The sequence below is a fragment of the Lytechinus pictus genome, chromosome 18, assembly GCF_037042905.1.
Source record: "Lytechinus pictus isolate F3 Inbred chromosome 18, Lp3.0, whole genome shotgun sequence".
Lineage (NCBI taxonomy): Eukaryota > Metazoa > Echinodermata > Echinoidea > Temnopleuroida > Toxopneustidae > Lytechinus > Lytechinus pictus.
The window spans coordinates 10120233-10192321 of record NC_087262.1 but is presented as its reverse complement, the minus strand read 5'-3'; the positions used below and the strand labels follow the sequence as shown (position 1 = coordinate 10192321).

At 36.3% G+C, this 72089-nt stretch overlaps 1 protein-coding gene and 1 long non-coding RNA gene across 6 annotated transcripts; one reads left to right on the top strand and one right to left on the bottom strand.

The window, feature by feature from the left end:
- Positions 1–19392: 19392 nt before the first annotated feature.
- Positions 19393–20484, bottom strand: LOC129278644 (uncharacterized). Its single transcript, XR_010296472.1, has 2 exons — positions 20354–20484; positions 19393–20066 (listed from the first exon to the last, which is right to left on the bottom strand). It is a non-coding gene; the product is annotated as an uncharacterized LOC129278644 (long non-coding RNA).
- A 14242-nt stretch (positions 20485–34726) lies between these two features.
- Positions 34727–70970, top strand: LOC129281983 (rho GTPase-activating protein 24-like). 5 transcript variants are annotated; one of them, XM_064113106.1, is made up of 9 exons: positions 34784–35496; positions 37268–37389; positions 44148–44279; positions 45590–45731; positions 50842–50967; positions 52309–52441; positions 60217–61303; positions 66362–66475; positions 67129–70970. In XM_064113106.1, exons 2-9 carry the CDS (start codon positions 37369–37371, stop codon positions 67213–67215), a joined length of 1842 nt encoding a protein of 613 aa, XP_063969176.1. In that variant the 5' UTR covers positions 34784–35496; positions 37268–37368; the 3' UTR covers positions 67216–70970. The 5 variants fall into 5 exon arrangements, with proteins under 5 accessions (XP_063969179.1, XP_063969178.1, XP_063969176.1 ...); XM_064113109.1 differs by lacking the exon at positions 37268–37389 and having other exon boundaries at positions 34727–34791; XM_064113108.1 differs by lacking the exon at positions 37268–37389 and having other exon boundaries at positions 34772–35496.
- Positions 70971–72089: the final 1119 nt, after the last annotated feature.

Below are 72089 nucleotides of genomic sequence, written 5' to 3'. Positions count from 1 at the left end.
AAACATGTTTGGCTAGTCTTAAAAAAAAGCTTCTGAAAAAAATACCCTTAATACGTTTGACCCCGCGATTGACCATTGACCAGTCTTTCAAAACCACCCTTTCAAAAAAAAAATTGTGTTTTTGATACCCTTAACGAGTGATCGCGCCACCCGCGTCCAAAACTGTAAAAACACCCCTTGAAACTCGTTTTTTGGTCACGCATGTGTACAGCAATATATTTGACTGGCCCCTCCGGGCTGTTGACATCTTGTTTCAAGTTTCAAAACTTATTGATTAAAATCCACACATATTGGATCATTCTCAATATTACAAATAAACACTTTTATGGACAGTTACATTGAAACACAAATTTACAAATCAAGTACATAAATGAATATAAATATGACATAGATCTACATAGAGAGATGATAGGCCTTTACAGATAATAGTTGAGAAACATTAAAAAAGATAGACTACTTAGCCTAAGTAGCCTATCTTTTTTTAATGTTTCTTAACTATTATCTGTTAGGTCATTTAATTGACAAAATTACGTTTGACAATTTTCCATGTTTAACGTTAAAAATATTTGATGTTTGTTGACAAAACGTTGTTGTGGGTGTTGTGGCCCCGGCCCGGGGGAGGAGGGGAGTTCAGGGTTAGGCGCTACTTTTCACTTTTTTCAGGTTTTGGTTTGCTTCCAAAAAATAATAAGCTAAAAGCTAGCCTAGATGAAATGTGGCACATGATAGACCCAAGTTATACAAGTTACGCACACAAAACGTGACTTTAGCTGCCAGCTGGTATATTAATTGAATAACATTGTCCATAAAGGAAATTATGTATGTGACTTTTGTAAAAACGATTGTAAATATCCTATGAACAAATAAAGTCCCTCTTATGAGGATTAAAGAGAAAAAAAAAATAAAGGAAATTATTTTTTTCACTGGTTTACACATATGTAGATACAATGTATATATACACAGAACAAAACTCCGGGGGGGGGGGGGCTTCTCGAATTATAAAATGATACCTATGTGCCTCACCATAGTAAAAAATAGGGGGCTCTGGAATTAAATCTTGGTCTGAAAATGAGGGTCTCCAGAATGGAACTTGTGTCAACAATTGCTCAAATGCAATGCTCTGGAACTGACCACATCAAGTCTCTGGAACTCATTACATCCTAGCATGGTAGTGGCTATGGTAGCGCACTGGAATGAGAAACACAAATTTGAGGGTCTATGGAATGGGGGAAATAGGAATTTCTATAGCTTTCTAAATTGGTGATACTCTGGAACGTAAATTTAGGCTGAAAATGAGGGTCTTGACCGCGGCACATACGTATCATACATTTATACTAGTAGCCCCCCAGGATATTAGGCTAGCAACCGAAGTCCATGCAACTCGTCTTTATTGAAAATGTGTCCAAATTGGACCTATAGCTGGCAATCAAACCTAATGTCTTTGAGGTTGAAATTAATTTTTTTTCTCCAAAGTGATTTTCATCTTGCTGGTCATGACCAAAATTAGGGTCAATATGCTGTTTAATTCATCTCTCATTATATATTTTCATGTATTTTGTAGGAGACCAAGGCACATAACAAATAAAAAAGGGGAATTCCTGAAAATTAAAGAAGAAAGAAAAAAACAAAGTTATAATGAAAGAAAGAATAAGAGAAAAGAAAAAAAGAAGAAAATGAAAGAATAGAAAGAAAAAATAAATAAAGAAAGAAAGATTGAAAGAAAGAAGACGAGAAAAGCAAAGATAAGAAAAGAACAAAGAAAGAAAGAGAGAGAGAGAAAGAAAGAAAGAAGAAACATAAAAAGGAAGGAAAGACAGAATAAAGGAAAGATATGGAAAATAGAAAAGGGAAAATAGATAAAGAGAGAAGGAAGGAAAGAAAAGTGAAGTAAAGAAAAAGGAAGGATGAAAGAAAAAAAGAAAGGGAGGGCAAAAGAAAGAATGAAATAAAAAAATGAAAGAAAGCATAAAAGAAAGAAAAAAGGTTTCCTTCATTCTTTGGAAGAAATACAAAGTGAAGCCCCCCGACTACAGGTGCAATGTTTAAAATTTCATAAACCAGGCACTTTTTTTTAAAATTAATTAATTAATTTTAATTTATTTATTCATTTATTTACTTATTTATTTATTTATTTATTATCATTTTTATTTATCTTTTATTTTATTCATTTATTTATTATATTTTATTGTATTATTATTATTTTAATATTTTTTTTTTTTTTGGGGGGGGCTAATTTTCACATCTTAAAAGCAATGAATGTGGGTTTTAGGGCTCTTTTGGGCATTTTGGGGGCTAAGTTGCCCCAGCATCCATGTAATTTTTTCCCTTTTATAAACCATCCTGTATGGACATATCTTCTTCCTTCCACATTTCTTTACAATAATTGTTGGGAATTTATTAATTTTTGTAAGTTTGCATATTAAACACCAGTATTCTCCCCGAAATAAAATGTTGGGGTGTCCACGCCCAGTGGCGTAACTACGGGGGGGGGGGGGGGCATGGGGGGGCACGTGCCCCCCCAATCGTCTGGCAAAAAAAAAAAAAAAAAAAAAAAACGGGAAAAGGGAAAAGGGAGAAAAAGAGGGAGAAAGGAAGAGAAACGTAGTGGGAAAGAAGAAATTATTGTTCATTATAATGTTATATCATATTATGTTCTGTTATATTACATAAGAAGTTTTTTTTCATATTATGAAACATTATTTGCTCAGGCCATGTCTCTTCATTGTTCCTGGTGCTCGCATAGACAGTTTAACGAGATATATAATCCTGTTGTACTAAAACCTCCCGTTTTCAAGTCAATATACACCAAATATGTTTCCTCGCAATTCGAGTTATTATCGTTTTAGGTAATAGTGATAATACTATGCTTCTTTTTCATGACTACTAAAAGGTCTTGGTATAAAACATTTCCTGTTCGTGCTTACGTTCGCATTAGTTGAATGGTGAGGTGTCTGCTCTTCATGAATTCCTAAAATCAGTCCTTAAAATGTAATTTTTTCTGATCTGAATAATAAAAAATTTCAGCTCGCACTTCGCGCTCGCATCATTTGGTTAGTGAAATACTTACGGTCTTAGTGAATTCCTACAAACAAGCCTTAGAATGCCCCTCTTCAGGTCTGAATTTCCTAAATTTTCAGCTCGCGTTTAGCGCTCGCAATTTGATTAGTGAGATGCGTATGATAATCATGATTACAATGATTACAAAAAGTGCTTCATGTGTTTAGATGTAATTCTAACAAAATCAGCGAAGCAGCCGCGCTTGACACTTGCAGTAGATGTCTATGGTGAAATATGTATACTCTTAATGGATTCCTAAAAAATAGTCCTTAAAATGTCCATGCTTGAGTTCAATATATACAAAAATTTCAGCTCGAGCTTCGCGCTCGCATCATTTGGTTAGTGAAATACGTTCATGAATTCCTACAAACAAGCCTTAAAATCCTCCATTTCAGGTCTTAATTTCCTAAATTTTCATCTCGCATTTCGCGATCGCAATAATTGATTGGTGAATCATGATTACAATGACTTTATGTGTTGAGATGTAATTCTAATAAAATCAGCAAAGCATGGCACTAGCATTAGATGACTATGGTGAGATATTTATGCTTTAAATGGATTCCAAAAAAAATAGTCCTTACAATGTCCCTGTTTGGTGTCAATATAATTATACAAAAATTTCAGCTCGCGCTTCGCGCTCGCATTGTTTAGGGATCCGGTACGTATCATGATTACAAAAAAATTGCTTATAATGTCCCTTTTTAGGTCTTAAAATTTTCAGCTCGCGCTTCGCGCTCGCATTATTTTATTAGTGAGATACATCCGTTTAATGGCACTGCATGTCCTTGAAATGTCTCTATTAGGTCAGTATACCTGGCAACTGAGCGCGCTTCGCGCGCTCACTAAGTGACTCGAAATTTTTGCTGGTGCCCCCCCAATGCCGTGACCCACGGTACGCCACTGTCCACGCCCAACCTGTTAAATCTCAGTATTTTAAAAGTATTCTATGTGACTTTTTTTGTTACAGTTAATTGCCCCATACGTCATGCCCAGTTTACTTATTATTCAATTTTTGGTGCTCCAACTTAGCGTACATCTGCAACTCAAAATTATGAAATATTTCTTTAATATTATTTCATTATTACTAATAATGAAATGTTGAATTTAATATTTAATGATAACACACACACATTAATATTTGGACTTTCTTATCGCACCAAAGATAACTTCATGAAATAAAGATGATTTTTTTGTTTGTTCTCTTTGATTTGCTTTTGTTTTTATAAAGTTCTTCAGTAGGAAATTGTTCATTAGTTAGATATAAGAGTTTTTAAATGAATGATAGCAGTGTCATTGATCCATCGATCTACAGGTATATTACTGTGCTTATGTAGTCTGCATGCACAGACTCAAATTTGACACTTTAACCAAAACTATGTCTTGAGTGATGACTATACTCTGAACTCTCTGTGTGTGTCAAATAAGATGGCTTGGTAGAGCCAGCCACTGTACATAGTGAATCTAGTCTTATTAATTCAGACTCTATATTAAATGCACTAATAGATGTAGATCTATGCAAATTGCAAAAACTATAAAGGGTCTATGCCTGCAGCTAATGTATTAGTGCTCATGTGCCAGGAAAAGGAAGAGCAGGCCTTGTTTCATAAATTCCATAGTCGATCTCACAATTAAAACTGTTGAAGTCTATGGCAGCCCATGTCCAAATGTTATTGAGTCAGATATTGATTTCACGTCTTTGTGTTAAAGGGTGCAGGAAACCGAACTCCCACCTGTGACTTTTTTATCATCACTATGAACAAGTACACTCACTTTATTAACAAAGTACACACTGTATACACAGGAATTGATCATCAACATTGAACCAGAATTTACAATGTAGATTCGCTTTTGACTGGTGCACTTACACTGCAAAAATACTGGTGTTAATTTAACACCTGCTCTGTATCTATATCGGAAAACACCAGAGAGGTGTTGAAATACATGTAGCACCAGGCTGGGATCAGGCTTACACCAGATAGACATTCAAACAACACTAATCAGTGTTAAACCAGAATCGGCTTGATTCCTAAACTAGTGTTGTTTCAACACTTCCCTGGTGTTTTCCGATATACATGTTGATTCTGCATACCGGGCTGGTGTTAAGTCAACACTGGTGTTTTTGCAGTGTACTTGGTCTGTAGAGGAACTCTTTGACTTGATTCTCCAGGATATTGTTTGCAATTTTAAAGGTGTCTCTATTTCCTCGCTCAATCAGAAACATTGTTTTCCCAGTGCCTGGAAGGGAAGGAAACTGTTACTTCTCATTCTGTTATTTTGTTTGAGGAATCGATGCCATTATCGCCCGGGAATTGAAGATAGTGGTGTAGACTGAAGTGTCAAGTTCTGGCAGTATGTCTTATTCGTCTTTTTTTTTTAGGGAGATAGAGAATCGGGGCTTCCGTGCCGTGGTAAATGTGGATGGTGAAGATCGCAAGTTCTGACAGTTCCTCTTTGATTCAAGATCAGGAACTAATTGAATAAACAAAATTTGCAGCACAGCCAACTGTGAAGTGAAAGACTGCTCAACTGGTGTGAATTTCAGGATCTGTGACACAGAATAGAACAGATGCTATTTCATATATATACAATACTAGATTACTGTTGTTAAGTGATTTGAAATTATTTCCTTCATACATACAGTGAAATGAAGATGGAATATTTGTTTGCACTAGCGGTTCCGTGTTGATGATTTGGTACCAAGTGGAACACTTCCTTCTAGTACCAGTGTCTCATTGATTAGATACTATCATCACAGGAGAGCATTTCATCAACTATTTTTCGTCCGACAAGTTGTTTGTCAGATTTGACAACTTGCCTTGAATCTGATTGGAGGAGAAGCACTGTCATTAAGGTAACTGTCAAATAAAACAAGACTTGTCAGATAAAACGTCCGACAAGTCCTTTCATGAACCGCCCTCCTGGTGTTTCATGAGTCAAGGTGTATATCTTTATGCAGAAGGCAATTTGAAAACATATTCCCTGAGTTTTGTCTGGAATCACTGAATTTTGTTTTGAGAGTTCTGCATTTCCTCATTCTGTTGCAGTAGAGTAGTGATCTTGAAGTTGGGAGTTACTCCAAGCAATTGAAACTTAAGTTATTGTTAAGTCATTTGCCATCGACATAACAATTGAATCTAAAACACGAACCCTGATAGCCTTCATTATTCATTTGCTGTGATTACAAACTCTCACTTTCTACCTGGTTCCAGATACCTGAAACTTATTATTAAGCCATAGTCTACTGGAACCAAGAGATCCCTTTTACAAAGCCTGTGGGAATTACCTTAATTGGTAGTCAGCCAGTTAATTTCATTGATCAGTGCTATGATTGTGAATGGTGAACAGAACAGGAAGATATTCCACTGAAAGCTATTGACTTTCTGTTCTCTCGACGCTACGACTGTTCAATGGTTTCCGTCAAGTCTTTTATCCGTCCGTGCAATTTGACTAACTCGAGGCTCTTGAGCCAATCTTCTCATCTCTCCAGCTACTCAAAGACTTTTACCTTTCCTACACTCGTATCTGGGAAAGAATAATCTACCTTTGCCTCTTTATTATACACCTACCTCTGTCACCATTTCTTAGTCCATCTACTAGGACTCACCACATTGTGCTGGAAACCTCTTCCTCGATCATCCCTACGACCGTGCAGACCTTCAAACAAAACCTGTAGGAATATCCCTTGCTGCTATATTTACGTGCTGAGGCTTCTACTATTCACCAATTCTCAAGTTTGTGATTTGATTTGAATATATTCGTGAACAATGGAGGAGCAACCGATCCACGTCGCTATTGCTCAACTTCAACCAGTGAAAAGGAAATACTACTCGTTCAGATCGAAGATTCGCAAACCGCAGATTGCGTTTGGGGTCGAGGGGCACATACAACATGAAGAAGGCGATGAGGTATTATTAAAGTCTTACAAATGTTTTAAAGTCAGGGGCCTGTAACACAAAGCATAGCAATCGACAAACTTTTTTGTGATTGATTTACTACAATGAGCAATCAAGGGCAAGTCCACCTCCAACAAAAAATGTTATTTGATTAAAAAGAGACAAATCAAAGAAGCATAACACTGAAAATTTCATCAAAATTGGACTTAAATAGGAAATTTATGACATGCTAAAGTTCCGCTTAATTTCACAAAACAGTTATAAGCACATCCTAGTCGGTATATGCAAATGAGGGGACCAATTAGGCCTACATCACCCACTCACTGTTTTTTTGCATTTTATTGTATTTATTTAGCTTTGTGAACACATTGATATTATATGGTTGGTCGAAAACGTGATTGCCAAATAGGTCCATGATTGTACTGTATACCAACTGCTATTAAATATTGCTGTGGTTGTAAAAAGAAATTGATTAACTTAATATTCTTGCCAAATTGGTTAACATTCTAAACTGTAGTTGATGGTCTGTTTTGAAATTGCACTAAAGACTTAATTAAAATACAAATAACGGTATACCAAGTTAAAACAATCAATCGCAAACCTTTGTCACAGGACCATGGTACCGGTAATTGTAATGCAATAAATCAGCCCTTGTAGTAAGCCCATAGGAGGGCAAGGCAATTTTTTTTTAATACATGTCGCCTTTAAAGAGAAATTCCAGTAGTTGCAGTAAACACTGATTTCATGAGAAAGTCTGTAAAACCAGGCTTAATTGTCAGTATATCATCGAGGATCTAGATCCGGGAAAGTTACATAAACTGAACTTTGTGAAATCTTGAAATCTACGCTGAAAAATGTTCAGACTGAACTTCCCCAACACAGATAAGCGCACGTGGGACTGTGTATAATTATTGCTTTGAACGTCGGGCCCGACGCTCTACCCGAATCCTGTGCTTATTTGCTGATTTCTCAGCAATTACACAATTTCTTCCAGAATCCTTTGGCACATGCGTTTTATTTATACAAACAGACACTTTGGTGGTCATTTCATTGGATTCTGTACGAACTCATTTTGATATCGTTACCAAAACTAGCATTTACCTTTAAGGGTGCGTTTATGCACCACTTTCATACCCTAGAATCATGATTTGAAACATGTTTAGAAAGATGTTTCTGCAGAATCACGGTTTCATTTAATCATCAAAAGTAGTTGCAAATCACAAACGTGAAACACAAAATAAGGGGCGTTTAGAAAGCTGTTTCTGCAGACACGCGATGGGATAAAATGTAAATCAGTGATTTGAATCATGATTTTATGAAGTCATTGTGTCGGCCTACTTCGGTGTTTACCCCGCGCTGCCAGTGGCATTCTTTGCTTTCGCGCTTCAATACATGTAGCTGTGCACATGTATTGGAAATCGAAGATGTATTGGAAATATATGACCTATCACCCCTAAACCACCAATTAGTCTTAGGGTAAGGTTCTCTATTAATGGCCAAAATAGTACGGTATATAATTGAGTGTCCAAAAACCAAAAATAATAAAAAATATCCTATCTGAAAGAGCAATTCTTCTTCTTCATACTGGAAAAATTTGAAGTTGTCAAGTTGAATTAAAGAAAAGGTAACAAAAGTTTCTTGGACACTATTTGTTTGGACAACTTGGAAGTTTTACTGAGATTACGCAGTGTGCACATACTTGTATCATGCTTGAGTGAACCCCAAACTTTAAACCTTGTTGTCTCCTTATGTTTTGGAAGCTCTTGCTGAATTTCCTCTGCAAAATCAAATAACTGTGATTGTTATTGTTGATCAATTTTAACATATCATTTCCAACTTATTCAAGCTTAGGAAGTGACTTTTTAAGCTCAATAAAAATCTCAATATTCATTTTGGTCGACTTGTTGGTTTTTGGGTGGCACGTCACATCTCAAGTGCTATAGTATTTGCAGAATCAATTTTATAATGTAATGTAATATTCTATTACCTGACTATGCAATTAAATATGCAGAACTTGAACATTTTAATGATCATTTTCAGGTGGGGTTCATTAACTTTTGAACATGTGAGCTTTCATGTACCCGTAAGTCTTTGGCAAGCATTGTGCCCTGTAAAATGTGAAAAGATTGATGGAAATTTGCAGCGAGAAAGGTTATACAATAGGAAGGAAATCTGTGCATCCTGAGTTTAAAGTGGGAGAATGAACTTTGTAGGTTTAAAGGTGCAGCGGCCAAACAAACACTCTTTTAAAAAACAAACAGTGGTATACTGACATTTAAACCTAGATTTGTTCCACAAAGCAGGATAACCCCAAGCAGAAAAGGGATGCATCTTTCTCCCTATAAAACTTGAACCACAATGGGCGATTTCAAGTTCAGTGTTGACCTGTTGGTGTTGGTCGATTTTTGCATGAAGATAGTTCTGAAAAGTCACTCAATAGACATTGAGATGTAAATATTGTGATCTGGATTATACAAGTGTAAACTCAAAATAGGTTTTGGAGCCAGGTAACGCAATCCAAATTGTGTATCCAACACCAACACTAACACAATTTCCGGGCCAATCCTACCACAGCACTCGCATCCTTTGGCAAGGCAATTTATCTACATTTGCCTCTCTCTACCCAGGCCAAGTGTAGTATAAAATGGATACCTGGTAAGCAGGGGCAGATCCAGGATTTTCCAGAAGGGGGGGGGGCACATTTTCCCGAGGAACATTTGACAAGCAAAAAAGAAGGGTTTTTACCAACAATTGAAGGTCATTTTGCCTACAAAAAATTTAGCAATAAAAAAAAGGGCCCTCACTTGTGTATGAACGACATATGCTGTAACTTTCAAAAGGGGTGCACACTTGTGTAAGAACGGCATATTTACATTAAAAATTTAAAAAATATATGCCCCCCCCCCCTTGGATCCGCCACCTGCTGGTAAGAAAGAATTCTGTGAATGCTTGAGCGCCATATCAGGGTAGAGTAATATGCAGAGCTCAGAAAACGTATCAAGCACCATACAATTGTTTCTTATTCCTTTGTCAAACTCTTGGTGCTGCTGAAAGTGAACCTTCAATTAATGGATAAAGTTCTATAGGCTGGGGCTAACATCCGGGCATTTTTAATCTCGAGCCCTATCAACTGACCGGCCGATAAAAACAATGCCCTAGCGAGTAGTGACCCGTACAGCAGCGCTGCATTTTGGCATGCCTACAGAACATAATACACAAACATCGCATTCATACTTTGTGCTGAACGTCATGATAATCGATTTTTATACGCCCGCCCTAGACGGGATGTATTATGGTATCACTTTCAGTGTCCGTCCGTCCGTTAACTTTTCCTTGTAAACGTGATAACTTCAGTTTGACTTAACCTAGGCTCATATAATGTGGTGTGTATGATACTAGCATGGATCCCAGGAAGCCTATTGATTATGAGGTCAAAAGGTCAAGGTCACAGTGATATTTTCATATTACCCTTCTGCAGTCCTTGTAAATGCGATAACTTCAGTTTAACCTAACCTAGGCTCATATTATTTGGTGTTTATGATACTAGCATGGATCCCAGGAAGCCTTTTGATTTTGAGGTCTTAAGGTCAAAGGTCAAGGTCACAGTGACATATTTTCATCTTAACCTTCTGCAGTCCTTGTAAGTTTACGCGATAACTTCAGTTTAACTTTAATCTAGGCTCATATAATTTGGTGTGTTTGATACTAGCATAGATCCCAGCAATTATATTGATTTTGAGGTCAGAAGGTCAAAGGTGAAGTCGCCACCTTCCACTTCTCTTGCTTGACCAGTAACTCCATTTTCCACGTTACAGGTGGGCGTATTATATGCTCGCCTTATCGACACTCTTGTTTTAATACCCATTTCGTTATCTGGAAGTTTAAGAATCTTGCTGTTTCTGACATTATTTCATTGTGTTTCTTTTACTTTGTTTTCATCGCACAAGGCCAGTGCTGTCGACATTAAGCGGATGTGACGTCACTCTGCCCCCACCTACATATACCCACCATCCCTCTTATTGGCAAGAATCTTACCTGGGAATATTGGAAAAAATGTATAGAGTGACGAACGATTTTTACCATTTGTACTCATAGCTATATATACACTGTCACCTGTAGCAAACTGGCCCTAAATACCCTTACATGAATATTGGTGGTGTTTAACTGCCAAAAAAGAAATGAGCTATTTACTGTCACTTTTTCTAGGCATGGGCCTTTATTTTCCATCTCTGTGTGTGCATAACGAGTACATGCATTGAATGGAAGTGTATTTTTGAGAAAAAAGTTAAAGGAGAATGAAACTCTTGGAGCAAGTTAGCTTTTGTGAAAGCAGAAAAATCAAAGAATAAGATCAACAAAAGTTTGAGTAAAATAGGACTAGCAATAGAAGAGTTATGAGCATTTGAATGTCGAGATCACTAATGCTATGGAGACCCCCCCATTGGCAATGCGACCAAGATCTATGATGTCACAGATGAACAACTCTCCCCTTTTGGACATTGAAAATATACCCCAAAACATCTCTTTTTGCTCATTCTAATCATATATGACAAACGATTCATCAATGATATAATGTTGTGAAACCTCTGTACTTGTCCTCTCATAAAGAGAACACATCACCTTGTGATAGACTCTATAAAAGTGAGAATACAAGTGAAATAAGTACTAAAGTAATGAGGGAGTTGTACGTGTGTGACATCACAGATCTTGGTCGCATTGCCAATTGGAGGATCTAGATGGCATTAGTGATCTCAATATTCAAATGCTCATAACTTTCTTATTATTTATTCAATCTTCCTCAAACTTTCAACAATATGTTTCTTTGATTTTTCTCTTTGATATGGATTCAGTTGGTTTCAAGGGTTTCATTCTCCTTTAAGGTATAACGCATGGATGGAGTTTAACTACAGAATAGTGATATTCAACTCCAATGCGGTATGACATGCTTTCTAGATTGCTGCCCTCATGTGGCAAGGTGAGGCTCATTGCATGTTCAATACATGTGATGGAGCCTTGCATGGAAGTAGATTTTCTCCAATTCATTTGTGTCTAGTTTTGTATTGCCTCAATACATTCAATTAATATTCCTTGATTACTTTAGGATGTGGTTAGTTGTATGTTCAGTTTCAATATGTGTCATCTTTATTACTTGTATGTTTTTTAAAATTATTTCCAGTATCGCTAAATAATTTAATGTTGATCTGACATTGACTAAAATGAAATACAAGTCCTACTCTGTACATCAGTAAATTTTGGGGGATATGCCCGGGGGGGGGGGGCCACTTACATTGACGAGTGCCGGATACCATGCGCGACCAGAAAAACACGTAAAAAGGATGTCTTTTTCAAGATAGGGCACGTTACATACGTAACGTGGTAAGGGTGTCAAAAACACAAAAATAATGCAAAAAGGGTATCTATTTCGCTAGGAAACCTATACGTGTTTAAGGTCAAATTTGCGGGGATGATAAAACAAAATTAAATATTTTTTATAAAGGATGTCCTTTTTGCCCCAACACTACGTGTTTAGAGTCCGATTAGCGCGAGGTGTGGAAGCTGGGGCCGTACCAAACCAAATGGTGTATAAACTAAAGGTAAAACCGACGACCGACGGAACAAACAATAAAATATCGCTGTACTTGTTTAGGGGTTCATTTCAGGGAATACTTGCCAAGAGTATTGTTTTGTTTCCAATACTTGTTAAGGGTAGGGTTTTAGACGCCAATACTTGTTAAGGGGTGCATTTTCAGAATATGGAAAATACGTATTTAGGGTGCTTTTCGAGACCACATGGTCGCGCATGGTATCCACTCGTCAATGGAAGTGGCCCTCCCGGGGGGATATGAGGGGATTTTGAAAGTGATGATACAAATTTTTGGATAAAGTGCATAAATTCAATTGGAAATGTGTACTGTACGTAGCAAAGCAAACAACAGCTGTGCGCACTGTCATATCTGTATTACATTGACTTTGCACGTGAAAGAGGGATACGATGTTTGGTTGGTCGCGCACATTGAAATCGCGGTCAGGGTTCTTGTTTTCCATGTGGCGTTTTTGTACAGGGAAAATCGAAACCAAAATTACAAGGCATGTACATGTAGCTCTTTTGCAACATCTTTTTCTAATTCTTGGTCTTTGGTATAAAGAGCTATATAAATCTTGATCGGCTTGGGTGAAAGCGTGCAAATTGTAATGAAATTTGAAGTCAATTTTCTCTGAAATGGGTTTCGCACTGTCGTATCGCGATACAATGGCTGTAAAAGATCGGCCTATCTTCAGCTCTTGTTTATTTATCATGATCTCAATGAAAAGTTACTTCATTGCTTCACCTTGCATGTGAAAGAAACTGTCTTCAATTGTTTTTTTCAGGGACCAAAACTCGGGAGCGTTTCATGAAAGGATTTGTGGCATGTTTAAAGAGAGAAAGTCAGTTTTATCCGACAATTACCATATTAACAGTCATACTCCTGTGCCTTTCAGCCAGTTAAGATCAAGGAGAAATCCCACATCTGTCAACTACATGTAGTCAGTAGATTATGAATTTGTACACTCTATTGGCATTTAAAATTCAGAAAGAAATCTTTTCAATTAATCATAAAAAGATTTTACTTTCCTACTGTTGTGGGAAATTGGTAAATTAAATGAGCACTGCTATATCACTGAGCCTGTTGTGTCCTTGTGCTCTGGTGGTGACTTTTCTTGACAACTCTCCCCCCCCCCAAAAAAAAAAAAATCCAGAATACTACACTGTACACTACTTGACAAATGAACAGAATGATGCAGTAATAGCAGTATGTCTGCCTTTTGAAAAGTTTGAATGAAAAGCTATGTTTCACTTTGAATAAAAATACAAAGGCTTGCAAGATAATATTTGCCTGTAAGACAGCTACTGGTAATGTATACAAATTCGCTAGCATGCCTGATCTTTGTAGGAGAGGGTAGGGGTGGGAAAGGGGCAGAATGTCCCCCTGACAGATGTACAATAACCTTTTTTCTTCTTCATTTTTGTTCGTCAGAATATTTTGACCTGAGTGTGTCCGAAAATGGCAGTGACATTTGACCCGTGTTATTACTGGTAATCGTCAGAACACTGAATTTCAATTAAGTTATTGGTATATATAATTGCCACAACAATGGAATTATGAAGCCAGCATTCCATATAGAAGTGCGGTTTAAAATGCAGTTTAGACTGGGGTTAAACTGAGGTTTGATTATATCAGAATACCACCCTGTAAGTTTAGTTTGATATGGCCTTTTAATAGCCAAAAAATTGTTTCACTGATAAAATTATAACAGAAGAAAACAGAGATTGCCTTTACATGTACATACTCTGTTCACCAGCAGAGCTGACTCATAGCGTGAACTTCATGCCCTTGCCAAAGGATGCCCTTTCAGGGTTTGTTTACAATAATATATTAAAAACCAGGATGAGTATTTTCTACTGCATGTAGAAAATAAGAAATGCAAATTAAATGTTGAGAGGTACAGACCCAGTATTTTTTGTACATTTAGATCCCATATTTTAATTCCCGAAAGAATGCTATAGACCATGACCACATATTTTGATGTGATCTAATTTGTTATTTTAAGTACAAATACTGAAATAATAAAGTTTTGTTTCCTGAAATAAGGAGAAGAAGAAGAAGAAGAAGAGGAAGAGGAGGAGGAGGAGGAGGAGGAGGAGGAGGAGGAGGAGGAGGAGGAGGAGGAGGAGGAGGAGGAGGAGGAGGAGGAGGAGGAGGAGGAGGAGGAGGAGGAGGAGGAGGAGGAGGAGGAGGAGGAGGAGGAGGAGGAGGAGGAGGAGGAGGAGAAGGAGAAGGAGAAGGAGAAGGAGAAGGAGAAGGAGAAGGAGAAGGAGAAGAAGAAGAAGGTGAAGAAGAAGAAGAAGAAGAAGAAGAGGAGGAGGAGGAAGAAGAAGAAGAAGGAGGAGAGAGAAGGGGGGGGGGAGAAGACTGACAAAATTGGAGAATATACGTAGATAATGCATGCTTGACTTTATGATATATGAAAAATTCCTCCGACTTCAGCTATTATTTGTCCTGGACTGATGCAAAACTTAACAGCTGATCTCACTTGCATATTTATTGAAATACATGGGGTGATATGCATGAATGGCTCCCATTACAGCACTCAATAAAGACACGAGTCCCCCCCCCCCCCATCCTAACCATAACTTTAAAGATAGTTTATTCCAAATTTCTTTCACATTTAGGGGGAGAATCATTAACCACACTCATGTAATCTCATTCTGATTAGTGATAATAGCTAGTAATTATCACAGGAAATTGTGAGTATTGGTGTCCATGGGGACCAATAGGCTTCCGGCAATTGAAAGGCCATTTATCTGAAATACACACATATATCTGACCTTGCATGATATGTTGACCCCATATGGGTCAAAACTTTGAAGGTTAAACTAAATTACATTTATGGTAGGATCTACATAGTATTAGTGATCTCAGTATTCAAATGCTAATAACTTTCTTTAATATCATTTATTCACTCTTCCTCAAACTGTCATATATCTGTTTCTTTGATTTTTCTCTTTTACATGAATTTAACTGGTTTCAATTATTCCATTCTCCTTTAATAACATCCATACCACTCTATATTCTGCCAAGTACTGTACAAAAGCAAATTTGCAGTTATTTGCAAGACTGATTGATGGCATGGACCTATTACGAATGGACATTCAACGAATCCCCTCCTTTGACACAGAGACCGTCGCCGCTAATCCTTTTATAAACAGAGCGCTGGCAACTGACACCCATCAAGCCGGTCGTAAAACATGCTCTCACTGATTGACAGCGGAAATCAATTGTACGCTGCTCCTACCCATTGCGATGTTGTTCGTTCACTTTATCAAAAGCAACGCACAGCAGCGAACGTTAGCGCTATGAAAATGATAGCAGAAACAAGAAAACAGGCGTGCATAAACGTATTTTTTACGTACATCGCTAACAACCGGAAATGAAATGCATTGACATCACCTTGCAGATCCGTATATCTACGGCAAAAAAGCAGTTGAAATTCGACGAAAAAATCTGCGGAAAAACGTTAAAATCTCAGCTTTTTCGGACAGTATCGATGTCGATAGTAGCGCTTACCTTCGGTCAGAAGTTGATTTTCATTTGGGCATAAAATTCCACAGGATTGATGAAATTTAACGGGATTTTTTTTGATGGACAGACGACAATCGCACATTATAGAGAGCCTAAAATAATGTACTGAAAAACCGGATATGAATTGCGCATTGCATTCTAGGTAATGTAAGGACTTTCCCTATTGGCAATCGGGGCTACAACATGACCGTCTTTGGTCGAAAGAGGGCCAGTGATCGATCGGTGACGATCATCGGGCGAAAGGAGCTTGTGTAAACAATCACCCCGGGCGGTCGTTGTAAAAACCGCGTAAAGAGAAAGTTAAGGGTTAGACAGCAATTTTGACAGCTGGAAACAGGTGGTGGTCATAAAATGCTCTCGTTGAATGTCCATTCGTAATAGGTCCATGTTGATGGCAACACTGACGAGTAGTTCATTGCCACGCCTCCCTAGATTTAATCAACAAGCACCAAGATAAACATCCTGATTTGCTATCGACGATTCTCTAGGATCTCCCTCTAATACTTGTCTTTGTGGGAAACAGTGACTTCAGACTTGATTTTGTCACCTATTTCCTTGATTGTCCCAAGACAAGTTTTGAGTAACATGTTTAAAGGGGAAGTTCACCCTGACAAAAGTTTTATTGTAAAAATTCCACAAAACATAATTAAGATATTGGTGAAGTTTTGAGGAAAATCCATAGAAGATTTTTTAAAAGTTATTTTTTATTTTTATTTTTTTTCATTAATGACGTCATATGCGAGCAGCTTCTCTATATATATTGTAAAAAAAATAAATGATATTATCTTCTTAAAAAAAGTAAAATTTTTATTCTATACCTTCAGTATCCAGACATTTCACACCCTGAAAGAAAAATAGTCACCATGAACCTTTAAAAAATTGAAATTAATGTATTTTGTATTACATGATATATGGGGCAGCTGCTCGTATATGATGTCACAAATCAAAAACTTTAAATGATAATTATGACTTTCTTAATCTTAATCTTTGTTCGGTTTTCCTCAAACCTTCACCAATGTTGTTATTGTGTTTTCTGTTTTTTTTTTACTACAAACTTTTCTTCAGGGTGAACTTCTACATTGAGGTTAAGCGTTTGGTTGTGGCTACTGTAAGAGAGGTCATAAAGGATCAAAATATTTTTTATACCATGATCAAGACCTTGAAAGACTGATACATGTATGTCAGAGATTATTTGACAGGAGTAGAATATTTTTTGAAAAAAATATGTATTTGTTTATGTTACATGAGTTTGGCTCTTGAGACACTTCCTTCAGTTGCCAACAGTGGTGACAATTTGTTAGAGTTCATCCTGCAGGGTCTAATAAAGATATGGTTGCCTTGGATACTTGATACTATTTTTGGCAAACTAGTGGTACAATTATAAAGTATTCTTCAATGGAGGTTAGTCTGTTCCAGGTCTGGAATATGATCATCATTCATGAGTTTGATTATTAAAAGTGATTGGTTAACATTGGTTTGACTTTTAAAAAATCTGAGCTAGAAGGTCACACTTGTCACCTGTGTCTGTGATATGTTACAAAAATGAAGCCCAGAAAAAATTGCGTTCGAAAATAATTATTTAGTGCTTCAAAAATTGAAATATAAAGTGACCGAAAACACCATCTTAATTTCATCCCATACACTTATGTGTACTATTTAGGCGTCTATAAGACGCCTATTTACAAAATCGGGGTTTGCCTTGTAGTTTTAGCTTTTCATTCTCAATAATGGTTGTTTTCAGGGTTTATTAGTTCTAATACATGCACTTGTACACATGTTTCATCTTGGTTTGAGAATTTTTTGAATCGGCTGCTCACAAAGTTAAACAATACCTTTAATGTCGCTGCCAACTTGTAGGATTTTATCCTATTTTGTAGGATTTTTACACTGCAAAAACTCCGATGTTGATTTAACACCGGCCCGGAATCAATATATGTCCACACCAGAGAAGTATTGAAACAAATTGGAATCAAATCGATGTTGTTTTAATACTAATTGGTGTTGTATAAACACCTATCTGGTGTTAGACCAAAACGAAACTGGTGTTGTTTAACACTTCTCTGGTGTGGACATATATAGATTCCGGGCTGGTGTTAAATCAACACCAGAGTTTTTGCAGTGTAAGGGGAAAGTGACACTAAATAGGATTGTTCCCCTAGAAATTTGATTTTAAAACTTTTAAGAATTATTATTTTGGACACGCTTTTCAAAACTTAAAAAAAAAATATGGTATTAGGCTTGAAAATAGGACAAAAAAATTAGAGAATGAAATTTTTAATGATTACGGTTGGCAGCTCTGGATATATATTTTTTTGACAATTTCCCCGTGAGCAGCCAACTATTGCATGATACAGGGCCCCGTCTTACAAAGAGTTACGATTGATCTGATCAATCGCAACTATGGAAAGCCAGCAAAGTCTACATATAAAATGCATGTTTGCTCAAATTTTTTTTTAGATATAAATGTATCCATAAATTCATTGATTTCTTGACAGTTCGTTGTGTTCTCCTTTGTTTACAAAGGACATTTTGCACATTTCCTGTAGAAAAAATTATGACACTGATGGATTTCCATAGAGTTACGATTGATTGGATCAATCGTAACTCTTTGTAAAACGGGGCCCTGAATTTCATCATGGAAAATATGATTCATTTCTATCACCTTAAATTTCCCCCAACAACAGTTCCATGTATTCTCTCAGACAAAAAAAAATCAAAAGTATTTCACCTTTCATGAACATGTCATTCTGGAACTGAAAGTTCAGCATGTAAGGAAGTAATATTCTGGTAGAAAGTTGCCTGATGGATAAACAATATTCTCATTAATTTTGTCAATAATGGATATTAGAATCTCCTATTTTAGGTTAAATAGTTTGATTTATATTAATTAATGCACGGATCAAGATTCAGACTCTAATGAAGCGCAAATGTGCCTAAAAAAGTTGACAAGCCCCCCAAAAAGGCTATGTATAAAATTGGTTGATATTGTGTTACCCAAATCTTTGACAAGCCACCCCCCAAAAAAGGTCATCGTTCATTTTATGGGGTGCGTATTTAACGCATTCTATACATGCGGCACCTGTTAATCATCAAATTTTACGTACCTTCTGCCCTCCCCCCGATCCGCGACTTGAACAATCAATTTGAATAACGATCATGTTCTTACACAAATTCAAATAATTAATAATAAATAATAGGATGGATGAATAATCAAACTTCACCTTTCAATAACAAACTTGCCTTCAATTAAATAATAATGATGGTTATATGCGCTGTCAGGTAAAAGCTTGTACACAGAATAATTAAAACAGAACGACTACTTTAAATTTAAGTTTAGCTTTATTAACAGAATATTCAAACTATCACCTTTTCAAGGTTTACAGTCAATCACTCCTCTTTGTAAATTCCTTTAACTCTAGTCGAAGTACATCATTCATAACTACAAGTGAAATGAATATGAAATACAAAGACTAAAACCCCTAGAGTGACAGATTACACTTTGATATGTAAATTTTGGAAAAAGGATTATTAATATCAAAACCGGACCGGCATGACCTTTGAGCTCATATACAATTATTTCAGGTGGAAATAGCTTGTTTTAGTCCAGTTCAATCATTGTCTTTGGCATATGCGATTTCGGAATCAGAGCGATGCTCATCGAGTAAAGTTCCGTAGTGAGTAAACACCAACGTAGAGCATATAGATGTTCCTTGAAAACGATATCCGCTTACCGGTCGAAAAGACTTACTGACATCGAACAAACGTTGATCGTTGATCACTTAATCGTCATCGATGGACTGTCTATGAATCCATGTATCGCAGAATGGAACGCTCGTATCACCTCCCCCTCACCCAGATTGGGGTCACAAAGCAGATCCGAGATCACAATCACGTAGAGTAGTTCACTCAGAATAAATAGCGTGAATAGCGCCCCCTTCAGAATGAATGACATGGAATCGGACGTGGATCAGTCTTTCCATGAAATAGGAGCCACCTGAAAATTATAGTAAACTTCTTCATGATAAAACCTGCTATACAACTTGAGTTCCTATTAAAAGTTGTAGATCACATTAAATTATGTCAAAAACATACACAAATTTATAATTAGTGGTAATCTGTCACGTCTTAATTTCCTTTGCAAAATATGCTTCATAAATACCAATGAATGGATTATTAATTTGATGTTACTGCAAAACCAACATTCTCTCATCTATTTTAAAATGTCACCTTTCAGAACAAATTAATTGCCTCAAAACAAATATAGAAATATCACAGACTTACACTTGATTTCTGGAATGTAGAAATAATAACCAACTGCCAGTAAATAGCTTGAAGCTGGCAAAATAAAACTAGAAGAAATCCTTCTCAGTGAGGGTCTGCGTGTTCCCTCAGTAAAAATCATAAAATGGTCCCAGCTTTCTGTATAGACCTCTGCAACTCACCCAACATAGCTCCACACCCCACTGACTATACAAACTGTGCACTCAACCTACAGTAAAGTGGTGGAGTTGATTTGCATATCAATTATTAAGACCAAGTGCAGCTCCTTTCAAATGGATAACAAGAATTCAAGGCAGAGGGAAAATTAGTTAACTAATTCAGGGGCGCTCTGACATGCGCTATACACAAAAGTATCACAGTGCTTATAATTGTCGGACATAGAATATAAATATGTTGGGCAAGACTCTAGCAAGCTTTCATTTATTCAACTTCATTACATCATTTTTATTGTAATGTGTTCAAGAAAGTTGTCTGTCGAGTGGTTTTCATTAATTTAATGAATCATAATACCCCTGTCACACTTATTCGGAATCAGCAGGAATCGAGCAGAAGCTTGAAAGAAAAAATATTCAAAAAATCTAGAAATTTTTGGGAGGAACTTATGAATTCATCAAACTGGAGTTGAAATTCAGTAAATTGACCACGTGTATCATCATACACTAGTCAAAATGAACCGCAATGGAGTCAGATTGATAATTCGTGCTACGTTCTTGGACATTCTAGGGGCATTCTAAATATTCTGACTGCATTCTGAGTGCATTCGAAATATTTTTGTCATTTCTTTTGGCCGTCCCGAAGGTTTGGGTCATGTTCAAAACATTCGAGGGGTATTCTCGAACGATGTTGGAAGTAGATTTAAATGACCAATTGGTGGTCAAACAATAGTCCTTTCATTCAGGCCAATTCTGCTTGATTCGGAATAAGTGTGATGGGGGCTTAAGAGCAAAGATTGTGATTATGAATCATCATTTACCAAAATGTTGATACTTGCATTGTTTTTTCCCTTAGAAACCATAAACTCCATGTATTAGAGCTTCTTCCTTCCCTTTACCCCCTGGGATATGCCAAATATTTGGAACTGATTTCGTGATAGAGACATCAGAAAATGTAATAATAAACCACATTAGGGTATTTTTACAACATACATCCCGTGTTTGTTATTGAATATTATAATTTTCCAATAGCCCCAAATTGCCTTTTCCTGCATAACACAGCTGATAACTGTTGACAATTATTTTTAGGCTTAAGAGAGATATAGATAGAACCACTCCTCCTCTCCCTCATGCCTCACCCCTCCCCCCCCCCCCCATCTCTCTCTCTCTACCCACTTTTCTTTCTCTTTCTTTCACTCTCTTTGATCCTGTCTCCTGTGGTGATGACAACAACTTTATATATTTCTAAGTTACTAAATAAATTTGTGTTCTATCCAGAATTTCTACTGTGAATTAAAGGGGAAGCTCACCTTGAAGAAAAGTTTGTTGTAAAAAATAGCAGAAAAAACAATCCATGAAAGATTAAGAAAGTTATTAGAATTTAAAGTTTTGTTTTGTGACGTCATAAACGAGCAGCTGCCCCATATGTTATATAATATAAAATGCATAAATTTTAATTCTTCAATGGTTCATGATGACTTAATTTTGTTTTCTTTTTTTAGGAACGGATCTGAAATGATTTGTCTATTGTTATACTGAAGGTACAATCAAAACCATTTTCATTTTTCTGAGAAATAATCCTTTGATTGATTTTTTACCATAATTGATGTAGGAAAGCTTATTGCATACTGTAAGACGTCGCATATGATGTCACAAATCAAATGATTAAAATTTTAATCAATGTTTTATTCTTCCATGGATTTTTCTCAAACCTGTGGCAATATTTTGTTTTCCTGCTATGTTTACTATTTTTATGATATGGTGAAGGCTAGCTTCTTCACAGTGTCCCTTGGATGGAATGTAAGGCTGTTGCTCCCTAGTCTGCAGGCACAGACCATTAGTTCTCGGAATTTGTAATGCGGAGTCTGAGGTAGTGAGACTAGATTCACTATGTACTGTGAATGCCTCTACCTATTTGATACATACATGTAGGCCTATATTTTACCATATATGTAGTCTTCACTCAAGACATAGTGTTATTGGTTTAAGTGTCAAATTTGAGTCTGAGCTTGCAGACTAGTTGCAATACCCCCAAAATATTCAAGGAAAAACTGTCTGCTATATCACGTATTGTAACTTGGCTAATTATTAACTTGTTTTCAAAGAATCGTTGGTCACACCTATTTTACAAATTTTAGACAAATTTTCAATCTTCATTAGGAAATAAATTCAAGGATTGAACTGGCAATTTGTTTTTAAAGATCAGTAAAGCAAAAAAAAAAAGAGAAAGTAATATATATATTTATATATATATATATATATATATATACAATTTTGAGTTATTAAAATTGAAATAATATGAAAGGAGTGGAGCTCATATTACAAACATAACGTCAAAAACACATCAATTTTCATAAAGATTTGAATTTCAGTCTGTTGTACGTCAATTCTGCTGTAGCTATAGGCCTATATGAAAAAAAACAAATGTTACAAATCAGAACTCCTGTGGATTAATATTGTGAAGGTTAAAAATAAAATCTGTGACAGATTTCAAAAATTGTCTGAGTCTGTTGAAGGATCTATCCTCTTTTAGATATTGTCAAGGCTTTGCCAAATAAGGGCCAAAGTTAACAAGTTATAAAGGTATTCAGGAAAAAAGTTCAGCATGCCCGTAATGAGCGAGTTCCACTTTAATGGCAGCATTATTTCGAGCAACAGCTGATCCTGACATGTTTTTAGGAAAGACCTGCATCCCATTAGACGGTGAGATTAGGTTATTTACTTGCATTCACAACGAGAAAGGTGTGCTCGATTCTGGCGCGATAACGAGCAAAGACTTGATCATATTCCAAGATATAAAACTAAAGCCAAGCACTCGATACTCTTCCTGCGCGTTGGGTTGCGAGATCTATCAATCATCCGTCGGATCTTATGTAGCAGATGAGTACCCCAATTTTTAGAAATCCTCTCAGAACCTTCACACTGAAAAGTAAACCCTTATTGGAGTGGGCTTATATCTCATTCTGGAAAGCCATAAAGTTGCTTTAGTCTGTCTTTCATTCCCCTGTGGACTATCCGATAGGCATGTATGGCGACGATTTGTATTTGCCGCGTGTGAAGGACTTGAAAATTAAACTCGGTTTCGGATTAGAGCGATACGGGTGGCTAAGAATCCTTTTGGTTGGGTGTGGTTGCTTTGTCTATGGTTACTCTATTACCATTATTATTTTGGGCCAACTGCTTTTAATTACAAGTGTCATAAATCTGTGGCTTATCAGTTCCATCTCTGCTATTTTACAAGTGGTGGTGTCTTGATATCTTTGAGCCCAAGTTGAAGACCTGCCTTTTTGGTTGTTGCTTTTATAAAGGAACTGAATAGGAGCGGTAAAAGCATGTGGACATGTCGGAATTGTCTTCGCAAAGTCCTAGTCATACTTTGTAAAGTTGGCAACCTCGTAAAACCTCAATATTGAATGAAATTGTGGAGCTATGGAAGAATTTTGGTCATTCTTTCATAAAGCGAGCAGTATTCTGATCATTCTTTTATGAAGTGAGCAATACTGTGATTCATGAAACCATTGGTGAATGACTTCACTGGAAATTTTCACATCATGTGCATGTTTCCTTGACAAGGAAAAGGAATAACACAATTATCATATGGAACTATAAAACTGCATTAAAGGAGGACAAAAACCAAAGTCAGTGACTGTTTAATAAATTCTTGCCACTACACATTTATGTAGAAGAAGATACATGTACACCAAGTCTGAAGATTTTGGATAATTTACAGTGTATCACACCATTGGTTCTTCAAAATAAGGAGACAACCTTCCGACTCCACGGTGAAAAGGGCAGCAGTTGCTCATGTTCGGTTCACCTGACTGCATTACACGGAACTTTGGTTATTTATAATAATTTAAGGCACAAAATTGCCTGCTGCACCTATCCTATAAAAAAATATTGCCTGTGCCAGAGAAAAGAATATTTAGAGCAGCTAGGCTTTCAATATTGGTGACATATTTATAGAGGGGTACTGAAGGTTGGTGTGCCTCAAGATCAAGGTTTTGTAGGGTTTGGCTCTTGTAGACCAATTTGTTGTCAGTTTGTGATTTTTCACCGAGAGAAGAACTTCTGACTTTTGAAAGTTATGTTCCTAGGTTCTGTCCAAGTGATGCTGGATATTGAGGACATAGTTTCTGATCGTCAGATAGTCTCCTAGGGGGAGCAGTTTCAGTTGGTAGGAAGCAGTTTTTTTTATAGCTATTCTTTGTGAAAGATATTGATAATCAATTGCTTGATAGTACTGTATATTTGCCACAGCCCTTTAACTGTAGTACTCCAAATAATATTGTGAGATTGTCAACTAGGAGCTCACTCGGCTCAGGACAGAGTCTACTCTCTCCCTCCCCCTTCTTGGTTTGGGTGGAAGCTTGCACCGATTCAGTCATTTCCTGCCACTGCCGAGGCATCTCGAGGGAGCACACAAATGACAGAGATAATTAAAATGCCGGATAGTTCTCGAGGCTTCTCACCATCCAAATCCAGCATATTAACAACGTTTTGAGATGTTGTTTCATTGCTGATCCCCCCTCAAGAAGTGCCTAGTCTTAGCTGATGAATTCCCGGTGACATTTTGCCATTTCCATATTGATATTGATAGTGTTAATTACCGAAAAAGGAAGACGGATAATCAACATTTATAACCATCAGGAACTCTTTATGTTGATCTGTTCAGTTGGTTTTTGAATGACGCTTTGATTTGATTTTATGGCTCGACGGAACGTTGCACATCCATTCAAAAAGAGTCTGAGCATTGCAACTATACAACAGTGGAAGATTTGTAGAAGAGGGTATGTGGAGTGAGTCGTTGGCTAATTGAATTGCAAGTAAGAGATCACGTGGGCAGCCCCCCTCCTGCTCCTCCTGATAGGGGGAAGTCGTTCCCTTGTCATGAGCGACGCCCTGGACTCTAGAATGATTGCGAGGAAGCGCTCATCCCGACGAAGCTTCTATGTGAGACACGCTGCCAAAGATTCCAAGACCACGAGCATGGATAGGACAAAGGCAGCGCAGCGTGCCAAGTACACGCATCGGAGGCAACGCAGCGACGAAACGTTCACCGTCCACGCCAGCAAAGTGTTCAGCCTTCTCCCGCTCTCGCCCGGGAATCCCCACACACATCACCACTATAATTTCAACCATGTTTCCAGGCATTCTCCGCCAGCTGTGCGCAGCTCCACACGTCGGAAGGTAAGGTGGTCATGTGACGCTCGTAGGTCAACCTTAGAAGTTGATTCAGACGGGACGGTAATGAATCCTCCAGGGGGGTCTTTCATTATAAACTTACAGACAGATTTTACAGGGATTGTTGACATTGCTATCCAAAAGGACTTTGTCATTTTTTACCCTCCTCTTTCATGCCTTGACTGTGGCATTCATCTACATCTCCTTGGTGAAGTATTACTATTCATTTTTTTTCTCTAGAAAAATACTTCATTTTTAATATTTTTACATTATTTCATTTAGTTGATAAGAAACAAATTTTCAGAAACAAATTATTTGGCCTGCTATGAATGTGATACAGATGTAGTTGTCCATCATTATATTAATTCTTGGCATCATGCAGTTTTACAGTATTGGCTTCATTTGCTCCTGTGACAGCAAAGTTGTGACTGAAAGTTGGTGTACTTTTTTGCCGATAAAGCATTTATTGTATTCCAATATTCGACATCCTCTGTCTTCAACAGACCTAAGTTTATTGTATTTTTTATGTTTAAACATGGAGAAAATTCAACTGTTGAAGACAGCATTATCTAATTCCCATAGACTTTGTACAGGTACCACCATGTTCCAGAATGCAGCGGATTAAGTAAACAGAATATTCTATCATCACCATCCTCTATATTCTCGACCTATAAAATACAGCAGTGATGTTGGGAAAATATCATATAAAGGATATATATTAATCAGCATATTTTATTATGATATTGAGGGTTTAAATTTTAAATCAATGTAATTGACCCGCATACCACTTTATAAGGTTGTGTTGCTAAAAAACACTGAGTGATCTTATGATTGGCTGAATAGTGCATCAGACCAGCTCATACATGAGTAAACGACAAGAATGGGTTTCCCTGGGGAATATCCGGGAATTAAGATCATGACTTGAATTGGCTTGTCTTTTGTGTAAGATGGATATAGATTGCTTTCGCATCGATTCAAGTGCAGCGAAAAGAGAAACCAGACCGGAAGGGTATTTCCCTAATATGCAATGAACAATCTCTCATATTGCTTGATCATCCAGTGTGATAAATTGCTGAATATTCTGTTGGACACACTTTCATTTATACATGAAACATATCCATGTGTATATTCACATCCTGCTTTAATATCGGATTATCATTGTTTTTTCCTGTGAGCGACTAACTTGGAATATTATTGAGCACGGAATTCAACCTCGGTACGTGGCCAGAATTTCCTGTTAATTCTTCCATGAAGTTAAGGTCAGTAACAAAAGCCAGTTATGTACCGGTACGCACTTTATTCTGTAACTGTTGCTTTTTAAGCCCACAAACAAATTTCTGTGGTAAAAGGTGATTATTGGGAGGATTACAAATTTTGACTGCTATGTATCAAAATGAATTTCCTGCTATTGCCTCATTCTCAAAGCTGATTCAGTTAATAGTGAACCGTCTTCTCCAAATATTATGGACTCTTGGAATATAGTTTGTTATCAGTTGGACTGATTCATATTTGAGTTTAAGCTTCATTAACCCACTGCCTTCTGGGACGTGAGTGGTGTCCATACACAGTCTGTAGGGATAAGAGAATTCCGCGTCCAACGGGTTAACTTCGCCAAATTAATTGAAACATACTGGATTGTGCTTCTCAGTTCCTAGTTTGACAGATTTTCAGTGTATCATGCATGAGTTCTGCATTTTCCGGGTATGAATATGAATTTACTTCGGATTGTTGGATCTAATTGCACTCTAAATTTCAAGGATTTAGAATGAATTTTAATTCTCAAAATATTTAAATTCAATCTTTTAGACACCATTCTCACTACCTTCCTAAAACTATAGTAGTTTACTGGAAACTAGTTTAGTCTAGTCTAGTTTTATAGTTTAACGTGTAATGAGAACAGTCGAAGTGATCTTCCAAACCAGTTCATAAAACCACCTCGCGATGTAGTTTTCAATATCGCTTTGCCTCGTTAAACTGGTTTTAGCATAAGTGAGGACACAACTGCTCTTCGGGAAGTGATCTTCGCACATTTTGAGCGCGCTTCTCCACACAACAGGTGTAGAATGCCTGTGCTGTGGTTTCGAATTTCGCGCGAAACGTGTCACCCCACAAGATCGATTTACGTGAAGTGATTTTGAAAACCACTTTCGTGTGATCAAATGGGAACGCTAGCAAAGCCATCTTCCAAACTGGTTTCCTGAATCAGTTTCCAGTAAACTAGTTTTGGAAAGCATAATGAGAACCGTGTCTAGGCTTCACATTTTAATCCACAGGGCTTAAATGTTAATCTAGTATTTGGATGGTCACTATTGATAGCCAATCTGGATTTATCTTAAGTCCTTGAAATATAGGGTGTACAAATGAAGGATTATAAGCTTAACTCTTCATATTTTTATAGTAATATACAATAATCACACACTTTTGTTATATACAAGCAAATCAGGTGCTAACAACAATTTATTGCGCGTTTTATGTTTTAATAATTGAATACCATTGTTCTGATTGTGAACGATCAGTCCACACCAAGTCTGAATCAGCGTGATTCTTTGAGTGAGTGGAGAAAATTGAATGAGCAAAAACTCTGAACGTTTCATCATCATCAATGAATTAGAAAGTAATGTCATTTCAAATCTTAGCTTAGTTCACAAATAGTTTAAATGGTGATGCAGGGTAAAAATGCTATTTAAGATTTTATACAAGGCTTTTTACTCTATGAACCTTACATAAGTTGTTGAAACAACCATGATTATAATTTTGTTTTTTAACTCTTTGTGCGCTGGACCATGAACCCATCTGTACTGAATTATTTTCAGGGAGGGAAACAATGCATTGTTTGTTGAGTGTGAAATGCGAAGTTCGCACGGCACCGAGTGTGCATTGGTGCGAAGTACGCGTGGAAAGGGTTAAAAGGCAATAGCACCCCAGAAAAATGTTGATTTGAATCAATAGAGATAAATAAAACTAGAATAATGCTGAAAATTTCATCAAAATCGGATGTAAAATAAGAAAGTTATGACACTTTAAAGTTTTGCTTATTTTTCATAAAACAGTGATATGCACAACTCAGTGATATGCAAATGAGAGAGTTGATGATGTCGCTCACTGGCTATTTCTTTTGTGTTTTTATTGTTTGAATTATACAATATTTCAATTTTCACAGATTAGACAATAAGGTCCCTCTTGGTTGGACCACAAAATGTTCAAACAATGGTAATTCCACATGTTCATGGAGAAATGAAACCTTGTTTCTCATGACAATAAGGAGAAAATGGAAATATTTTATATTTCATATAATAAAATACAAAAGAAATAGTGAGTGGATGATGTCATCAGTCCCCTTTCACATAATAAAATACAAAAGAAATAGTGAGTGGATGATGTCATCAGTCCCCTCATTTGCATACCGACCAGAATGTGCATAGAACTGTTTTGTGAAATTTAGCAAAACTTTAAAATGTCATAACTTTCTTTGATTTTACATCCGATTTTGATGACATTTTTAGTGTTATGCTTATTCAAATAAACTTTTTGTTGGGGAGGACTTGTCCTTTAAGATTTTAAACTCTTGTACAACTAAAGGGCCTTATATTGTAAACAGTATTGTATGAAAGTTTAAACAGCATTTTACTGTGTGAAAGAACTGCTGTCTCACACTAGTATTTTATTGAAATAACAATATTTTCATTTTCATAGATAAGTAGTAAACAAGGTATTGATTTAATTTTTTTTTCTTCAGATTTTCCTCATTATCATTCAATTGCATCTTGCCTCCTGAGCACAACATATGCCATGGGAAAATATAATTCCCACCACATACATGTATGTCAAGATCAGGAGGAGATCATGTGAAATGTGTAAAATAAAGGGGATACTCTGAAAAATTGTGTACAAAACAAATGGAGAGTTGTCCACAAAATCAGCAATTTTGAAGCATGTTTGCCAATTTGAGGATCCCCATAGAAAGTACAACAAGACTTTTTGAACATCCATAACTTGCTTATTTCATAACCAATTTTGATGAAACTTTAAAAATTGTTCCTCTCATTTTACTCTTTCCAATAAAATTGCTTCTCTTCTTATGGTTTCCTTTAAGTTGTAGACCAAATAGCAAGTAGACCAAATTGTCAGTAGACCAAATGCAGTCAGCCTATGTGGTAAATGGAGCAACTGTTTGTAGACCAAAAGAACCTAATCCCTTTCAACATGACGCAAACATTGCTTTTCCAGTATTTAATCGACCTTGGATTTAAATATCAAACAAATCCAACTAGCGTCTTTAGAATCCTAGCTGAATCTCTTGCGCAGCTCTTCACCGAAAATGGCGAAACCTTTTCTAAATATAGACATAATTTCAAAGAAGGAGTTCAAGCTTTATATTTCCTTTTCTTGGAGTAGTATGTTGCAAGGAGGATCAGGGGATTAGCGTGGATGTGCTTTTATTTGGGACATACCCCCCAAATGTGTCTCTCTTCGTTTAATCTACAACGTTGCAGATGTATGTTTCTTCTTGGGGGGGAGTAGGGGGTAGTGTACTATTCAAATGTGCATATTACAGTACATCTACTTGCCTGCAATATTCTTGTCTTCAGACCATTATCGTACAAGTTGATCTTGATTTCTGACACTAGCTCCAACCTGATATGATGAGGATGATAAAGATAAAAGGACTTTTTTAAAATCATGTCCGGCAGTCAGAACCTGAAAAAGGAGTTTAATACAAAGCATAAATTAATATGAAATAGGATATCAAGAGTTGAGTTTACATACATGTAGTACATATATTCAATATAAAAGCCAATGATGTGCAGTGATATTGTACAGCAGCCCGGACTCTGACTCTAGCAACCATAAGCCCAATTTTTATGCACACATTTTTAGTTTAATTCTATAAGAGTCCTAATTTTCCACAATTTGTGTTTATTTTTTCCCTATGAAGCAAAATGTACAGGACAATTACATACATGTACATTTTTGTAAAATTGTTTTTAGGACTAAAACTTTAATAGAACTTTTGATAAAGTTATAGTCTGTTGTGAATATAGTCATTAAGGGCCCTGGGATGAGATAGGATTTACTAAGCAGTATGTGACGTAAAAATAATTTGTTGCTTTATTTGAGAAATCAGTGTCATTATTTAAAAAAAATATTGAAGAAACTCTTCTAGGTTGAGTGCATCTGAATGGGGATTTTCTGGATGTCATGGTATTGGATTTGAACCCAAAAGCCTCAGAATGAAAGGCAAAGGTCCGAACCACTATGCCACAGTGTTTCCATGACGATGATGATGTATTCCCGTGGATGCGGTGTTTAATTGGTCTATTTATATGATCCTGTGTGTTACAAGATCATCCTCAATGCCTGGTTAAATTGATACGACAGACAGCAGCTGACAATCACAATCTTGTGTATACCACCAGTCGAGGGACTATGTATGATGGGGAATCTTCAGACTTTGGTCGCTAAAATTTTTCTGGTCATCTTGGGGCGTGTTCAATGTCAATTTTCAAATTTAAAGGGATGGTCCGGGCTGAAAATATTTATATTTTAATACATAGAGTAGAATTCACTGAGCAAAATGCCGAAAATTTCATCAAAAAATCGGATAACAAATGATAAAGTTTTGAAGTTTAAAGTTTAGCAATATTTTGTGAAAACAGTCGTCATGAATATTCATTAGATGGGCTGATGATGTGACATCCCCACTTTCCGTTTTCTTATGTTATTACATATAATCAAATTTTTTTCATTATTTCATAATTGTGTGAATAATATGTCTCCCTTATAATGAAATAAGTTGCAGTAATAAATATCTAATGCACTAAATCAGTTGTCAATCTAATTTTTCTAGTTCTTGGAGGAAATAAATTGAATAAACCTAATTTCATATAATGAAATACAAAAGAACAAGTGGGGATGTGACATCATCAGCCCACCTAATTAATATTCATGACGACTGTTTTCAATATTGCCAAACTTTAAAATTCAATAACTTTGTTATTTGTTATCCGATTTTGATGAAATTTTCAGCATTTTGCTCAGTGAATTTTACTCTATTTATTAAGCTATAAATACTTTCAGCCCGGACCATCTCTTTAAGCAGCAACGTGAATCATGATTGAAAATGCAAAACACAGAGTTTTGAGGAACAGGGGCGCATCTTCAATTTCCCCATTCCCGGTCATATAAAGTAAACGTCTTTTAGATTGCGATTTGGAGGAGACCCAGGAGACAGATTCAGGGAGATTGCAAAAGTCAAAAGTTAAAGAAAAAGGTGGGAAAATGCAAAATAGAATAGGAATAAAGGAAGAAAAAAAATTCATGAATTACAGCCATTGTCAAAGGTTGATCGAAAGGGGCGCTATCAGTACATGGTGTCAGATTATAGAATAGAAGGGGCCTAATTCCACCCTAACAAAAAGTTGATTTGAATAAAAATAGAATTTAAATCAAACAAGCATAACTCTAAAAATTTCTCATGTAATTGGACGTCAAGTAAGAAAGTTATGATATTTCAAAGTTTCACTTGATTTATACACAGAGCAGTTATATGTACCTCCTAGCAAATGAGGGAACGTCCCTGCCCCTTTGTTGGTTTCCATCTTGATACCTTTCTTACTGTATCCCATTTCCCCTCCAGCTGACCTGTGCACAGGAAAGGAAATTCCTAAAAAGGGAAAGACCCTTAAAAGGAAATACAAATGAAATCTGCTTTAAAGTAGCTTGAGGTTGGAGAATCAGAGAGGTTTGCTTAAAAAATGAAGAATAAATTCAGAAGAGAATATCTAGTTTTTGAATTGTTAAAACTTTGGACCAATATAACCTTTCAGGTCTAAAATGATACAACTTATAACTTTGGGCTTTTCCTACAGTGACAGTATTGGCAATAAGCCTCCCCCCCAAAAAAAAAAAATAAATAAATAAATAAATAAATAAATAAAATTAATAAATAAATATTGAAAAAAAAAAATATCAATTATAAAAAAATAAAAATGAATAAAAAATAAAAATAAATATAAATAAATAAGTAAAGAATGAATTCAATAAAAATAAATTGAATGATAGAAAATATATAAATAGATGAATATATAAATGAAAACTGGTTTTAAAAAAAGAGAATGATTTGAAGTTTATTTCAAGAACAAGCACAGAATAAAACAGCAGCAGAAGCTTGAATGGATGAGATTTGACATATTACTCCCTCCATCAAAAATTGCTCGAAAGAGGCGTGTTTTTTCCCCCAGATTTTTCACGGTTTTCCATCATTATACACTGCAGCTCTTGTGTATGTTTGTAGCATTATCAGAAGTCAAAGCACACTACAATTAATGAATGTCGTATAATTTTGCACACAGAGAAAAACTCGTTTAGGGGGTGTTTGGAAATCATTTGGCCACGCGTGTGTACAGCAATACATTTGACTGCCCCCCCTCCCCCCACCTGGGAAGTTACTTTTATGGTAACTTTGCGATCCAATGGCAACTACCGTGGTAACGCTGATCAACAGCCAATCAAAATCAAGTATTCCTTGCAAGTTACCATTGGTTGGCAAAGATAATAGTAACTTTTATGCAACAGGGCCCAGGGTTTGATTATATACCCTTAAAAAGTTTGAATTAAAAAAAACACAGTAATTTTCTTGTGAGTCTGTTCCTAAATGTGTTGAGGTTATGAGTCATTGGGGTTCCCATGCAGATGTGACAGCTACCCTTGGCAGCTGATGTGTCTATAATGATAGTTAACTGCAGGTAATTAAATATGATGGGTTTTTCAGGTCATCTACTCATCTGCTTGTAGGAGAGTCCTTCTGGTTTATCCTCATCAATTTCTATGCCTTATTATTATTGGTTACTTTTATTTTTGTTTTCATTTATTAAAAAAAAATGAATCTTATACTCATTCTTATCCATTCCCATGCCTTTCTTTTTATTGAATGGTCGCATTTGTTTTTATTTTCTAAAATGTGATTATGAATCTTACATACTCAATCTTATCCATATCTATGTCTTTCTTTTTATTGAATGGTTGCATTTATTTCTAGTTTAATTTTAAATAATGTTTGATTACTCTTTTTTTTAATTCAAATTGAAGTTTGATTTATTTAGTCTTTGATTTTGATTGTTATCATTTTTATATATTAATTCATTATTATGTATTCATGTTATGTATTCAATTGTTGTTCTCTTTTTCATTTTATTTATTTTATACTCTACATTTGGCTTACCTGCTAACATTGAAGAAGATTTTGCAGTTTATAAACCTCATACTGAATAGTTTTTATGAGTTTACTCAAATCATATTTTGACACAACTGATATTTGAAGTATTGCAGCGTTGTCTTTAATAGTACAGATTTATGATATCCTATGTCTGTCACTGTTATTAAAGGTGAAGTTCACTCTAACCAAAAGTTGGCTATTATAAGCAACAAGAAAAAAAACCCAGAAAATCATTGATGAAGGTATAATGAAAATCATTGATTTTGTGACGTCTAGCTCCCTCTGTATGTCATTTATTCAATTTTTATTAAAAAAAGAATTTTCAATTATTTATTTGTGCAGCACTGGAAAAATCATCAGACATATCATTTCAAATGATCTCCTTTAATAAGAAAGATGTTTTTATTCATCATGTTCTGGGATTAAACATTTAGAATTTATATGGGGCCGCTGCTTACATATTATTAAACACAATTAAAAAAAAATAAGGATTTGTAACTCAATATTCTCTGATCAATAGATTTGCATCAAACCTTTACCCATATTTTTCTTAAATTTTTCTGTTCTTATTAATTATTCATCGGGTGAACTTTTCCTTTAAGGCTGCAAGAAAGAAACCTCTGATGGAGTTATACTAGGAAGTGAAAATGCAAAAATGATCATGAGCTTTATTGTATTGCTGCTGGAATAATGAGGTAAAGCTCTGAATATCGAGGTGTAAAGGGTTGGGGATTTCCCCCCTTTTCTTCCTCTCCCAGTCTGCGTTAGCCTACCCATTCTTCGCTTCGCTTGAATGAATTGTCTTTCAAAGTTCACAATGTAGTGTAGGCGATTGGCCTGACCTATGTAATGTTTTCGTTGGTCAATATCTGGGCATTTGTATCACGGTATGGTACCTCAAAGATTATAGTTCCTGATACACATTTTTTGTCGAAGTTTGTGTGCACACTGAATTTACATGACATGCTTTTATTATTGTTAAGCGTCGGTGAATAGTATCAGAAACGGGCAGAGTCTGTATGGTTTATGACAAAAACTGGTAAAGCTCCTCAAGTCAATGAGTCATGAGCTAAAAAACATAGCTATTTACTTCGGATCGTTTGTGGATCTCTGCGTACCTGTTGTGTTTGTAAACTAATTGTTATCTAACCTATCTTCAATCCGGCGTGGAGCAATCTGTTAATACCCGGCACGCTTTAATTATCAACCATGATTTTTATATAGTTTTGCATACTGTATATAGGGCCTAGTTTTGCCTTTGACAAAGGACCCGACTGAAACTTTTGCCGGTGTGTGGTTTCCTTGTGTCTATGCGTCTTTTTTCTATAGAGTGTATCCTGATAGGAAATATCTTCCTCTCTACTAAAGCTTAATTGTTCTTGCTTTATGGCATTCCCTGTCGCACCTGTTGAATGCTCGTGACATTATGTGGACGCTCAGCTCTGATACACCCTTGGGTATGCATAGATTGGGACTATATTCATTTCTTGTGCTGTTGGTCTCAGGCTGATGATACTGCAGTAATTAGCCACTCTTGTGATTGGTGACTTTGTTATTTTCTTGAAGTGGGATAGTCGATTTTACAGCACCTGGTAAATATCCTCGTCTTGCACACTGTTTTGTTGTGTAAAATTATTTATTATTGTTGTTTATACTGTTATGACATTATACAAATAAAATTTCAGGAAAGATGTGTTCCATATCGGCTATGAAAATCAGATGTTATGTTGAAAGAGCAGTGTTACTGTGTTAGTGCAAAATTTGTTCTCAAATTTACACAAATAATCATAAATCAACATGTCTTATTGTTATTTTATTATGATGATATCATAAAACTATTCAGGAGAGTGGTTCATATTGGTTCAATATGACATTCAGATGTAATGTTAGAAGTGATTAGGGCAATATCTGTTCTTGATATCTCGAAAATAATAAGAAATCATCATGTCTTCATTTTCCATTGTATTATTACATGACATAATAAAACCATTCAGGAAAGTGGTTCCAAAGTGGTAAATATGTGCAATATTTGTTCTTGATCTTAAAAAGGAATTAGAAATCATCAGGTCTTTTAAATCTTGATATTATTAGTATTACCTGTACACTAAATCCCATATTCAACGGAAGAAAGATACATGTATATCCAACATTGTAACCAACTGCCATATATGTGCAATAAGTTGTTCTCGAATATTCACAACAATAACAACAAAGCAATTCAAATCTTGGTCAGGATTTGAACAGCAATTTTCAGAGAATTCTTTGAGATCATTTTTTTTACTTTGAACATAAAATTGGAGGTTTGATATGATTCATGCTGCTATTAAAAAATCAAATTATCGTTATTTATATGGAACTTCTGAGTTTGATACACACCCTGTGTGCATGTGGATCAAATGGGGGTGCAGCTCACTCTGCCATAACAGAAATAAAAATGTGAAAATTCATAACTCTGGTAAAAGCCTAAATGTGGATTTCCACCAAACCCTTTGATATTGATATCAAATATGTCTCCTTTTCTGCCTTTAATTTTTTTTTGACTCCTCCTTTTTTACATTAAAAATTGAAACAAAAATATGATCATGTCTTTAATATAGTCGGTGGATGAGAGTGAGCAAGACTGTATTTATGTAAAAATAGATCCTATTTTTGATAAGCTTGTGTCATGCTTGAATGATTGTGCTTATGAAATATGCCTCATTTTCTGCTTTTGGATTAACCAACTTGACTCCTCCTTTTTGACATTAATTAAAAATTGAAACAAAAGTATAATCATGTCTTTGATATAGTCGGTGGATGAGAGTGAGCAAGACTGTATTTATGTAAAAATAGATCACATTTTTGATGAGCTTGTGTCATGCTTGAATGATTGTGCTTATATGGAATAGAAAGTCTGTCTTTAATTACCCTGGTTAATTAGAACATGCATGTCTTGCTTCCTGAGCCAAACATGTTATCCTGCGGAGGAATCGTCATGTGTTTTTGATGGGCCGCTAGTAATATGGCCTGTGCTTGCTTGGCTACATATTTTACAATCAAACATCTCGAGAAGTTAATTTCGTTTCCTACTCCCAAAACTTGCCAAAACTTGACGCCACAGTATAAATCCTATCGAGTGTACGGTACATGTATGTGTGTGATCTTCATCATCTTGTTTCTTTATAGCGTGAATATGTACATGTACATGTAGGCTACGTTAGTGAGGATATTTCACCTATTGCAGTGTGTAGGGCCTATATTTAGTCCTACCAAAAGTTATTTGTTCTGTGCTCTGCTTTTTTCGCCTCAAATCAAGTTTCACATAATCTACTCTACAATATTCATTGTATGTGTGATAGCTTATCCACTCTGCTTCGAACACAGACTTTTCAAAACAGGAATTTATCTGGAGTTCTGGAGGGTTTAGATTCGAGTCTTGAGGATCGTATCGTCTTCACGCCGGATGTGATCGGACATTACACAATATGTTTTATGTCGATACAGAGGTAAAACTTGGTGTTTTATTTTGTAATTTGCGTGCTGCTTCTATATGTACATGTAGGCCTATATTGTGGAATCATTGCCTCCTATAAATAATCTTCCTCAGTGTTTGTGTATTATTGGCAATAAAATTTGTAGAAGTAGGCTTATATTGTGGAATCATTGCCTCAGGTATATTCTTCCCCAGTGTTTGTGTATTGGCACTAACATTTGTAGAAGTAGGCCTATATTGTGGAATCATTGCCTCCTACATGTATATTCTTCCCCAGTGTTTGTGTATTGGCACTAACATTTGTAGAAGTAGGCCTATATTTTTTTCATCAGTTGATTAATGCTCAGTACCATTTCTGTAAAAACTCTCGCAAAATGAAAATTGATGTTCTCTTGAATGTGTCTTCATTGGATGTTAAAGAAGAATATGAAAACTAATCTTTTTCATGCGAATTTAACATTTCAAATTATAGTGCTATGTAACTGGCTGCTAAATTGTGTGATCTGAGCTATGAGTTCATTGTACCATGGAGATATAGTGTATCTATTTTCCTGGTTATTATATTATTGTACTGTGCATGTAGTGGTAGTCTGATACTGGTAGAGAGAAAACACCTATCAAAGCATGAGATCGAAAGGACTTCCTGGCATATTCTCCAGCTTTCCATTGAAAGAAAAATATTTATGTATAAATATGATATGAAATCATGTACAAAATGCACTGTTGTATGGCTTTTGGAGGTGATGTCACAATACAATTTTATACGCGTGTGGCCTGCTGGCTAATTGCGCAATGCTGCCATAGATACTGCCTAGATATTATCCGCGCATGTGGGATTTTGCTTTTCGCTTCAATATTTTTTCTCCTTAGTTGTTCATATTTTCGCTAACTTCTGACTTCTGAGGCATTGTACAACACAAACAGCGAATATTCTTATTTGTGCAATATGGTACATTCTGTGAAAGAAAGAGACACTCTATTCAATTAAGGAGGCTATGCCTTGTTAACCTCATGCGATATATTGTATGTACCATCACACTTTTATGTCTATTCGCTATTTGTAATAACCGTATACATTAAAATCTACATACGTACGTATATATAGCCACCACCTGCATAGAAGTGTTTAGGCCTATATTCAATTGGTCTAATGCCAATTCGTCCAATTACCAGCTCGCTATCATCTGGTCTACCATCAGTTTATCCACTATACACGGTCTAATTTCCATTTCGTCCACTCGCCATTTTGTCTAATTACCAGTTGGTCCAATAGCCATTTAGTCCATGACATTTGGTCTAATTGAACTACTTGGGTGAAAAGAATGAAAAGAAAATGGGTATCAGACCAACTGGTTATGAGATGAAAAATGGTCAATAGACAATCTGGTGAGTAGACAAAGTGATTACCGGTATTGGACAAAATGGTCATTGGACGATCTGGTTATTGGACGAAATGGTAATTGGACTAAATGGTTGTTAGACGAAATGTTGGACAGAATGACATTAGACTATTATGAAGGTAGACCGTGTGATGAATGGACCAGTTGGCAATAGACTTAGATATAGAAGGGCCACCTGTCTAAAAAGACTCCAAGATTGGTTTCCCCGTATATGATATTCATCTTTGAAACATGAATTATAGGAATCTGTAATCACCTACTAATCAAGATCACTTTTATTGCATTCCTTTTGCAGTCTTCATACCTTCTTGACACTTTTTTTGCTTCATTATTATTATCATTATTATTATTGTTGTCATTATTGTTAGTAGTAGTAGTAGTAGTAGTAGTAGTAGTAGTAGTAGTAGTAGTAGTAGTAGTAGTAGTAGTAGTAGTAGTAGTAGTAGTAGTAGTAGTAGTAGTAGTAGTGGTAGTGGTAGTAGAAGTAGGCATATAGTAGTAGTATTAGTATTATTATTACCATTATCACTTGTATTATTATTATTATGAAGCTTTGACCACCGCAGTGAATCATAAAAGAAGAATAAAAATCATTAAAACATGACAAAAACAGAACTAATGTATCGTGGCTTGTTTTGACTGCACATTCCTTTGCAGTAGGGAGTGTGAAAGTAGTACATGGATGCGCTGTATGTGTAACGTCTGGTCCCGGGTCTGGTCTTGGCTCGGCTGTCGGCTCCTTGACTTGTTCATTTCCTGTCAGGAGTATGGTTGCCATGGTTATTCTTGTCGGAGGAAAAATGGAATTGGACGTCTGTGGTTCTTGCCTTCCCGTCCACAAATGATGTTATTATCTCTCCTAAACCGCATTCACACCCACCCAATTTTAGAACCCAACCCTAATCACAAAGTACCGCCTTTTTTTGTTTTTGTTTTTGGGGGTGTAATGAAGTAAAGTAATGTCCTACGTGTAGAAATAAAATGCCCTCAAATTAGCAGGTACTTTTCAAATTAGCAAGAAATTTTGCAGAGTTTTCTGAATAAAAACGAATTAAGAGTATACTTTTGCAGTGGTGCAAGAAGAGTATGTGCATTATCCGCCATAGGTATTGCTCGTCTTCTTGCAAGTACAAAAATTATTAGAACTTAACTTTGTCCCAGGCAGTGAGGCAGGTGTTAGCGGATAAAAGAAATCATAAACTTGAGGCTTCATCAAGTTCTTGTAATTTAGCATGTTTTTGTGTTTGGTGCAAAATCATTTATTTATTGAAATGAAGTCCTTCATGGTTACATGCACATCATAGACAATTTAGGGCACACTGGCTATGAATTGACACCTTTATGGATGGATACCTGCTATTTTCACAGAAATAATCCTTCCATATAATGTAAGGAAACTCTAATTTTTCAGCATTTTGCTTACGACATATTCATGACAAGATAAGGCTTGCCCTTTAACTTTTTTAAAACTGCCCCCCCCCCCCCGGAGATGGAGTTGTGGGTGGTGTTTCATCAACATTTTCGTCCGACAAGTAGATCTGACAACTTTCCTTGATTTTGATTGGCTGTGAAGCAATGTAACTATGGTAAACATCGGATGAAATGGGACTTTGTCCGACAAATCCTTCCATGATATGATCCCCTGTACTGCTCCAGCTTTGTCATTTTCCAAATCTGTTTTGCTTGAAGTGTCATTACTCTTCAGATAAGATCTTTGTTGATATGGAATCACATTTTTCTCGGTTATGATTTATTTGCTTCAAGCTATACAAACATTAAGAAGTGATGGCCCATTGTTATCAGTCCATTGCCAGTACTGGTACAAATGCAGGAAGTGTTGTAGTATTGCATTCTGTTGTTGCATAATGTCAAAATGGAGTCATCGAAATGATATAATGCAGTTCATTGTTATTATACAGACTTCATAAATGTATGACTCGATTAAATCAGCTTTACAGACAAGGGGCCCGTCTCACAAAGCATTGCGATTGATCCGTTCAATCGCATCTATGGCCGGCCAGCAACGTCAACATCTATTATGCATGGCAAACATTCTGGCAAATTTGTTTGTACAGAAAAAGTTCATTGAAATTCATTGTAATTACAATTGTTAGTGGGAGTGATGATGAGCCATATTTGAATGCTGTCAACATCTTTTGGAAAATAAAAAGTTCGCTTTTTCAGCACCATCCCATGGCAATCCCCATGCACTTAATAGCCTTTATAATTTTCTCACTTGCCATGCCTGTTGGGTTGCTATTTTTTGTGTCATTTATGGGTGCAATATATTATTGTTTTAATTGGGAACATTGTTTATGATTGTGAGCCCCTTTTTATAGGCTGTGTTTTGAACAATTAAACATGTTAAAGATGACAAGTGGTCATTTCATTGGATTCTGTTTGAACTCATTTGAGATTGTTACTGCAACAGGCATTTATAGTTAAAGTGCTTGGTCTAGCTAAGCTTAAGCTTGATAGATATTAGCATGGCCAGTCACTTTGACACCGTTCTCACTACCTTCCTAAAACTAGTTAGTGGAAACTAGTTGAACGTGTATGAGAACGGTTGAAGCGGTCTTGGAAGCGATCTTCCAAACCGGTTCATAAAACTACCTCGCGATGTAGTTTTCAAGATCGCTTTGCCTTGTTAAACTGGTTTTAGCATAATAAGTGAGGACACAACCGTTCTTCGGGAAGCGAACTTCGCACCGGGGCGTGTGGAGAATGTCTACGCTGCGGTTTCAAATTTCGCGGGAAACTGAGAGTGTACCCAAAGCATCAAGATCGCTTTCAGTGAAGCGGTTTTGAAAACCACTTTCGGGTGATCAAATGGGAACGCTAGCAACGCGATCTTCCAAACTGGTTTCTGGAATCGGTTTTCAGTAAACTAGTTGTTAGGTTTGTAATGAGAGCGGTGTCATATCTTCATTAATGTGGAGCGTCGTGGCCCAGTGGATTAGTCTACGGACTTTGAAACAGAGGGTCGTGGGTTCAAATCCCAGCCATGGCGTAATTTCCTTCAGCAAGGAATTCATCCACAGTGTGCTGCACTCGACCCAGGTGAGGTAAATGGGTACCGGCAGGAAGTAATTCCTCAAAAAGCTGTGTACAACCAACAGGTAGCCTAGCTTAGCCGGGTAATAATAGCAGGGCCCGCTGGGAGAACAGTTTTCGGAACTGAAGTGGCTACCCTGGGTAAATATACCTTTATTATTATTATTATTATTATTAATAAAAACCAAGGAGGTATCACTTTGTTTGAATAAATTGAAGGATAGAATCTTTCTCGATAGGAACACTGAATATTTACCTCACTGTCTAGACCGGTCATCTTCAACTGAACATGAAAGTTGTTGGGGGCTGTTGTGATGAAAATACAGTTTGTCATCTTCTGACTAACACTGGGCGTGGACCGCAGTCGATCTTGGCAACCTTGGAATAAATTGGGCTGATATCACAGCTTACGGCAGAGTTATTTTGGCAGCTGACTGTTTCTCAACTGTTCTTCCAAAGTCATAATGAACTTGAAGTTTTTTTTTTTTAAGTACCAGTGTACAGTATGAATTTCGATAAAAATCGTTCTAATTCTGGAGCGCCATGCTCTTGATCTAAATATATTCAAATTTCTTCTACAATCATAGAATTTGGATATTACAAGAGCTAGGTGTAATGATTTGAAATTGGTAAGGCAATTGTCGTTCATGTATAAACAAACTATCCCCTTTCTTTATTAGGGATCATTGAGATATGTTTATTAAGCAGCCACCATGAAAATAAAAGAAGGATATTTTTTCAGCAGCAATCATATTTAGTAATGGTGATGATAGTGTGATCTTATTTCAGATCGTGTCTGTCATATTAGGATATAAAAAAGTCTAGCCATGAAATTTTGGGACATTTTTAGCTCTTCTTTTGGGGGAAGGTACTTGTACAAGACTAGCCTCTCCCATAGGCTGCTGTGCAAAATTTGAAAGATCAACTTTGTTAGTTTTCTTTTTTACACTGTACTTGGGAATTAAGCTGCATACAAATTGCTAACTAAAGGTCTTGTTTCACAAAGGTTTCGTGTGTGCGTGTTAAGTATTGCAATTGGTTTTCGATGGCTCGCTTGTGAGAGAGTAGGCCTACTAATTCATCCTTTCCTGATTCTTGTGCTCATCCCAAGCTAACACTGAGTATATATTCTATAATATGTTCACACCGGCCTGATCAGGTAAATATATTTGGACATTGCAAGATTTTGTACAGGGCAGTGTTTCATGAAACATCATGTCAGTGTTTTTCACTGACTACTTTGCTCTGGACCAATCAGATGAGAGGATTTCAGTAGCATATTGCAAATAGTCAGAGAAAAGAAATCACCATTGGTTTCATGAAATTTTCCCTAGGTTAAAAAAAAGGTGAAATACACAGATATTTTTTTGACTCCTTACGGAACAGATTAAGTTCTTTGGCCTGCAAGAAAGATTCTCAATTCTACTTGTCTCCCATAAAAAAAATCCATGAATATGATACAGTGTACTTGCTTTCATGTTTCATAATGCAAATATTCCTTTGAAATTGGGGAAATGCCTTTTGGACTGCTAATTTTGAAAAGTACTAGTACAAATCTGTTTGCCAGTACTTTGCCTTTTACATCAACTGGCAAATTACCTGGTATTTTCCTGATCATAATGGTGTAAAGATTAAAGCACTATTTGCTTTTCGTACTGATACCTGTATTTTGTGATTATGTCAATATTTATGTATGTTTTATGTACATGTTTATGCTCCTCCATGAGTACACATGTATGTACATGTAGTTCCTGTCTGTATGTTTTTTACTGTTTTCTGTGTCAGCCCCTTATCATGTACACTCTGCCATGTTACATTTGGCATTGATTAAAGTAGAGTCAGCTTCTGTTTGTCTTGGCAAGTGTTTCTCTTGGCTCTGTTATTTTTTTCATGAAGCTTCTTTTCAATAACGTACTATAAACATGGATGTAGGGAGTAGAGCAATTCCCTGAGATACATGAATGGTCTCAGTATATACTAAAATATCATGACTTCGGGACATTTTTTTGCATCTCTTTGGTGTCTTTCTGAAAATTTAAATTCATATTAAACTGTTTGTAATAAAAGCAAATTTATACTGATCTCAGTTGAGCTAGGTAGGTATTCATACGGCGTCATCTTGGACCCCATGGACCAGCTCCCACCGAATTTGGGATGTGGTGGTTTTTATTACATGTGTATGTCCGGCCGAGATGTATAAAACACGCTGAAATGCAAAAGAAAAAAAAAAGAATCTTGTGATGTCATCGCTATGATACTCTATGAAGTAATGATAACAGTGATAACTTCATCCTTTTTGTTTTCTTGTGCATTCTAGAATGACGTCCATGTTTCGAACCGGAGGATGACGGATCGCATCATCAACATCCAGGATGAAGATGTCATCCACCGAGGATGGCTCAAGAAGCAAGGCGGGGCGTTCCGCTCCTGGCAACGACGGTACTTCAAGGTAAAGCCGGGATGACCCGAAAAATCGCTTCTTCACAAGTTGCACCTGTGGGTAGATTTCACAAACACCAGACCAATGTGGAGGAAAAGATATCATTATTAAACACGAATGAATGAATTCCAGAAACCTTTTGATTTGTATGGAGTCGTGGGGATGTTTAGGGTTGTGAATTTCTCATTCAGAATACTGTTTATGATTAGCTTCTTTGTTGCAATGACATCTGGGCTCCTTAACACAAAGGTTTGCAGTAAATTGCAAGTATGAAAGAACCGCACTGATTGGTTCCCGGTCAGTATTTTAAACAGAGTGCCCGTGCAACAATAATCTTGATTGGTCATTGGTATTTAGACCTTTGTGTTACAAAGCCCAGGCAGCTTTATCACACACTATGACATGGCTAGTATGTTTTAATGTTTTTTCTCAAAGTTTGATGTGTTACACTGTATACCCAAGGCCATGTTCTATGCCATTACGACATCAGTGTGGTCATGTTCATGCATCTTGGGACAAGTTTTGTAGACTCGAAGCATCATGGAAGAGCCGTGGTGTAGTGGTTCTGACTCTAGCCTTGTAAGCAGAGGGTCGTGTGTTCGAATCTCACCGCGGTCTAGCGTCCTTTGGCAAGGCGTTAATCCACACTTTGCCACTCTCGACCCAGGTGCTAAATGGGTACCCGGTAGGATGCGAAAGATATTGTATGTTCGATTTTGCCAGCGTCATAATGAGGCTGCGATGAATGCAAGGAATGCTCCCCAGGGAGTGGAAATTGTGCACTTTTCGTGCGGGATTGAAATGAATCCAATGACCGGGGTAATAATATGCTGTAACGCGCTTTGGGCCATTCTGGGAAAAGCACTTTATAAAAATTGGCTATTATTATTATTATCATGGACCTGGTCATGGAGGATTATCTATTGTCACTGGGGTGCTGTGGCAATGCTCAGCACCCCTATTAACAATAGAATAATCCTCCGTGGCCAGGTCCCTGTGAAGCGTATCATGATCTGAGGTTCCATGACATTTGCTCCAGCGACAATTGATCTGATGGAAAATCTGCTCATGAAGCCAAACATAAAATTTAACCTCCCAAACTAAATAAACCCTAATCCTAGTTTGTATTTACATTGTTCTGAACCCAAAACTCTAGTACAATCCTATTACTCTAACCCTATGCCTTCCTGAGCAAATGTCGTGTCCCCGGAGCTGAATAAGTTGGGTAATTCATGATGACACCATCTAAACTTACTGTAAAAATAAACTTGTCCTGTTGTACTTGACTGAGGCTTTTCCCGTTATCTCATGTTCCTTAGGTTTCCGGTGAATTCATGTACTACTACACCAAGGAAGAAGACACCCGAGCCCTTGGCTACATCCCGCTACGTGGCAATGTCCTCAAGAAGCACCCGTACACGGCCGAAGAACCGGGGAAGTACCTCTTTGAAATCCTACCAGGTAGGCCCAAAGGAGGTGTGTATCGTTTCAATCTTTATCCAGGTTTCCAGGCCTTGGTGGATCTTGCAGACCATGTGGACCTTGTGGATGTCCTGCACCTTGTGCATCTTCAGGGAGGCATGCCTGCATCTTTTGCATCTTTTGAATGGAATGCTCTTGGAAAATATTATTTGTGGAGCTTTTCATGCAGCGCCATGTCAGGGGTTTTCACTGGCAGCTGTTATAAGCTTCTGAAATACTTGCATCTGATTGGCTGAGAGCAAGTTGGACATAGACAATCACTGACAAGATGCTTCATGAAATGCTCCTTTAGCTCCTGAAGCATGACGGAAACTGATTTACTATATTTTCGTTTGTTTTTTATTCATAAATAGTACATACCAATCATCCATATGCGCATGTCAATAAGTTTCTAAAATTTCAGATCTTATTTTTTCCAAGAAAGTAATAATGGGGATAGGTGGCTACCTTGCCTTCCACCTCGGTATATGCCAAAACCATATACATTGATCTATTATGAACCTTCTATGCACTGGAACTGGGTGGTCTCTATACAAAGCCTGATAGGTGAATTTCAGAATTCAGTGGTTTATCAAAACTTCAAGATTATTATACAGAGTTAGGCCTATTAGATTTGTATCCGGTTCAGATCTTTGAGTCTGAGTATTTCCAGACTTTTGATAAAGGATTTTCTTGAATTAATTCAAAAGCTTTCTCATAGTGTTTTGAGTAGGCCAGTTCAAATTATTGTTATATGAAGTTGCAGAACAGAGAATACAAGTAGCTATTATCACATCTACATGTACATGTATTTTTTCCTGTCATGAATCCTATCTGCAGATAAGTCAAATATTATGGAAGGTAATTATACCTCTGTAGTCTTTTAGCTATTTTTTATCATTGCTATTTTTTTTCAATATTTAAAAAGAAATTGATACCCAACAGAAATTTTCAAATGCTTCTTTTGCCTTGCCTATCATTTCAATAAAAAAAAAATAGTATTTCAAATAGTGATTCAACAGGCATTTAATCATTGATTTGTATTCTTCATCTTACTTACTTAGTGATTATTTGGCATTATAAATCTTGAGCAAAGTTTGCAGTCCTTTAAATATTTCTTTAAAAGCTTGCGTTAAATTCCACATTGAAGTTTACAAATTGGCAGATAGTCTGAAACTCCTGTACCTGTCTTTTTTCTCCATGTAGGTACAGACTTACTGTAATACTCAATTGCAATCAGTTCTAACAGATCTCCCATTCCTTATCTATTGATAAGTTTGTTATGAATTTTCCACTTCTGTGACTACCCTAGTTTTGCCATATAATAGAGCTTTTTTTTTCTATCAATCTCCATAGAAACTAGTTTTTAATGCTTTTTATTACACCAGTTACATGTGATGACGAAAGTTGCCAACAGTAACAAAACATTTTTTCAGCTCCTACTTTGATGAAAGTCATGGTATTCCTATCACGCAGACGATGGAAATGAATTATTATGTACTTGTGGATTTTATTTAATACAAGAATTATTACTCACCTCTGAAGTATACAGCTTTCATAAAGTCAAGATAAGTCTACGTATTCTTGTTGAATTTGCAATGATTGTCAAATTTTTACTCATTTTTATACTGTGGCGAACTGAAATATTGATCAGTCATATTGTTTTATAATATAGCTGCAATTGCTAGTTTGCATTTTAATCAATGATTTTGTTATTTCCATCACATTGCCAATTTAAAGTGTGTAATGATTTTGTAATAATGATAATAATAATAATAATGATAATAATAATGATTATAATAATTATTATTATTTTGACATTGCTTCCTTCATATACATGTAGTGCTTAATGTACTGTTTCTTTAAAGGTTAAGTCCACCCCAGAAAAATGTTGATGTATTGTGAAATCAAACAGCTTGAAAATATCATAGCTTTCTTATTTTACATCTGATTTTGATTAAATTTTCAGTGTTATGCTTGATGGATTTTTATCTTCTTTTTTTTTTCAAATCAACTTTTTGTTGGGGTGGACTTGTCCTTTAATAAAAAGCTACATACTATTACCCCATATTACCCAAGCTTTAGTATTAGCTAATTTACAATCGTTTTTATTCCAGAATTGCTCCACATACTGTACTACACTGAATATGGTGTCAAAATGTTCAGTGCATTTTTTTTTCTTCTCATACATGTATATTCCATATGTAATTGCTCCAATTTAGGATAACAGAAAAACTAGAAAAGTGTCTCCTAAAGGAAGCAATGCCCCTATATCTGCCTTTATGCAATAAGAATAATGCATGACAATTAAGCAAAGTGTGTAAAGTACCCATTAAGCTATGATTCGATACTGCCTTGCGTTTTATAACATTCAGAAAAATATATTTAATGTAAAGCATTGTTTAACCAATTTCTTTTTTCAAATTGGCATTAATAGCAAATATTTTCATTGCTGCATTTTTCCTTTGAAACTTCATAAATCATTTTTTTCAAATGGCTTCAAAAGTTTATAATTGCAGTTTGCATTTGTAAGCAGCAATTTTGAAGTTTTAATTGCATTGCCAATTTAAGCAATTTTATAGTCATAAACATGTATTTTGTTTTAGGTTTTGGAGTGCTGAAAGGTACTGATGCAGTACCATTGCACACAGCACGTGTAATTTTCCCCTTGTTTTTTTCTGGGCCCGTTTGATAAAGATGTCACAATTAGCCATTTCGTGAACAATTTGTGCGTTGGCAGATGAATGTCATGGCCGCAAACCAGGATAGTGTTTATAAATCACTGAGATGAGCCTGATTATTCATATGTTGTTTTAGAATGTGCTTCCTATCCCCAGGGCTGCCAAAGAGACTCCCTGAAAATTTTCCCAAGAAAAATTTGACAAGCAAAAATAAAAGGTCCTCACTCATGTATGAACGACACATTCCCACCATTAATTAAAAATATATGCTGTGACTTTCAATAGGGGGGCACACTTATGTAAGAACGGCATATTTACATTAAAAAATTTGATCATGGCTGTCCAAAGGGGGGGGGGGGCACGCACCCTGTAAAATGAGTTATGACCTTTTTTTCTTGTTGCCTGTCTAATTTTGGCAGACTAATTTGCACCCCGTAAATGTCATCTAAAGTCCGTGCCTGGTTACCTTGAGAGAATTTGTTTTTAAAGATCCTCTCGTATTGTTTTTTCCATCTATAACTTAGGAAAAGAATGAGTTTTTATGGTTGGCATCCCTGGTTTGTGCATGATTTTAACACTAGCCCAATAATGCCAAGTCTGATTTTCCTGAAGCATCCGGGACACATGGTCAGGCACCTAGGGAATCCTAAGCCAGTGTGATGACTCAGCCGAGATGTATATTAACACGGTGTCATTTTGTGAAGTCACATTATCCTTCAAATCTTAATTGTCAGGGTGCATCGATGCTGCACCTGCGAAGGCAGAACGAGCATTTTGAAACACTCGTAAATGCCTGGGCCCCGTCTTACAAAGAGTTGCAATTGATTCCATCAATCGCAACTATGGAAAGCCAGCAACGTCAACATCTGTTATGCATGTTTGTTCTAAAATATTTTCTAACTATGATGTATAATCATGCATTCGATGTTTTCTTGAAAATTCACTGTGCTTCTCTTTGTTTACTAAGGACATTGTGTAAATTACCTGTAGAAAAAATTATGACACTGATGGATTTCCATAGAGTTGCGATTGATTGGATCAATCGCAACTCTTTGTAAGACGGAGCCCTGGGGAGCGTTTCATGAAAGGACTTGTCGGACGTTTTATCCGACAAGTTCTGTTTTATCCGACAGTTACCATAGTAACAGTGCTTCTCAGCCAATCAAAATCACGCAAAGTTGTCAGATCTGACAACTTGACGGACAAAAATGTTGATGAAACGCCCCCCTGATGTGTTATTTTTACGATTTGCATGTTACATTAACCTGGGAGAAGGTGCCAAGTCGTGATCCCTTTTTTAGAGAGAGTAACGTGTTGATATCTCGCTATCACAATCAACCCCCAAACATTATTTAAACATTTTTGGATTACCATAATGTTGCTTTATATATGCTTCCCCAGGCAGAAACCATATTTTTTAGAGAATTAAGTGCTGATTGTAAACACACTTTTTTGCGAGTGTGAAATATGAAAGGACAGAACCATAAACTGAACATATATTTTGGTATGGAACATATGAAGTATAAACACAATCATTGATTTTTTTGTAAAGTTGAAAAAAAAAGGGCATTTTAATTCATGTTTTTTTTTTAAGATCTGTTATCTGGGATTCTTGTTAATTCAGTGTCTGTCTATTTACACAAAACATAATATGAAGCGAATGTACATTATTAATAATTTCATGATGATAATACACGTATGTAGGCCTATATAAATATGAACAAGTTTATAATCCCATGTCTTATTTATACTGTACCCTGAACCTGACAATACAATATATTTTATAATAATTTGTGAAATAAGTTTATTATCATCTTCAATTTAATGCAGCACGCAAGTAATATGAATAAACCTCCAATGGGTTTTCAGGATATTTTCAATGTTTTATAGATATAGTTTTTGAAACAAAAAGAATGACAACAAATTTATTGAGGCCTAATAATTTGAGCGGGAGGGAAGTGAAAAGCATGATTTATTCTTAATTGGTTCAGGCTTGGGTGAATTGTGAAAGCAAGGAATAAATTGAGTTCAAAGCCTTAGCAATTAAGGGCTAATCTTGATCTTAAGCAATGACAATTATATATATTGTTTAATGTTTTTATTCACACTCATTGATCAATTCTGGTTATATATACAGAATATATTTTTTTCTTATTTATTCTTATTCAATAGAGGGAACCCTAATGAAAGGGCCATAAAAAATGTATTAGAAAAATAAGTGCTAATTTTCACGATAGATTGTACACAATAATCATTGAAATCAATCATAGAAATCTGTTGATGATACAGCGCTCTGTACTAGTTCTCTAATTAACAGGTATTCTCCTGAATGGAGAAGTGTGAACGTGCATCTTTGAACATCACAATCTCACTTTCACCTGTGCCTCTTGTTTTTTTTTCATCCTATCCCCCTGGGTGCCCCCTCCCAGGTAAAGCAAGCCAAGGTCGTCTGGCCGGAAACCATGACAGCTTCCTTCTCTGGGCAACCAACCAAGCTGAGATGGATGAGTGGACGCAGGTCATCAGGAGGGTCATGTATGGTAAAAGGGGTGGAGGTAAGATCCTTTAGGGTTCTTGGTGGAAGGGGGCACTCAATGGGTGCAGGTCATCAGGAGGGTCATGTATGTTAGGAGGGATGGAGGTAAGATCCTTTAGGGTTCTTGGTGGAAGGGGGCACTCAATGGGTGCAGGTCATCAGGAGGGTCATGTATGGTAAAAGGGGTGGAGGTAAGATCCTTTCATACGGATGTTGGTCGAAGAAAGGGGGGGGGCACTCAATAGGTGGTTTCAAATCGCCTCGATCATAAGAATCCCCGTTAAATTACGAGAACTTTTTTAGGCTAAAAAATTCCCATTAATTATTCCTGCATTCACACCGCCCCGAAACATACCCTTCGGGATAAGTTCATGAAGTTACGAACATGCGCAGTATGGTCTGTATAAGAAGGCAAGGCGCGAGATTCAAAATCACTAGCCCAGCAGCCACCCACGGCGCCCGCGCCCAACGACACGCTGGGCTAAAAGTTCCCGTAGATTGCTTTCACATTGCCAAAATACCTGCAACCTCGGAAAAATCCCCGCGAAAGTTCTCGTAATTTCGCCAAGTACCTACTATTTAGCGGGTATTTTCTTTCGGGGAAATTACGCGTAGTTTGCTTTCACATTACCAACATACCTGGTATTTTCTGATCGGGGTAAATTTCCCGATCAGAGAATACCTGGAACTGACGAACTTCGAGGCGGTCTGAAACCACCTAATGGACGCAGGTCATCAGGAGGGTCATGTATGGTAGGAGGGATGGAGGTAAGATTCTTTAGGTTTGTTGGTAGAAGAAAGGGGGGGCACTCAATGGACGCAGGTCATCGGGAGGGTCATGTTTAGGAAGAGGGAAGGAGGTAAAATCCTTAGGGATGTTGTAGGGGGAGGGGGTACTCAATAGGTGCAGGTCACATCCTTCCCCAAAAAGCATGAAAAAAAACAGGTTTCGGGCAAACAGGCCAAAGATTAATAAAGCATGTTATCATTGTAGCATAACATATTTACCGTGTTTACACGCTGCCCCGGCTCGTGGGTCAAAAACGTAGATCAGTGGATGAAATTTGTCGTGATACATGCACCAATTGCCGCGGCAGACTTGACTTCGTGTTTACACAGAGAAAAATTGCCGTGTCTGCACCGGCTCGTGGGTCTGATCCTACTGTTTTGGTGGATCAAAATTGCCGTGTCTGACCCGCGAGCCGGGGCAAGGTAATCTCGTTTACACGCATAAAAAAGGCGAGAGTATGCGCACGGTAACTATTTGAGAAACCTCCAGGATTACGAGCATACATCAGATGATAATGTCACCTATATATAATGGTAATGGAATATTGACATTTACTTTTTTGTGTGACAGGTATATTTGGACAGAGTCTCCTGGACACATTAACATCTGAGAGTACAACTACAACCAAACAGATTCCATCTATTATTGAGCAGTGTGTGACGTTCATCAAGAATCATGGGCTATATGAGGAAGGTATCTTCAGGTAAAAAAACAACAACAATATTTCATTAATATTTATGTTCTTAGAAGTTGGGGGAGGGAGGAAAGGGAAGGGTGACAGGGGGGGGGGTAGAGAGGAGAGGAGATGATTACAGAATGGGAGAATCATGGATTATATGAGGAAGGTATCTTCTGGTTATATAAATAGTTATGGTCTTGGAAAAAATACTTCATTATGGTCTTGGAAGTTAGGGGATAGCCGAGGGGGTTCTATGACCTTTGCTCCAGTGACCTTTGCTCCGCTGCAATGACCTACTTCAACCCTGGATTTTAATAACACTAAACCCTTTCCTAACCCTAACCCTGTATCTTAGACGAAATAAAGCCCGGAGCAAATGTCGTGTCACCGCAGCTGAGGGAGGATAGGGGAGGGAGAGGGGATGATTACAGGAGGGGAGGATCATGGATTATATGAGGAAGGTATCTTTAGGTAAAAAAATTATTTCATTCAGGGATGCCAGTTTTCAGGCAAAAGCCTGAATTCAGGCTCTGGCAATTTATTTTCAGGCCATACTTTTAGCATTTTTGTGTACAAAATATTGTATTCTAGATGATTTTCATGCCCTCTGATCAATTCCAACTGGCATCCCTATTCATTGTTGTCATGGGGGCTGGGGAGGGGAGGGCATGGCAGGGGAGGGGGTGTGACGAAGGAATGGGGAAAGGAGATCATTGTGTGAGGAACGTTTTTTCAGGTGAAACAAATATCATTGTGGTCTTGGAAGTTTGGGGTACAGGGGGGGGGGGCGGGGAGGGGTGAGTAGGGGGAGATGGATCTGGGGGCTGTATGAGGAAGGCGATAAAAGAATCTATTTCAGGCCGGCAGAGCCTTGCAGGTGGAGACCAAGGTGTCCTATTTGCACTCTGAAGACGGTCGGGGCTTCGGAGTGGGCATTGGCCGAGGTCCAGGTCGACTAATACGAGTTCAAATTTACCATAGCCTGGTAAGTGAAGTGATCTTGGAAAATTACATCTCTAGAAGTGTCACCATGAGTATGAAATAATACAGCAGAGTTCAGTTGAAATGACAAACACTTTCTTGAAGTGGGTTTAAATCGAGTGAATAGTTCAGCAGTCAATGTATCGTATCGATGTGTGTTGAATTGGAGGTAGGGAGAGGGGAGGGGATGGTCAGAGAATAAATGCAGAAGGTATATTCAGTAAAAAATATATTCAGTAAGGAAATAACTTTCATTATGGTTCTAGAAGGGAAGGGGAGGGGAGGGAAGAAGAGCGAAGAGGAAATAGATGACTGAGGGTGTTCCACGTACATGTACATCTTCATTTAAAATAAAATCACTTCAGTTTGGTCCTGGCAACTGGGGATGGAAGAGAGGAGGGGAGGGGTAAAGGGTGGATTGTGTGGGGAGCATTTAAGATCCCTTTATCATGGTATTTTAAAATGTATTTTTATTTTCAATGTTTCTTTACTATTATCTGTATTCTGTAAGGGACCCACTATATTTCTATCTATATATCTCTGTATTTCGTATTTATATTTATTCATATATTTATATATTTGATATGTAACTTTGTGTCTCACTGTAATTGCCCATATATTGTTTGTTTGTAAAATTGAGAATGATCCAATATGTGTGGATTTTGTATCTCACTGTAATTGCCCATATATTGTTTGTTTGTAAAATTGAGAATGATCCAATATGTGTGGATTTTGTGTCTCACTGTAATTGCCCATATATTGTTTGTTTGTAAAATTGAGAATGATCCAATATGTGTGGATTTTGATCGATAAATTTGAAACTTGAATCTTGGTGTTGAAACTTGGTGTTGGAAGGGGGGTGAAAGGGGAAGGGGGAGAGAGAAGGGCAACAAGGATCATGGATTTCCTGAGGAATGTACTGTATCTTCAGGTACAAAAGCCTTTATCATGCTCATGGCAGAAGGGGAATGGGAAGAATCTCTTGGAATTCCATTAATTGAAAAACAATTTGACTATTAGAAGGTCTCTTCCATAACGACGTGGAGCGTCATGGCCCGGTGGATTAGTCTCCGGACTTTGAAACAGAGGGTTGTGGGTTCAAATCCCAGCCATGGCGTAATTTCCTTCAGCAAGGAATTCGTCCACAGTGTGCTGCACTCGACCCAGGTGAGGTAAATGGGTACCGGCAGGAAGTAATTCCTCAAGCTATGTGCACTGAATAGTTAGCCTAGCTTAGCCGGGTAATAATAGCAGGGCCCGCTGGGAGAACAGTTTTTGGAATTGAAGTGGCTACCCTGGGTAAATATACCATTATTATTATTAATATTAATTTTTGAAGGAAATTTGACAATTTGAACATAATTTATGTAGCAGTTTCATGCCTTTTTTTAACATCTTTCTATTAAATGAGAAAATGCCTCTCTACCTTTAAGGATCGGATCACTATGTACATGTAGATATATATACAACAGACATGTCTGTAAGAAGCGATTTGGCTGACTTTTGTTTCTTTGCCTTTTAGAGAGTGATATTTCCTCATAAGCACTTGAAGCACTTGGTTCTCTGAATCTGAAATGTACTGATAGTTTTGTTTGCAGCTCGAATTGTATGAAGACTTACCTTGAAAATTTGCATCAACAGAACTTCTTTCTGTCATTGCTGTATTCGTTTCCTTATGTTCTTGATATAAAAATTCTATATCAAAAGAATATGCTTTGATTGTAAATACTAATTTTCATGGACAGTTATTCCAACTTCTCCATTGTGTTAAAGTAATATTAGGTAAGTTATTTTTTCATGGCTGACAAACTGTAATTGGGTTCAATCAATTTCTAATTTATTTCTAATTTACTTTGGTCATTCTTAAATAAGCAAACCTTGTTTACGACTAGCCATGTTTTAAAAAAGAGTTATTTTTCGTTGCTTTAATCCCAATCTGCATTCATAGTATGAAATGTGTGAAGGGAGGGGGAGCGTCAGGTTTCTTTTTTAAGATCAAACAAATGTTGGCAATTACATGAATTTATTGCAGATGCCAATTCTTTAATTAGAATTTAACTTGTTCTGTCGCCAGTTTGTCTCAGTTGATGCCAAATGTTAGATTTTGATGACAATTGAGGTTTTATTTAAGTGTATCTATAAGGACATGTTAGTTTCTTTTCAACAATTTAAATACTTTGCTCATTATATTTTGATTTCCAACATGTATATAATTGTTTATTTTCAAGGGGTATACATGTAGTTGATATGTGAAAAAATTGCAATTTGAAAATTTTGTTTTGCGTTTTGTGCAATTGTAGGGAAAGGGCATTGGTTATGATACATGTGGACTTTTTTATTACCGTTTCCCATGGTTAATTGGTGGGTTTTATAATAACAATAACAATACTAATTAGTTATAATGATTATAATTATAATAATAGTAATTATATTAATAATATCAATAATAATAGTAATAGTAATAATATCAAGAATTGTAATAATAATAATATTAATAATAAGGATAATGATAAAAATAATATAGTGATAATGATAATAATACTACTACTAATAATAATAATAATAAAAATAATAATAAGGATCATAATGAGGATAATAATAATAAAAATAACAATGATAATAATAATATACCAAGTTAATATAGAGCACAGAAACTAATCAAAGTATATATTACTGTGCTGCATAAGAACTCCTGATAGATTTGTTTTATGTTTTTATATTAAATTGTTCTCTGCTGGTACTTTCCTGACTCCCAGAGATATTAAGCTACATGTAGTCCAGATTATTTGGCTACACAGTCAGGCGGATGCTTGATCAACTAGTATTACTTTTGTTTGGAAAGATGGGATCTGTAAAAGCACAGGATATCTTGATCCTTTTACGACCCTACTTTCCCACTGAGTGTTTAGCAGTTTGAGGCAGTTTGTTTTGTCAAACATGTTTAATTGCTACATTGTTTTAAAGGGGAAGTTCAACGTGAAGAAATTTTTTGCTGTAAAATTTATACCAGAATGAATAACAAATTTAAGTATTGGTGAAGGTTTGAGGAAATTCTATCAGAGATTTAAAAAGTTTTTTTAATTTGTGACATCAAATGCAAGAAGTTCCCCTGTATGTTTTAATAGTTATGTAATATAGAATGCAACAATTTATCCATGCTTTATGATGACTATTTTTTTTCCATTTCGGGGAGCGGGTGTGAAATGATTTTGTCCGTTTATCTGGTAGACTAAAATCTTTTTTTTTTATTTTATGGGAAAAGAAATCAACATCTACGAGGAAGCTGCTCGAATGTGATGTCACAATTGAAAAAATGAAAATTCTAATGATTTAAAAAATCTATGATGGATTTTCTTCAAACCTTTGCCAAATTTTTTATTATATATTCTGGTATATTTATAATATTTTTTTTGTCAGGGTGAGGGTGAACCTCCCCTTTAATAGCATGAGAGGTGTATCAACCTCTATTATTCATTGGAGTTTAGAGATTCATATTTTGATAAAGTCACGTTCAGCCCTATTTTGCTTAACATTGAATCCTTTGACAATTACCTGGAAATTGTTACGTTTGTCACCACTCTAGCTGACCTACTATCAGCGACACAAGATGATGTGTCATTCACACGTGGAGAAATTCCCTGCGTTTCCTGAAAAGCACCATTCACACACCATCAACATATATACATGTATGTCCCAGCAATTTTGTTTTGAATTAATCATTGAAAGTGTGATATACATTTTATATTGATTGGTGTAAGGTCCATGTAAAAAAATAGTTTGAGCTGACACTAGAGCAAAATACCCAAACCCCAAAAAGAGACAAGCACTTGTGGAAGTTTTATAAACATTTTATCGTAGAGGAAAAATGAATTGCATTGTAAAGTTTTGCTTCATCCGTTAAATAAAACACTTAATAAATTGATGCAAACTGTGATGCTTATTATTATTATTATTATCATCATTATTATTATTATTATTATGAAAACAAGAATTGCCAGTATTAAGTTATGTTATGAATCATACGTCTATACTTGTTATAGTCGAGTGATTAAACACCATAAGAAACTATTCCAAACAGTTACTATGAAAATTCAAGCCTTCGAACTGCAGCACCGCAAAGGTGTACACTACATGTATGTTTTGAGATCTCTGGATTTGAGCCCAGTTGATTTCCTGTGTGAAGCCTATCCCTGGCTTTGACTTCCTCATATTCAACTTTCAAGGAATTATATTTTAAGGGATGGGTAATAGCTTGGGTAGGAGACAAAGGGGTGGCTTTAAGAAAGGGGGAGCATGTCAGTGAAGTCTATCAAAGGGGAAGTTTACTCTGACGAAAACTTTATTGTAAAAATAGCAACAACAAAAATTTATTGTTTGAGGAAAAATTCATCAATGATTTTTAAAATTATTATAATTTTGATTTGTGACGTCATACGCGAGCAGCTTTCCATGTATCTTGAAATAAAAGTATCATTGAAATAGTCTTTTTTTTTTACTGAAAATTGGTTTTATTGTACCTTCAGTATGTAAATTCAGAAAAATTATTTCACACCCCTCCCTGAAAGAAGAAATTTCTTAGTCATCACGAACGATCAAGAAATTGAAATTTATGCTTATTATATTACGTAACGTATGGGGCTGATGCTTGTCTATGACGTCATAAATCAAAATCTTAACATTCAAATAACTTTCTTAACCTTTAATGGATTTTCCTCAAACCCTCAATGTTTTGTATTACATTTTCTGGTGTTTTTACAACAAACTTTTCATCAGGGTGAACTTCCCCTTTAAGGTAATAATCTTCATGGTTGCTCTCTGTTGTAATCCATTTATTCACATTAAGGGAGGGCAAACTGACCAATAATGTGTGGGGGTATCTCATTAGGTGGTGCTGCACCAGCCTGAGTTTGCTCAATCTCAAGATTTTAGCCCAATCGGCCCTCTTCGCGATTAATCTCGAGATTCAAGAAACCCCATCTCCACCATCGCAAGAAGAGCGATTCCTGCTCGAGCAAGGCATCGATACATTATTGTCTGACCCCGTGCATAAATAATCCCGAGTGCATCTGCACCTGCGAATTAGCGGGATAATTCATAAAATAGCGCGCTATTTTGCAAATAATACCAAGTTGACTAGGGATTGCAATCTCGAGATTAATCCAGCGAACTAGCGCGATAAATGCGTCTCCATTACAATCTCGAGATTGTTCAGATCGGGATAATTTGCCGGATCAGAAATAGCGCGCTAATTTGAAAACTCGGGCTGGTGCAGACGGCCCTTAAGGGAGGGCGAACTGACCAACAATGTGTAGGGTCTCTCATTGATTCGGTGTTAGAAATAGCTTTTGTGAGAACTATTAATTATAGTGGCAATAAATTAACCTATACAGTGTATAATTGTTTTTATTTGTATAGAGAAACTGGAATATTTTGAGAGGTACTTGTTTTCCCACTTGATAACATAATTATTTTGGTATGAATGTAGTGAATAGTGTAGTGTGTAATCATTATTTAAAGTGGGTCTATATTACAAAACTACACTGGTTAGAATGTTGCATTATGGGTAACGAAGCTGGCCAGATTTGAGTAGTTGAAGACTAGAGGGAGTGCTACATGTATATTAAAAATGCTGCTGGTTTGTATTGGCTTCAATATCTGCACAAGTATGTCTGAGGGAAGTGTTCACCAAAGGTTTAAGGGGGTTTTGTGTTTACAATTTGAGTAGGCTGTTTTTCATCTTCTAATGCCTATTTCATATTCTACCAGATTCTCTATGATATGCTGCTGTAGAGTTATATTTCTAGGGATGGGTATTAACTTGGATAGGGGGCAGTGGCGTACCTTGGATTTTCCACAGGGGGGGGGGGGCAAATTCAAAATTCATCCGCCAAAATATTTGACAAGCAAAAAAAAAAAGGTCTTCAACCACAAATAAAGGATTTCGTACCAGAAAATAATTTGACAAGCAAAAAAAAAAAAAAAAGGGTCTTCAAGACTCGTCAGGGGGGTGGGCAGGGATATGTCTCTTGCATGGGTTGTGACTCGTCAGGGGGGCAGTCTGCCCCCTCTGCCCCCCCCCCCCCCCCCCCGTAGGTACGCTAGTGATAGGGGGGGGACAAAGGATTGGTTTTAAGAGGGGCGTAGGGGGCAGTTTAGGTACATAATATACTCGCTAAGGTTGCCGTCAGTCATCCGCCGGAATCCTACAAACAGCCTTTTTATACAAATCCTCACATGTCATCATCCATAAGCAATAAAATGGAGAATGCAAGAAAGCTGCTACGAAAAGATGTACAGGTCATTTGTAGCCAGGGGTGTGAGATATCAGATTTTTTGGTTTTGATTTTCAGCTGAATTTCAGCTTATATTTGGCTTTCCTCTGTACAAAAAGTATGGGAGCTCTTTCTATTAGCTTTTTTCAGATCTTTTTATTTGTGACCACTCACACCCGTTTGTAGCGGGATTCGTAGTAAAAGACATGCCAGAGATTTTCGACCAGTTTCCTAAATTCAATTTCGCAATTTCCGCAGTTTATATTCATTTCTACACAATTACTTATCACAAAAATTGTGTAAAGTGAAGTTGTTCTTGCAAGTAAACTCATGATATCACAATGATTTCATTGTGATGATTTTCATTTTAAAAAGTCAAGATTTTTGCATGTTTGCCTTTCTCGCTTTCAAATTTTAGAATGTTTCCACCATGTTCTGTTGTCTCAACATTTTATGGCTCATTATGCTAATGTCGATATATCAGTATCACATGTTTCACATTGTAATAACCATTTTCCTCAAAATTATTTCTTTTATTTCTATTAGACTGCCAGGAAGGACCAACAAAGTTAAAGAGCTTCAGGATCTATATGATGTTGGTGTCAAACCTGACTTTGAAGCGTTGAAATCGGATGTTCATACCGTCGCATCCCTTCTCAAACTTTACCTACGTTCCCTCCCTGAGCCCGTCATACCTTGGCAGCACTACGAACACTTCTACGAGGCCATCAAACTCTACGAGGAGCGGGAGGATGATGGGAAGGGGGAACTCATCCGCGAGCTTGCGCTGCTTCCGAGATGCAACTACAACCTGATGAAATACATGTGTTGTTTCCTGCACGACGTCCAGAAGTATGAGAAGTACAATCGGATGGGCGTGCTCAACCTCTCGACCGTCTTTGGACCGAACATGTTCCGAGCGAATAACGAGGACCCTACGGCCATGATGGAGGCCACGTCAATGAGCCAGAAGTTCATCCACCTGCTTGTAGCCGAGTACGATACCATGTTCCCGTCGAATGACCGCATCAGCTTCAGCAATGGCTCCAAATCGTATGACGATCTCCCCAATGCACCCGTGCCCCCGCCTCGCCATAAAGCGCACAGCCAGATGCCATCAGGAAGCTTTGACTTGATTAAAGAGCTCCAGGATCGCCAGGGGCGAACTCCTCGAGTCCAGACAATGGCTTCGGACTCGCTTCTCATTGATTTAAATCCCGAAGAGGAGTTTGACATGGAACACTACGGGAACTCTGCATTCTCAAAGCGTAGCTATAGTGTAGATGACGGCCTTGTTTATAGGGACAGTATATCTGGTTCGGACACTGCGAGCATCTCCTCGCTCGGAACTTCTGAACAGGATTCCCACCATGTACCATATTCAGAGTTCCAGGACACGGCATCGGTTGCATCAACTGCCAGCATTAAAACGAACAGTGAGTCCTTGGTTATGATCAACCCTGCCTGCCAGTTGCAAATGCCGCCTTGCGACTCGACGAACAGTCACCGGGAGCCGGAGACGGCGTCACCCCGCAAGGAGAGAAGTGGTCTGGGGATAGACTTAATGCAGGGCACACCAGAAAGTGATCTAGCTCACATTGGAGACCTAACTCTTTCATACTCACATTTACAGGTATGTCCAAGTTGAAGAACTTCTTGACCGGGAGGGTGTTCCATAAAGATGTTCGTATAAGGATCACTAGTTGTTGGTATTAAAAGTCACTCATAACTTATGAACAGCTTTATGAATCACCTACTAGGGCCGGTATTCAATTCAATACTTTGATTGAAGCAAAGTCTGTTGCTTTTCAAAAAGATTAATAATTTTTTACTTCTATTAATAACATTAATAAGTCCAAATTCAAGCTAATATCCTTGCTGAGAAGCATTGTTGCAAAATAATGCGCTACTAGCAGATTGCACCAAACCTACTACTGTGTTATTCTGCGCAGCTCAGGATGACTGCGTACAAAATCCTTTAGCTTCCAATGTGAGTTCTGAATTATTTTACTTTCATGTAAATGTCCTTGTGAAGCAACTCAAATTTAGGGTAAAAGACTTGACCAAAATCAAGAATTTGAATACCGACTTTGCCATGTCCGAGCAAAATTAAGAAAAGACTAATTTTTCTGACTTAAGTATTGAATCGTGTACTGGCCACAGTTCACTCTAGAATTCTGTGATTCTTAAGATAAGTTTATACAGGGATAATCGGATCCAGAAGTTTGAAGGAAACCAAAACCCAAGGAGAGAATCAATCTGAGAGGAAAGACGAAAAAGAGAGGATCATACTAACAGTCTGCCATTCCATTGTGAAATCACATTAGTATTCAGACTTTTTGATGGGTTTTTTTTTTATCAAACTGAATTGAATTTGAATTTTCGAATTACTATGGGATCCTGTAATTGGCTAACACACATGAAAATCGCTGATATTTCAGACCAGCTCTAAATTTGATTTATATATTCCATTTTGTTTTCCATCACCTTTCAAATCACATCTTGCCTCCTGCTGAGCACTACATATGTCATGGTATACAAATAGTGAATTCATGTTTATGAGTGCAATAGATCAATCATTTCAGCTTTCACCGAAAGAAGTATTCTGTCCATTGCATGAATGAAATGAACATTCATTATTTGGTTTATATGACACGTAAATATAGATCCTTTTCATATGAAATTTATGAATTCCGATGCAAAATATGCTCATGCAGTGCGAGCTCCGTCTGTTGATTATTTTGTATACATATAACATGCACGCTTCAAACACTAGTGGTTTTACCTGTGGTGCCTGCAGTCCCGTTGTGCGCGTGCAATGGACAAAATCTTATGGATCCAAAATTGCACGGTTGATGACATCATTGTAAAATGGGCTATATGATCGATATCAAACAGCCAATCAAATGACAAGGACCTATCAAGGTGTCATATAAAAAAATATGTAACTCACACCACATATGCCATGGTCAGAAGGAGATCATCAAAAGTATGAAAACTAAATGGGAAAATCTTAAAGTTTGTGTACAAAACAAATGGAGAGTTGTCCACAAAAGCAGCCATTTGAAATTTTTTGCCAATTTGAGGATCCCTATAGAAAGTGTTGAAAGACTTTTCAAACTCCCGTACATGTACATACATTGTAGCTCTCTTATTTTATAGCTTAATTCGATTAAACTTGTTTTAAATCGCAGCTCCCATTTCATTTCCAGTAAAATTTATTTTCTCATTGGGTTTTGGTCTCCTTTAATTAGACCATGGGGCAAATGAAAAGATTGTTTTCTATGATCAGTTCTCACTGCTGATGCGGTCAGATCAATCAAGCTTTAATCAAGCAGTGTGCTGTGACTACAACCACTTGTACCCTTTTTACACACGCTAAAATTTCCTTAACCCCGTACTATAGGTGGGGCTAAATTGCCATTTAGCCCCACCTATAGTACGGGGTTAAGCTTAGCCCACTTTCTTTTTACACAGCATTTTTGCAAAGTGGGCTAACCCCACCTTTAGTACGGGATTATTTGGCCCTGCAAAAAAGCAGGGTTATCCCAGCAATTGCGGTGCTAAGAGCGATAGTACGGGGTTAAGATAGCTAGTGTAAAACGAAAGTGGGCTAAGCTTAACCCCGTACTATAGGTGGGGCTAAATGGCAATTTAGCCCCACCTATAGTACGGGGTTAAGACAATTTTAGCGTGCGTAAAAAGGGTACGAGTGAATGATGAGCTACCACTAGTCCGGGGTTAGCAAGTTTCGTGTGTGAAAAGCAAGCATTCATTATCCGGGGTTAGCAATAACAATTTGGCATGTGTGAAAAGGAAAAAAAATAGTACGGGGTTAGCGATAGTCCGGGGCTAAGAAAATCCTGTGTAAAAAGGGTATAGGTCTCCTTTAAGGGTGGCATTTCTTTATCTGGGCCATTTTTTAGATGGTCTAATGACTGCTTGGGCTGACGATTATTACTTTGTTTAACCCTTTGCGCGCTGTTTTGCACATTCATACAATTAAATTCAACAATTGTTATAATTAGTTTTCTCCCCTATCTTCAAATTAGATAAGCTAATAAAAGGCAGTAGTTCTTGGATGACATCTATATAATAATAATAAGTATATTTGGTGCAATATGGATATCTTGAATTAAAGAAAATAAAATGAAAACAGTTGTCATTATTATCCTCCAAAAATTAATTCAGCATGCAAAGAGTTAATGAATCATTATTTAGTATGATTCCCATTTTATTGTCAGCCCTAGTTAAACAAAAAGATTGCCTAAGTGAATTAGACTAAATGGGGTAAGATAAACTGAGTATATTAAGACAACATGGTTCATATGAATGTGTATCACTTTATTTCAATATTCATAAAGGATCAGATGACATATAAAATAAAACAATTACATAGTAGTTTACAAACACAATTAACAAATGAAGTAAAAGTAGCCCAGGTCCTGGCTTATTACTGCCGAGGCAGGACCTATTAGACTTTTAAACGTGACTGGTAGATGTATACCAACTGGTTTTAGACATGAACATGAAAGAAATACCAGCCTACTTGCAATATCAAGTTTTTTCATGAATGAGGAAATCAACTCTTTTATTTAATATACATATATTTTTATTGATCTTTTACAGCTTACTTATTTTGTTTTTATTATTCTTAATTCACCTTTCCTCATTATCTTATATACATGTATGTAAATTTTCATTGCCTAAGTATTCTTGCCTATACACATATTTCTCATGTCAGTTTGTACAAAGGTGTACTGCTTTTTAATGTTTGAAATATGTAATGAGTCTTTTAATTGTTTTTACTTTGTATACATGACCAATTCAGCCATTTGGCTGCGACTCATGTTTTTAATAAACCTTGAATTGAATTGAATGAACTTTAAGATCAAGTGGGCTTATACACCAAGCAAGACCTTTTGGTCTTGTCAGACGAGCTTGGCTTGGGTATATATTGGTCTATAAAGTCCATTATGTCCACAATATTCAATAAGGAAACCAGAAGGATGTATGGAGGAAGCTTAATCCCACGAACCCTCTCTAAATCTAGACTGCCCAATGAAACAACTAGGTCAAGCCTGTCCGCCTATATCAGATCATCTGTGCGAACCAGAAATACATGTAGTGGTATTAATATACTTTTAATATCTAATAACATTGACAGTATGTGTCTGTATTATTATTGATGATACACAAATCTCTCTTTCTTGCTACATGTATCTCTCTCAAGGATTTCATATAGCCTTTATTGACTAGTCATATTCTGTGGAGTTGGTAACATTTGTTTCAAGTTACTCTTAGGTTGAGCACAAACAACGATCATTTCCTGGACTTCTGAAAGATCACCTTTTGACCTTTTAAGAAGAAAATTGTGTTTATTTAATTTTCCCTTTCTCTGAATTGTTACTATTTATGCTGAAAGTAATTTTAATAGAACAATGTCTTTTTTTTTTTTTTGGGGGGGGGGTTAAAAAACTGTTTCTCTAATCTAAAAGAAGGCGAACTTCATTGACAGCACATAGAAATATATTGGATTAGAACACATTTTGGGGGGATTTCCGTGAAGCAAGACTATAATGGCGATTCTGTGAAAGGGGGGCCCCTGGTCGGTTCCTCTGTTCAGACGACTCCTGTCTCATTAGTTGATCGAACTTGAAGCTGAGGGTTTGTGGTGTATTGAGAGGCTGTGTTGTATGAGTCAGGGCCGTGAATCATGTATTTAGACATTTGGTTTGAATATCCTCTACGGTTTCTCTTTCCTGCCGACTATCTCTTGTTGTTTGCAAGAAAAAATATTATCTGTCTGGTTTAAAGGGGAAATAGATCTGAATGTTAGTTATATTGAATAAAAGAATTATAGAAAAAGGAGGGAAAAAATGCTGGTAACAAAGAATAAAAGAATGAAAAATTAAGAAAAAGCAAACACGACCAAGGGAGAGGTAGACAGTGATGAGGAATGGAATAAAGAACATTTTAAAAAGGAGAAGAAAAAAGGAAAACATGGAAGGTCAAGAAAGAAAAAATCATAGAATTATGAATGGGAGTAATAGGTAATTGAAAATGGAGATAATTATATTTATTATTATCATTAAAGATAAAAAAAAGTTGTTGGTCTTTTTCATAAACTTGTGATCAGTGAAGCACAAATTGGCAACTCTAGACATAGGTGTACATGAAGAGGATAAAATATTAAAATGATTAAAATGATTAAAATCCGACCCCCCCCCCCCTTGATCTTCCATCGAGCACATTTGGGAATGTTTCTTTAGGTTTTATATAAATCATAAGAGTAATTTTAGGCATTTCCATTTGCATTTTTGACAGTTGTTTACAGACACCTAGTATCGATCCCTTTACAAAGAAAACCATTTGCTTTCTTAAAGCCATCCCATCATCCATGAATTATATAATGTAGTGTGATTGTATTGAAATATTTGCTGATAATCGTTTCATATGCATTGATAAAATGGAATGAGTATGTAAGAATTTCATTTTAAAAACAAATTATATTGCAAATTTGTTCCTTCATTTAGAATGTCATCAAATTGAAAAGGGTTTAGATTTTAAGTTATATTCCTTCATTCCTCTGCGTGTAATTTCACACACAATATTTGAATACTAATAAAAAGGTCAAAGCTCCATAAAAAATAACATCCTTTATCTCTGACTGACTTGTGTCTCTCGGCAGGAACAAGTGAGGGCGCTAAAACAGGAACTAAGTAAGCAGAAGGAAGATTACGATCAGAAGCTAAGGAAATGGAAAATGAAGTGTGAGGGCATGCAGATACAATACGACAATGCAGTAAGTAAAGTGAAGTGGTATACAGTGTGTGACTGTAAGTTAAAACAAATCACTTTTTTTTTTTCGTTAAATATTTGATCTAAAAAGTCTTCCACACTTAAATAGAAATCACTATGAGTTATTAATTAACATAGACATTCGCTTGGTTTCTATCAAAGAAATTAGTCTTGTTTTATTATTTAAAAGGATACATTTAAATAACACAAGACAAAGAGAAGATGAAAATTTGCTGACCAGATTGTTATATTAAATTTAAAGGTAAAGTCCTCCCCAGAATATTATTGACTTGAATAAATGGAGAAAAATCAAACTAGCATAATGCTGAATATTTCATCAAAATCGGATGTAAAATAAGAAAGTTATGACATTTTAATGTTTCGCTTATTTTTCACAAAACAGTGATATGCACAACTCAGTGACATGCAAATGATGATGTCCCTCACTATTTCTTTTGTCTTTTATTGTTTGAATTATACAATGTTTCATTTTTTAAAGATTTGACAATAAGGACCAACTTGACTCTTCCATTGTTTATTTTTTTAATGACTGGGTAACACAAGTACTAGCACAGCATGTTCATAATCATTTTTTTTCAATTGAAATTCAAACTTCTATTCTATTTTTGTTTTAAACTTCTATCTTTTTTCAATCAGGAAAGTGCTAGGAGAGCAACGGATGAACGCAACAAGCAACTTCTAAAACAACTCAACGCTTTCATTGATGAATATGGACCACAGTGATAAGTTAAACAAAACAAGCAACTTCTAAAGCAACTCAACGCTTTCATCAACCGCACTGAGTAATAAGATGAACATAACAAGCAAATTCTAAAGCAACTCAACACTGTCATCAATGTGTATAGTCCAGAGTAATAAGACTAACATAACAAGCAACTTCTGAAACAACTCGGTGCTTTCATAGCTGAATATGGATCAAACTCACTCAAGGAGAATGAAATCCTTGGAACAAGTTGGCTTTTATGAAAACAGAATGCGAGTCTTTCACAAATTCGTCTACACAAGCTGGTGAGAAGCATACTTTCTCATTCTCAACCTTCGGGTAGCCTTATGCAAAAGCCTATGTAGTGTGCTTATTATTATTAATCAACTTGTTACCTACTAGAATGTGTCAGTCTTTGTACAAGGCATGTGGGAGTATAAATCGAATAGTAAATCATTTTTTTTTTTCATTCTTGGAGAACAAAATTTAAATAAATATTATTTCATATGATGAAATGCAAAACAGTAATGGGGGAATTTACATCTTCAGCTTGCTCATTGCATTGTTATGAAGACATGCATAAAACTATTTTCACTGAAATAATACAAAACTAAAAAAATATCATACCTTAATTTTCAGTGTTTTGTTAGTCTGACTTTACTTATCTGTTCAATTTTTTTTCAGCCGGGAGTACACTTTTATTTTTTACAATGGTATGTCATTTAAAACTTTTGGAGCAGGATGTGTACAAATTATGTCTTGTGGTTTTCAAGTGATTGGGGAGTTGCTGAATATTTATTTCTGAATGTAAGGTACATGTAGTGTTGAATTTGAGAAATAATTAGAAATGCTGCCTTAAGAACCAGTGGTTTCATGTTGAAATGCACTCAAATCCTGCCTAACCACCAAGCAGGATTCTCTTGGGTGAGGTGCCAAAGCTATCTAGTAGGGACTGTTTCGTTAATGATCTTTTTTATGTATTATCCAACTAGTCCAGAAGAATCTTTCATCAACATTTTCTGAAAGTTACTGAAATATAGTAATTGTCAGATAAAATAGAATTTGTTGGATGAAACATCCGACACGCCTTTTCATGAAATGTCCCCACTGAGTTATATCCTCAATATTGACCGTAGTTTGTTTCATCAACATCTCTGTCAAACATATTGCAAAGCTTTCAACTAATATGTTTTAATATTTAGTATGTTTTTTCATAATCAAAAGTGACAAAAAAAAATTTATTGCAAAATGTGTTTTTTGTTAAATTTGATTGGCATGCTTCATATGTGTAATTTATCAATTTTTGTACCAAAATGTGTTTTTTCCTTCAAAATATGATTTTAATTATGGATCAGTATGTTTTTTGGTCAACAGAGGTTGACAGCTCTGATATTGTCATATCTGACAATTTTCTTGAATTTGATTGTTTGAGAAGCACTGATTACGTGCATATGGTTACTGTTAGAAAAAAGATACTTTGCCAAAGCCGACAAGTCCTTTTTATAAAATGCGCGTGGGGGGGGCCCATAACACATATCTTAGCAATCTTACGATTGATTGCATTGACTACAATGTACAATTGTGAAAATCAAGCATACGATTACCGGTAATCTTTTAAACCTTTGTGTTACGGGACCTAGGCATGACAACTTTTAAGACAAACAAATGTTGATGAAACGTTCCCCAGTTCTACATGTAAAATCCAGTAATGATCCGCATAGCTCTACACTGGAGTGAGTGGCATTTTTTCTGCTTTATTCAATTCAAACTTTTATTCAAATATGTAACTCATTTCTGTACGGAGTGTATATCATGTTTGTGCATGGGCAGGTGGGGAGAGGATTATCCTCTGTTCATGGGATGGGGGGGGGGACATCTATTGTTGCACCCCCCCAAGAAATACAAAAGATAATCCTCCGCTCCACCACTCATGCATATCATATGTGAATGTAGATAATTCATATAAAATCAAGAATATTATACTTCCTGTGTGAAACCAACCAAATAAATGCATTATATGTTTTCTTAGGATGAACTTATAAAATAGATCTTCCATATTAATGATCAATTTATTTTTGTAATCGAATGTCTTTCTTAGTTTCAGAAGGTATGTAATGTAATGAACATGCAGTAAAAGGTCATTTTTACACGCCAGTAATTTCAGGGCAAAGAAAATGTTTTTATTTTTGAAAGCTCTGTACATTCTATCATGTTTAATATTTCCTATTGTATCCATATGTATATATATATTTTTCTTAATATTTGAGACAAACCTGAAATTGTTTGATGTATGCATATGCTAAGCAGTTATTTTGTTCACAATAATTTTGTGAATTGTAAAGAGAGATAATGATTGTGTCTCGCCTGCAGGCTGCTGCTGCTTTGATACATTTTATATGCCTTTTGCAGACCTGCCAACCAGTACGTTTTAGCCGTATTTAGTACGTTTTTGTTACCAAAATACGGCAGTACGTTTTTTGTAAAAAAAAAAATAAAAAAAATCGTTTTTTTTTTTTACAAAATCGTAATTTATTGAGAAAAATCATCTCTATATGTCTCTATTTCATAAAACGTACACAAATATGGTTATTAGATCAATGTAATTTCAGGTAACTTATTTTTTTTTCAATCATTTTGTTAAAACCAGGGTGAAGATATACACATGTTTTAATGTTGTTTTTTTTCATCTGCAAGAGCAGTGCGCATTTTAGCTTTCATGCAGCTTGAGCGCCGCGATGAGCGAGTGGGCCAAGCATTTTATTATGAAATACACTTTTTGGGGGAAAAATACAGTTTTTTTTATCACAGAATACAGTTTTTCATTCCCAGAGGTTGGCAGGTCTGCTTTTGATAATGACTGTCTGTTCTGTTCATCAGCATAGATCAAAAGAAAAGAGTATAGCTATTAATAATGTGTCAATGCTTTGCTTTAGTTTGCCAGTCAATGAGTGATTGCTCATTTTCTGTATTGAATATTTTGGCATGTTCCATTCAAACCTCCGAACACTTGATCAGTTTGTTCAAGGATTCTTTTAGAGCTTTATCTCAACAACAAACGATGTGTAGGCCTATATTTGATTGGGCAGAACTCTGTCAGGTTCAACTTTGTACTTTATTATTTTTATACTGTCTGGGCCCCGTCTTCCAAAGAGTTGCGATTGATCCAATAAATCGCAACTATGGAAAGCCAGCAAAGTCAACATATAAAATGTGTGTTTATTTTTTTTTATCTGGATATGAATGTATATCCATAAATTCATTGATTTCTTGACAATTTGGTGTGATCTCCTTTGTTTACAAAGGACATTTTGCAAATTTCCTGTAGAAAAAATCATGACACTGATGGTTTTTATAGAGTTACGATTGATTGGATCAATTATAATTCTTTGTAAGACGGGGTCTTGGTTTGTTTGGCTAGGCCAAATAATGCATTCTCAATTTTTTGTTTCAAATTATGACAAATTCAATTAAGATTGAAAGGGAAGAAATTGAAAAGAATTTGGCGATAGTGACATTCCTCTGAATTGAGACTTTCAACGAAATTACACTGGGCAAGTTTATGGCTGGTCCATATAGAAATGTATTTTTTTAACACTTGCATGCACATGTGCATGCTTCATATATTGCATATAGAAAAAAAGGTAACTTTTGTATATGTTTGATCTTGTATACTTTATTTTTGTCTATGGGGCTTTGGGGAATGACATTTCTATTTTGTTTATATTGTATATGATATGAGATTATATCAAATAAATGAAATAGCATTTGATTATAATTTTCTAGTGTCAGATTTTGATTGGACTGTAGTATTTAAGTAGTTACTCTGTATCATGAGTATATATTAGAGAAAAATTATATGTAACCATGTATCCCTCTTGTTAGATGGTAACATGGGCCTTACACATGAACAGTCGAGGGACAGCTTATGAATTGTGACCAAGGTCCACAAGACTCAATACAATTATATTTTGGGGAGTCACATACATTTCTAAAAGACAAGTCCACCCCAACAAATAGTTGATTTGAATAAAAAGAGAAAAATCCAACAAGAATAACACTGAAAATTTCATCAAAATCGGATTTAAAATAAGAAAGTAATGACATTTTAAAGTTTTGCTTAATTTCACAAAACAGTTATATGCACATCCTGGTCAGTATGCAAATGAGGAACCTGATGACGTCATCTAGTCACTATTTCTTTTGTATTTTATTATATGAAATATGCTAATTTCTCCTCATTGTCAAGTGAAACAATGATTAATTCCTCCCTCAACATGTGGAACTAACATTGTTTGATACTATATATATGGTTCAGTCTAGTTTGTCCTTATTGTCAAATCTGTGAAAAATGAAACATTGTATAATTCAAACAATAAAAAACAAGAAATAGTGAGTAAGGGACATCGACTGTCTCATGTGCATGTGAGTTGTACAGGCATACATATCACTGTTTTGTGAAAAATAAGCGAAACTTTAAAATGTCATAACTTTCTTATTTTACATCCTATTTTGATGAAAATTTCTCTATTTATTCAAATCAACAGTTTTCCGGGTTGGACTTGAACTTTAAAGGGATGGTCCGGGCTGAAAGTATTTATAGCTTAATAAATAGAATAGAATTCACTGAGCAAAATGCCAAAAATTTCATCAAAATCGGATAACAAATAACAAAGTTATTGAATTTTAAAGTTTAGCAATATTTGGGGAAAACAGTCGTCATGAATATTCATTAGGTGGGCTAATGTCACATCTCCACTTGTTCTTTTGTATTTTATTATATGAAATGAGGTTTATTCAAATTTTTTCCTCCAAGAAGTAGAAAAATTGGAATGACAACTGATTTAGTGCATTAGATATTTATTGATGCAACTTATTTCATTATAAGGGAGACATA

What these genes read in the sequence shown, in the direction of transcription:
- LOC129281983 (XM_064113105.1), top strand. Translation starts at nt 37,369, where the DNA reads ATGTTTTATGTCGATACAGAG. An exon ending in GGCAACGACGGTACTTCAAG is followed by an intron (nt 44,280 to 45,589) that starts GTAAAGCCGGGA and finishes CATGTTCCTTAG; the next exon opens with GTTTCCGGTGAATTCATGTA. An exon ending in TATGAGGAAGGTATCTTCAG is followed by an intron (nt 52,442 to 60,216) that starts GTAAAAAAACAA and finishes TATTTCTATTAG; the next exon opens with ACTGCCAGGAAGGACCAACA.